The following is a 59,115-nucleotide window of genomic DNA, read 5'->3' as shown; positions in this document are numbered from 1 at the left end:
CTAAAAAGTAAAAGTGAGACTTTATTTAAATTTTGGCCAAATTATTTTTCGTGATCCATGTGGCTGCTAGTTTTAATCTAGCCTATGTGGTGAAAAAAACTTGTAATTATGACCATGTGGTTAAGTTTGTTAGTAATCTTAGTTTGAATAAAAAATTATGTCAAAGTTTTCCAAAAAAATATGTCAAAACTCCATCCATATGCATGGGTAAAATGGTCAACCCCGTTCATTGCTTAAAAAACAAAAAGGAAATTAAAAAAACCCGCCCAGTGCCGGATCTAGGATTTGAACTTTGAAAGTCCCAGTGTTAAATACACATGTTTTAGATAGGAACAAATCGCGAAGCGTGCAAAAAAAAAAATCAATTTATTTACTTTGTGGGCTTGCTGTGAACATGTCAACAGATATTGACATATGCCGAAGCAGTCTGATAAGTGATATAAAAAGAATTTGTCGAGTGTTGTCGACACAACCTGTTAAGATATGTCTAGTATGTATTACATCAAGCATTTAATAGGCACGAAAAGAACTCATACCAAACATTTAGAAAGTCCTCAGAAAACATTCATATGTATATTTTTCGAACTCAGGTGGTCTTCAGACCACCTTGGTCCCTATTTCCATCGGCCTCGGCACCCACTTTAGCCACGGTAACCACTGCCTCCCTCTCTCTAAGCCTCTCTATTTTCCCAACCACGCCTCCCACACATCATTCCCCATTTTTTTTCCTCAAATGTCTGCATCTCCAACTATACATGAAACAATTTCTCTCTCTTGGCAAGGGAGTAGAATTTTCTCCCCTCCTATTCTCATCCTCTTCATAAAGATATTCTCTTCCCTCCTCTCACACATTGTTTTTTGTCTTATTGTCTCTATAAAGATATTAATATAAGATGTTAACGTGACTTAATTGTAATCGTTCAAGTAGGAGGGGAGGGGAGGGAAGGAAAGAGAGATTATGATGGGAGAGAATCTTCCTCCCTTTCTACCGTCTCCATCTCAAGCAATTGTTTCGAAGCATCAGCTGCGTCACTGGCAACAAGTATCACTACTACAAAAGGGGATATTACTAACGGTGTAAAAAACGACAAGAAACCCCAATTACTATCAAATTTTTGGTAAAAAACTGACATTAAATCGTGCAATGTCGGATAGAGGAACTGACACCAATGTTATCGTCACAAAAGGGTATTGACGTCACTTAACCCCCTTAATCCGCCACCAAGAAGCAAAGAAATATAAAATAAAAAAGAAAAACAACGTCGCTTAAAAGTGACATCGAAGATTGCATCGGATACAAGCAACATTAAGTACTGACAATGACTGTAGAATGGAACAGATTGGTGTCAGTCCTAACCGACATCACCTGATAATGGGATAAATAAAATAACCACTATAATGTCGCCAATAAGCGACACCACCTAATAATTGGTTTTTTTTTAGGAAAACTAACGAAAAGTCCAAAAAAACTTCTCTTTTAATGAAAAGCCATTTTTAAAGGTATAGTAAATAGTATCAAGGAAAGGTATAAATATGGTTTTTTGTTAAAAGTGAACAGTACCGGGAGTGTTTGTTAAAACTCCTTTTTTTTTCTCTTTCCAGAGCTCTTTCTTTTTCATCGTCTTCTTTACCCTCTCTCAATCCTCACCTTCTTCTCTTCATTGTTTCCAATAAATCGACGTTGCTTGCGACCTATTTTGCTTCTCTATGTCACCTTCCCCTCGCCTCTTACATCTTAGATTTCAAAACAAGTATATTTGTTGGTCTTGTTCCTTCTCATTGCCAAGGGTGGTTGTGCTCCGCAATGAATTGCCAATCGACATCTCTTCCATAAAGTAATGCACTGGCGACTTATCCACTGAAAATACATCTGAGAGAAGAAGCCAAAATAAATATCAAAATTTAAAGAATTTGTACATAGAAATTGCATGAGGGAAAAGCAAAAGGACTCACAATTTGGATCTTCGACCATGAGCCGCTTCTAATCCAATGACTCGACTGTGAAATCCCAACCCCGGAATTTCACTATTCATTACGTATCTTGTTATTTAAATCCGTATTTCACGATTACATTATTTTTATTAGTTAATTTTAATTCTGTTAATTTTAGGAATTAAATCGAATAGTTTTGGGTTTGAGCTTTAATAATTAGTCTTTAAATTCGTTGACCTTTCAAGGTCACAAGTAACATTTTCAAATGGGTCTCGAAGCCACGAGCGCATAGGCGAAAGCCGTTTACTAGTCTGAATCATAACAGTATAGTTACGGACGTTTGAAGTTGTGAAACTATAGATAGTAGGAATTATTATGCTTCCACTTGTGGGTAAAAGGCCCAAACACATATTTGGGTTAAGGGACCGATTATTTAGAAGGGGAAAGGGACCAATTAGAGTGTGGAAAAGATTAGGCAACAGCGAATCAAAAGGGAGGAAAAAAAAAGGCTTCTAGAAAAGGGAAGAGAAAAGAAAAATAAAAGGGGGGGGGGGATTACAAGGGATCCCATGGCCCTGAAACTATGAATCAGGAAAAAGGGAGAGAGAGATGGAGGAAGCAAAGGGATTGGTGAAGCATGTACTGCTGGCAAAGTTCAAAGACGAAATCTTAGAAAGTAAGATCGAAGAACTCATCAAAGGTTATGCCAACCTCGTCAATCTTATCGAACCCATGAAGTCTTTCAACTAGTAATAACAATAATAATACCAATTTCCAAGTTACTTGTAATCTAATCTCTCTTAAATCTTAATGTTCTTGCTAGGAAATTCTTTCATTCTTGTTGCTCGGGAATTTACTGATGAAGCTACCAATTTAAAGACTTGAATCTCGATGCATTTTCTGTCTGATTAATTATAATTGAAATCGAGGTTATAAACATGAATTCTGAATTGTGTGGAGGCATTCTAGAAATGTAAATGAACCATAAGAGTATAGGTTCTAAGTTGCAGAAAAACTATGTTTCAAGTGGCCTACTTTGGCTCTTGTGTTCTATGTCTTTATGAATTCCTTTTGAGCATATAGTACGTGGTTTAAAACTAGACATGTTCGTGATCTAAACCCATTTAATTTCACGTAATTCTATTGAGTATTGATATGTCAAAATCATATTCAAACTGGAGTCTCGAAACTGCCAAATAGCAGCAAATACTGGGTTTCCAATTTTGAGACTCTATTTTGTAACTTGCATAACTTTCAACTTAGAATTCCATTATCTACAAATCTTTTATGCTTCTAAAGTACACAAAACAAGCTTCGAAACCCATATAAGTTTGCATCAACCGGTATAGTTATGGGTGTTCAAAATTAGGTTTAATCTTGGTTGACTGAAACTGCTTATCTGCAGCTTTTGTGTAGAAGAGGTTTATGTTTTTGCAATATTTGTTCTTCTCTCAGTTTTAATTCTAATTTACTTATGCATATTGAGTTTGAGACTAAACGACTTTATATGGTTATGTGTTGGGTTTCAAAGAACCATTTTCTTATACAATTATAAGCTCAACGACTTAATGTATCGGTTCATTTATACCTATTGAAACACATAAATCACTTATGGTCTAGAATTATTTCCATTCAAACATATTGGCAGTGATGAAGTTATTATAGATCAACCAAAATGGCATTTGAATTGGGTGCTGTTAAATTAGTAATTCCAAGTACTTTAACTAGAATTAAAGATGTCATGCATTTAGTAATGTCTTGTGTTTGTGAAAATGGAATTGGCCATGTTGAAGGATCCGTGTACTAGTGACTAAGAGCAATGCTTAGGAATCTAGTACCACGGGATACTAAGTGAAGCCTAGTGGGACCACATTGGTTTGAGAGTGACTTGAATATATGTGATATAGCTATTACCTTGATTTCTTATATTAATATCATATGTGAATATGATATGGGTTATAAATGAAATTCTATTGAAATGTGAATTATATATATATACACACACACACACATACCATAGACCTATGTTCATTGAATGTGAATTCTATTAAAGTGTTATTTTTATTTCTGGCCATCGATCTAATTTCATTAAGTATGATTTGACTTGTGCTTTGGAAATATGGTTTGTATTGTATGATTGGATTGATGTGATGAAATGTGAGGGCTAATAGTGGATCGTTAACCTATTGTCATGGGGTTTGTTACTTAGACACTTGTTTCCTTATTTCACTTTTTTGTGTCATTCAGCCCTTCTAAATTAAGTACTTGGTTCTTGTATTGTTTCTTCAAGCCGTTGTTGTATACCTTGGTCTGCCACTCGATTATGTTGAGTGATGGTTCAGAATCGTATCCTGGTTCGGATTCCATTGAGTGATGGTCTGTAATCCTTTCAATTCTGCGATTTCGTTGAGTGATGGTCGGTAATTCTTTCGATTCTGTGATTTCGTTGAGTGATGGTCCAGAATCGTACCCTGGCTCGGATTCTGTTAAGTGATGGTCCGGAATCCCTTCTATTCTGCAATTCTGTTGAGTGAGGGTTCAGAATTGTATCCAACTTGTATTCCATTGGGTGGTTCTATATGCATAGTACTCCCCGATTCTATTGAGTGATGGTCTGTAATCCCTTCTACTCCGCGATTCCGTTGAGTGGTCCGAAATCCCTTTAGTGACTTGGTTCCTTAGATTTGATTTTAGCTTCAGAGATGTAGGCTTCAGCTGAACTGTGTCGTTCTAGCCCTGCATGTCAGTGTGTTGTATGGGTTATTATTTGGTGTGATTATTGGATGTTGTTGGATGTAATTGTTATGATTATGACATACCGTTGACCAATATGGCTATAGATTATTATTGCGCCTCGTTGATTGTTCCTTGAGATGTTGCATGCTCTGGATTGTGCATTATGTTGAAATATGGCAGTTTATGTGATGAATATTCGAGTGTAGTGAAAAGATGAACTACAAATGGCTTGATCCCTATTTAGGGTACGTAGGCAGTGTAACGAGGAGATTAAATGCAGCCATAAAATATACGAAAATTGCAACGCAATTCGAATATTGAGTTATGCTTTGTACATATCCCAGAGGCTAGGTACGTTAGATATACGGATATTTGGTGACGTCATGTGTCGATCCTGGACGTATGTTGGGATCGGGGCGTGACATCGACGGTCTGCAATTTCGGGATCTTGTTCCCATTGGGCTCGCTCCTTTGCTTACTCGCCGAACCTCCATCCGCCACACTTTCCTCCTTGGCCTCGCCTTCAATATGAGACAACACCGTTTCCGTCTCTTCCACTACTCCCCTAGCGCTCCCAAAGATAGTCCTCTACCTCAACTCGGCGGCCCCGTTCAAATTCTGAAACTCGGGATCGACGACCTCTGTCCTAACAGGTAGGAGCACGGTCTGGGCTCTGTTGAATTTGAAACGGTGATTGCTACTGTTGTGGCTGCGAAGAAGGAGCAAAGAATGAGCTGCTTTGCTGAAGGGGATGTGTTCTCTTCCTTTATATTTAGAATTTTGTGCAAGAGTCTACTGGAGCGGTGTGAAAATTTCAAATTTCAAAATGTTTGAAATTTTGCAAGAGTTTAGTGACCCGCCTTTTTAAATTTTTTTAACTAAAGTATATATGAATTTGGTAGATAACAAAACGACATCAGGTTTTAAAATATATAAAAATATTATTAGTGTCGGCTACAACCGACACCGGGTTTCAAAATATTTAAAAAAGCTAAAATTTATGTTGCTCAGAACCGACGCAGACTTTAAAATATTTAAAAACAATAATTAGTGTCCGCTAGAAGCGACACCCATACGTTATGTCGCTTAAAAACAACATTGTTTTATTTAAAGCAACACCAGTGCTTAAAAATTATTAAAATGTATGTCAGTTATTAGCGATATTAAATGTTTACGTCGGTTAAAAGTGACATAGACAGTTTATAACGCTTACAAACGACAGTAAATCCGACCTCATGTTTAGTTAGTGTCGCAAATGTCTTGTCCGCCACTATATTATATTAAACCAACATCACCCACTGACACTAGAAGACCCTTTTGTAGTAGTGTGTATAGTGTTTTAGCGTTTGCATTATTGGAATGAATAATGAAGGCCTTTGAGACCTTGATTTCATTGACAATGTTGAAAAGCCTGCTTGAGATTTTCTGAAGAACACAACGCGAGAGAAGTCTTTGAAGAGGTTAATGGCTTGAGTTTTGACGGACTCGAGGTTCAATTGTTGTTACACGACGTCTTTTAGTCACTAAATCGGTATGGATTGCGGTTGTTGTTAGGCCTGAAGAGGTTGATTACACCTTCCATGGATGCCGCTTTTATTTCTTCCTTGAGAACTAGATGACGGTGTCACTTAGTACTACGGTCTAATGGTAATCCTCTTTACTTGTAAGTGAGATATCTTAGATTTGATTCTCGCCAAAGACAAATTTGAACCATGTTATGGCTAGCTCACTGTAAGGATAAGCCTACCCCCTCTCCCTTAGTGTAGATAATACCGTTTGTTCCTTATAAAATTTTAAATAAATAAATAAAACCTAGATGACAGTAACGAAGATGAGGACAATTTGGGTATATTAAAAGAAACTCACATGCTCAAGTGGTAATTTATGATTAGTTGAGACAAGGATTGAATGCATATTTGCCCTTCAATCTTAACGGAGTTTTAACGAAAGAAAAAAGGAAATTACAAATTGGATTGGTATTGCTAAGGAACTTAACCACATGGTCATGATTAACAATTTTTTCACCACGGGGGCCAAATTAAAACTAGCATCTCACTGCAGGAGATCATGAAAAAAATTTGGTCTGAATTTTTTCAACACAACGACATATTTACATATGTGAAGCACATGAGCTTCATTTTAGTGCATAACTATGCTAGCTCCATGAGCAAGATTTAGGGTTTGTATCTAGGGATGGGCAAATACCCATTGGTTATGGGTAACCGCGGTTACCCGCCCATTTAAATTAAACGGTTACGGTTATGGGTAACCGTTTAGATAAATAAACGGTTATGGGTATAACCGTTTACCCGCGAAATTTAAATGGGCGGTTATGGGTATTAACCATGGTTATAAACGGGTAACCGTTTACCCATTTATTTTATATATGTAAAACTAACGCAAAACATGTTCTCGATCCAATAATACTTAGCACCTAATAAATTAGCAAAGAATTCATCGGTCATTTTCTTAATAACACTACTACAAGAATGATGATTCTCATCATCAAGGAATTGGCCAAATTAATTTAAATTCCTTGCGGGTAATCGTAAAATTGACAGAAATGCTTTGATTGAATTGTCTTCTAAACAATTTTTGTAACCCAATAATACTTAGCAAATATTATATTTACCTTCATTGGTAACAGTTAAAAATATTGTCCGTAAACTATTATTTCAATTATTGGAATGGTATAAGGACTTAAAAAATTAAAATATGGAAATATATGATGAATGTACCTATAACGGTGTTTAATTGTCAAAAAAAAAAATTATAACAATTTTTTTTTATTTTCAAGTTGTTAAAAAACATGTAGATGGGTGAAAAAAGGGTAATGGTAAAAAAAGAAAAAGATAAACGGGTTAAAAATGATAAATGGGTAAATGGGTATGCGGTTATGGGTATGGTTAACCGTTTATAAATGGTTATGGGTATGGGCATAACCGTTTAGGCAATTACCCAACGGGTAAACGGTTATGCGGATATGAGCATAAACGGTTATGGGTAAATTAACCGCGGTTACCCGCCCGCATAACCATTGCCCATCCCTATTTGTATCTATGAAGCACAGGAGCTTCAATTTAGTGCATAACTACGCTCCGTGAGTAGTATTTAGGGTTAAGACACACACACAATGGGCTGCCATAATAATTTGGTATCAAACTTGCTATATGTGGAATTCGAATCTAATACCTCACACTTATAAGCGAAAAGAAATATCACTAAACCATACTCTTAAATATCATTATTGCTATTGTATTGGATATTAACAAAATGCTAGGGGAGACTCGATTGAAGTTCTTTTCATAAGTAATGATTTGTTAGCATCTGTGAGGGGATTTGAAACATCAATGCAAATAGTTGATCTTGATTTTTATTACAGAGGATATGAATCTTTAAGCTTAGAGATGACAGAAATTGATATGTGTGTATAAACAATTAGTATGCTAGTTAATTGTGATTTGCAGGTAAGGAGAAATGATAAATTCCCCAGTGTGAAATAAATCTTACAAAATGGTTGCAGAATACGAGTGTTAAGGTTGATCTTGTATTGTGATTGGTCGACCAACACTCACATCCCGCATTAGAGAAAACATATTTAAATGCTCAATTCTACTGGAGCTACAAGTTCCCACATTAGAAAATTGTAATTACAAACTATATTATAGTCGATTTATGAAACTTTTGTAACAAAATATTCTAAATTATAATTTGTTTGATCGAATTCTAAACTATAATATTAGACTTTTTATATCCCGAGACTTAAAAAATGTCTTACATACTTGCATTTGACAGCAAATGGTCTTCTATCACAATGATGAAGATGAATGTTGCTTTCGCACCAAGGCATGGGTTAGAACCATGTCGATTATTTAATCTAACATCTAATCTAATCTATCTATTGTTTGACACACACAAAAAAAAAATTGAAATAATTAACAAAATTTTGATTAGATCCTAGATAAATTATTAGGAAAAATATTATTTGCTGGGAGTCCATGTGATTTGATGAAAAATATTATGAGGTTGGAACCTTCGTCCTTATCTGTTTCAGATCGAGTTTTTTTCTTTATTTTTTCCATCTTAAGGCAACCAAGTTCGTTGCACCTAATTACCTACTTACGTAAAGTGAATCTGGTGAATTATGGAAAGCATTTAATTGTATTAATTGTTAGTTTGATTCTTGTTTGTTATTTAGTACTACACTTTAATAATATTCTCATGCATTTGGAATTGAGAAATTTTATATTAGATTCTCGTGCATAACAAGTTTGAAATTAAATAAAATGTTTATATCACGTGCACGACGAATTCGAAAAAAAAAAATTTGAATCACATCTCATTTTGAGTGGTACTATGTACTATATCTGCATTATGATTGTTAATTGTCATGTTTTATTGTTCTCGTGTTGTGTGATATTCATTTCTAATCTAAATTTAGGGCAAAAGACTGTTTACTACCCTCATGTTCCGTGGTTTTCAACATTTAGTACATCAATTTTTTTTCGTCTCAGAGTCATACCTAAAGTGTAAATTTTGGGACAGTTTCATACATCTGTTAGTCAAACTGTTAAGTCTCCCGTTAAGTGATGACATGGCGCACACGTGGACAATGACTGGGCGCCACATGTCATTAAAAATATTAAAAAAATAATTAAATAATTTAAATTTTAAATTTTAAAATTTAAAAAAAAAAAAAAAAAACAGCCATTTTCCCCCTCTCCCCCCGCGCCCCCAACCCAGAGGAAGAAGGAGAAAAAAAAAATTGTCTGCCAACCCAAAAGAGGAAGAAGAAGGAAGAAGAAGAAGGAGAAGGAGAAGAAGAAGAAGAAAAAAAAAAAAAAACAGAATTTGCAACACTAGAAGAAGAAGAAGGAGGAGAAAAAAAAAAACCGTCTGCCAACCCAGAAGAAGAAGAAGAAGAAGGAAAAAAAAAAAAAAAAACCCGAATCGGCAAAGATGAATTCGTCCCCCCCCCCCGGCGACCCACTTGTTCCAACGCCTCCACAACTGCTTGGGCTTTGTTCCTGGGTTCTAAAGGAGTCTAATGGTGGTGGTGGTTGACGAGATTTACTTCAAAAATGGCGGATCGCCGTCACACCACCTTCGCCGCACCCCTCACGGTTTCTTCCATTTTCACCACCAAATCTCTCCAAATTTGGGATGTAATAGGTAGAGGGAAGGTCATGAAGTTGATTCTAGGTGGTTAGGTAGTGCAATTTGCCGGAAAAATGGGTGAAAATTTGTCGGAAAACAAAGAATGATGCGGGTCGGGTCGCGGGTCAAGGAGAGACCCGGCCGTTCCCCTCCTTCTCCCTTCCCTCATTTCTCTCCTTTCCTCCTCCCTCATTCGCCACCTCATTTCTCTCTCCTCCTCCCCTTGGCCGAAACTCTCCCCTTTCTCGCCTGAAACTCTCATCTTCCTCTATTCCTTCTTCTTCCTCCTTCTTCTTGTTCTGGGTTGCAAACGGCTTTTTTTTTTTTTTTCTCCTTCTTCTTCCTCTAGGTTGGGTGCACGAAGGAGAGGGGGAAAATGGATTGTTAATTTTTTTTTTAAATTTTAATTATTTAGTTAATTTTTTAAATATTTTTAATGACACGTGGCGCCTAGTCATTGTCCACATAGGCGCCACGTCATCACTTAACGGGAGAACTAACAGTTTGACTAACGGATGTATGAGACTGTCCCAAAATTAACACTTTATGTATGACTCTGGGATGAAAAAAAATTGATGTACTAAATGTTGAAAACCATGAAACTTGAGGGTAGTAAACAGTCTTTTGCCCCTAAATTTATATACTCAAAGCCCCATCCAAAATCACGGTAAGACTCAAGTTAAACACTTCGGGTGTGTTTGGTATCTTACTTGGATGACAATGGTAGTGGTGATGAGTGGATCTGACAGTGCCGAAGATGTACTTGATGGTGGTGGTGCAATTCTCGTATCGATGACTCTTCATTGACTACTAGACTCGCAATATCGTACGCAAGGAAATTAGATCGCGATTGAAGAAAAAAAACTCTAAAAACATACTTTTGGTGTTCTTAGGAATTTGTGTACTTTTTTTGTTCAAGCTTTGCAAAACAGATGGTTTTTTAGGCTTAGAACTCAAAAACACTTATTGAGTTATAAACTTGAGTCCAAATAGAATACCAAACTACCCTTAATTTTTTGGATGTGTTCATATCGTTTTATCGTGTTTTAACTTGCCATGACTAATTGGCATAATAATGTGAATTGAGGCGACTTATTTTTACTTATTATATGAAAAAATTTGTGTGTTATTAGTTTATGTTCTATCATTTATAATATGAGTAGTGAACAATAAATTTTTATTTTACGATGTAGCATTACAAATTCAATACGAGTAATTTATAACATTACGTAACAACTTGACAATCATGTAAAAAATTAACCATAACGCGAGAAATCGGCCAACGCTAGTACGCTACCATCAATCCAACGCTCCGAAGTGTGGTCTACAAACTTTACGGGATTAGGAAGATGGATCCCACATTTCATGCCTAAGCAAGATCAATTAAAAGTTATGTTCGTATGTATGACTTTGTTGTTGTACGATAATTACAGGGAGCCGAAGCTTTGGTATCTGTCATTCTGTCATCCAGCTAACATATGCTTGAAACTTCAATCACGCACAAAAAGTCCTTGATACAACTAATAGTACAACTTAAGATATTATCCGTAACTTAATTACCTAATACCGACACATGTTAGCGGTTTTTGTTTGAACATTACTTTTGCTGCTTTCGGGTTTTTGATTTTGGCCATTCTATTCAATGAACATCGTAAATTACAATATGTGCTAAACTCCAATTGGATTGAAATTAAGGAAAACTAATGAAAAGAGCTTGAAAGCTTTGAGTTTTAATGATAAGGACAAAATAAAGGGTAAAGTGAATAGTACAAAGATTGACTTTTTAATGTAAAAATGTGATTTTTCGTTAAAATGAACAATACCGGATGCTTTTCGTTAAAGTTCCCTTGAAATTACGCATTTTATATGTGGGCTTCATGACCAATTTACAATTTTGGGAGAAGGAGAAAAGGACTGCAGATGAGCTGGAAGTGTAAACAACGTGGGCGAAAATGTCCATATGGATGTCGGTATATTCAATGAAGTGTAAACAATTATTTTAGGACTATTCATGCAGAGACTTTTTTTCTTTCTCCTTTCACCTAGAGACAAAACTATTCAATTTGGTAAGTAATGTCATGGTTGCTTTTTCTGCTCGCTTTTGCATTTAACATTTTGCTCACTGTGTTTGAAAGGTGAATGGATTTGTTGGGTCTCTCTCTTCTTCTTTTCATACGTTTTTTTTTTTTTTTTTTTTTCACTCTCTTTCCTTCTTCTTATTTCCCCTTCTTCGTTGCCAATGAACCAAGCTGTCATCAAAAGTGATCTCAATGCATGTTCAATTCGGTGAAGGATGTTGAAGTATGTAAAGATGGATGTGTTAAGATTTTTTTTAGAGAATAGAGAGCGAATGAGGTATAGAAATGTGGACTGAGATCGAAGGTGATTGCAGAGTTGAGTTTTTGGGTTGACAATTTGTTTATTAGCTACTAAATTATTAAGCCTATTTGTAAGTTTTTTAATTTGATTAGACTTATGTGGCCCATTTATGTGTCGCATCAGCATATAACATAATTTTTGACAGAATCGTGACGAAAGAGCTACATTGATTTGAGACACTTACTTGTGGGACTACATTAATCAATTTTCAATTTTAGGGACCATTTTGATGTCGCGGATCAATTTCAAGAATCATTTTGATGTCGTGAGTTAATTTCAAGAACCATTTATGAGGAAAAAAAAAAAGATTTATGAGCTCATTTATATTCTACATCAACACTTAACAGATTTTTTAGCAGAATTGTGACAGAAGGACCACATTAATTTGTGACACCTATTTTCAAGGACTATATTGATTGATTTTTAATTCTAGAGATCATCTTGATGGTGAGGTCAATTTTAATAATCATTTATGATAAAAATCTTTTTTTTTTTTCTTTTCACCTAGAGACAAAACTATTCAACTTGGTTGGTAATGTCAAGGTTGCTTTTTCAGTTCGCTTTTGCATTTAAAATTTTGCTCACCGTGTTTGGAAGGTGAATGGATTTGTTGGGTCTCTCTCTTCTAGTCTTTTTTTCATACGTTTTTTTTAAGAAAACTTTAACGAAAAACTCCCGGTACTGTTAACAAAAAATCATATTTTTACACTAAAAAGTCAATCCTGATACTATTCACTTTATTCTTTATTTTGTCTTTATTGTTAAAACTCAAACTTTTAAACATTTTATCACTAGTTTTTTTTTTTACTTTTTCTTCTTATTTCCCCTTCTACGTATGTACCCTTTTTTATTGGTTTAGGACTCTAAATAAGCCTTCTACGTGCTTGCTACGAGAAAGCCCACTCTAAAATGGTCGTTTTAGAGGTGCGTCGTCTTCTTGCTTTTATTTTTTAAGTTTGTGTGTGTAGATTTATATTTTTGGTTTATCCAAATTGGAATTTTGTGTTTGTGATTTTAGTATGTTTTGAAAGTATACAAAACTGATTCTTCAGAGGGTTAATTTGACATTTTCACAAGATTTTTTTTTAAGTAAACAAACTAATTATACTAATAAGTATACAAAACTGATCCTACAGATAGTTAAGTTGTTTTTTTTAGAAATGTTTTTTGAAAGTATACAAACTGATTCTACATATTGTTGAAACTGCTCGGGCTTAAATGGTCAAGTAGGAATTGGGTTGATGACATGTATGTAATTTTGTTGAAGTTGTGTAGAATGGGCTAAGTCGAGAGTATGTGATAAAATTTTTAAAATTGATTTCCTTGTTTTTGGGCTGGGTTTGGTGAGTGAGATTCTCTTCAGATCTCTGTATGCGAAGTCTGTTGATCAAACAACCCTAACCATTCAAATTAATCCTAACGCTAGGAAGCAATTTTAACTTTTAAGGAGGGATGAAGAAAGGTGGTGGGAGATATAGAAGAAATGCACAAGGAAAGACGCAGAAAGTGAAACTAAAGACCCAAAACAATTTTATGTTTTCACTTTCAAGATTTCGTTTTTGTTGAATCTTTGTTTCATCCTCTCTCTTCCGTCACAAATGAAAACCCAAAAGTTACAAACAAAATAGTTATCAAATAGTTCTTAATATTATAAAAGTGCCTAATAATATGCAAACTTGTATGAATATGAATGTATGAGTACATAACTAATCTGTCTACTAACATGATGATTTGTGACTCTTTCCCTTCCTACTTCCTAGGGGATTAATTCGGTGTCATTTTAACAGAAAATGGAGGCCATAATAGGAGTCACGATTAGAGTCGGCCTATGGCCTAGTCTCTGGCTGAAACAGCCCAGTCCCATTTTATATAAGGTTTTACTTAGGTCCAAGTGTTAATATTTTTCTTGAATAATTCGGTGGATATTTCAAACTTAAAACTTCTTCCTATATAGAGAAAAAAAGTATCACTAAACCAATAACTAGTTGATTTTAATGGTAAGTTAGTTCATGTTATTTTAAAAGAAAAATGAAGCCAAAGTTAAGAATCATCATTTGACCACTGCTTAATATCAGGCTGAGCCGAACTAGCCCCCATTTTATGTAGAGTTAGATTTAGGGAATTGATTTTCACACACCTCTTTTAGCTTCTGATATACCCCCTCTTTCTTTATATCCATCGAATTAAATAAATCAAACGAAATCAAGTGCCATGATTAAATAGGGGTGTGTACAAGGCTAAAAAAAATGTGTGAGAATCATTTCCCTACACTTACTTGAGTTAAAACTATGCAATGGTATATATATGGCATGAAGATAATATTTTAGTAACTATTTTCATAGTCGAAACTCTGCTGTAAGTCTGTAACGCGTTTATCAACGTTCATGACAAATACTTGAGGGGCGTCTTTCCATCATTGTAGCTTTTATGTTTCTTGTTACAAAAGCTCGGAAAAAATTTCGCTGAAAGAAAAACCTCGTTGATCCTGGCCCTTAGTCTTGTTGATTCATTTTTTGCTTAAATTATTTTAGAAACATTTTCTTTTTTTAATCAAAGTAGATGATTTTATTTTCTTTTTAAGCGAGAAAGAAAGGAAAAAAAAAAAACATTGGAGGGTGCAATGAAGCGGCGCCACTCAGTACTATGGGCGGCGATTATGGCAATTACACATATGGATTTCAATTTATTTTCAAAATCTCCTATATGATTTAGTTTTTAAATGAGAATCCACTCAAAAGGAAAGTGCATTAAAATTACATGTTGTGTACATGGTAAGAAATCTTCCTCGTAAGGTCGGTGACTCTATATATAGAGTATGCATTTCACTTCAATCTTCATGACTTAGTTCACTCACTTATACAAAGCGTTAGTCTACACTAAATTAACCTAAACTATAAGAGGAGAATTAGAACTTGGGTGCAGAGAGAAAGAACATACGGTTCTAGCCAACTTGACTAAGTTAAGGTCTTCATGCATGAGTTTTTTCATAGTTAAAATATACGTTGTTTCGTTAGTATAATGATTGCGGGGAAAGGTGTGGCTTGAGTGTGAAAATTGAAGTCAAAGGTAAACTAAGTTATGCCTGGCTCCTTGTATGCCACAAACAGAAGCTTAATCTATTTCTTGATTGGCTACTATGGGTGGCGTACAGGGAGCCAAGCATACCCTCTCTATCTTTCTCTGTTTGAGTTGTCCTTCCATTGTTTGCATCATTTTGCTTTTTTGGAACCAATCTTAGAAAAAATGTAAGTGAATCCTAAAAAAACATTTAAAATGTTTCTTGCAAGAAGCACATAACTGATACTTCTTGTAGGAAGCACTTTAAGTGTTTTTGGAACCCAAAAACATTTTCTTTAAAAACACTTTTAAACATATCCATAATTGTTTAGGAACTGAAGCTTTACCCAAAAAGAAAAAAATTGTGAAGGGAATGAAATTGAATTACATGCTTAAGTTGAAAAAAAATCCCTAATCCGCTGCTAATTAAGATTTCCCATACCATACCAGACTTATATCTTTCATTGTATTTTATCATTTTTCTGCTGGGATAAATGATAGACTAACGTTTCTTATCCTCTTATACATAATACATCGTTGTTTAATTTCATGTTTGCTGTTTCAGTTTAATTTATTCAACTTTATAACCAAAATTTACAATGCATGCATATGTAAGTACTTTTTTTCGGAACAAAGCAAGAAGGAACCATGCATGCACCGCGTAGTGACCACTCAACAGAGGGGGCGTTGAGGGAAAGTGAAGGTGCAATCAGACAGGACCCCAAATACAAAGGTTTTCAAAAAAAATTTCTATCTAAAATTTTTATGTAATAATGCTATATATTATCTTCTAAAAAAAATTACTTTTATTAGCACTCTAAAATCTCATTGTGCATCCCTTATAAGTGTAATTTTTTTTTTCTTTCAAAATATAAAAATTTGAAGTACACGATGAGATATTTGAAGTGCCAATAACAACACCCTAAAAACAATTTTTTCTATTCTATTATGTAATAATGCTAAATATTCAAGTGAAACTTTGAAGTTAGAGTTTTAAAGAAGCCTTTTTCTTGTTTGGTTGTTCAAGATTGAAGTGTTTTTTTATTATTTAGTGAAAGTTATGTTTTTGACTCTTTTTACTTATTATTTAATGACATTTATAAATTGACAATCAGTGATCCTAAATTTATGTTGATTTAAGTTATTGCTTTCTAGCATCAATATATTGTCCTACCTTTTTTTTTTTTGGGAAAGCTATTAGAAGGAGAGGCCCTTTTATAAATTTTGCACAGGATCCCCAAAGAGCCTGCCACTCAACAATGCATGCAACTCGTAACACGCTCCATCTCTCCGATCCATTCATCTCTGGATCTCAAGTATAGCTTGTATAAAAAATTTGCACATTTATACAGGGACGGGGAGGTACAAACACAAGTTATGCGGATGCTGTTATTCGTGTTGCTGGTGCCAAACCGATTGGTCCTGCTGAAGCTTATGGCCTAAAAATGGGTTTTCTTATGCGCGAATAATTAGGAGGCTTATCAATGTTAAAGGTGATTCGAAGCTCATTAATTGTATTTTGTGTTGCTTTCGTATTTCTTAGAAAATTAAAATTATTGTTCATGATATTTTGTATCTCAATTCTACCTTTAATTTTAGGGAGACTTTGGATGCGGTCCTTAGTTATGAATATTCTTTGATTGAAATCTTGTTGGTTTTTAATTTTTGATCGAGATCCCTGAAATTAATGTGATAATTTATTTCTATGTACGTTACTATATTTTTTTAAATTAAAAATTAGAAATTTTAGTTGTTTATATAAATTAGATTTTAAATTTAAAAAACCATAATTTGTGGGATTAAAAATATTAAAATATAAATATACTATTGTGTGTGTGTATATAAACATGGGTACATTCATCAAAATTAACCAAAAAATTTATTGTATCAAAACATGGGTACATTCTTCTAAATCACAAAAAAAAAAAAAGATATTAGGCTTAATAACATTAGTAAATTTCTTCAATTAAACTTGATATGGATACATTTTAAAATCAAAGAAAAAAGAATGTACCCATATACGTTTAAAAATGGATTAGAAAAAAATTGAATAGATTTTATATATAAAAAAAAAAGAGGAAAACTAATGAAAATGGCTTGAAAACTTTGAGTTTTAATGATAAGGACAAAATAAAGGGTAAAGTGAATAGTACCAGGATTGACTTTTTAGTATAAAAATGTGGTTTTTCGTTAAAGTGAACAATACCGGATGCTTTTCGTTAAAGTTCCCAAAAAAAAGAGGGTACATTTTACATATAACAAATTGGTATATTTAAGAATGAGTACATTTTAAGATTAAAAAGTTTTACATGAATGGGTACATTTAGCAAAATAAAAAGTACAAATAAAAACAATATATATGGGTAAAAATACAAATAAACTTTAAAAAATATGGGCACAAAAAGAAATTAATATATGGGTACAAATTAAAAGTGAAAATAAAATTAGTACAAGTTAAAAAAGAATTACAAATTAAAAATGGGTACAAACTAAAACTAAAAATATATGATAAAAAATTTAGTCATAAATATAAATATACTAATTGTAACATTTTTAACATTAAATGAATGTATTTAGAAATAAAAAAATATTTTATTATTGAAATAATTAATGATGTTATTAATACCCAGGGACCTTTATCAAAATTTGAAAAGGAATAAGATTTTAATCAATGAAGTAGCAAAAAGAAGGATGAGAATCTAATTTTCCCTTAATTTTATTAGTTTTAGTCATGTTTGGCAGGAGGCTAATTATGTCGGGAAAACATTTAGCCAACTATGCTCACTCTATCCCCTATGATGTAAGGACCTAGATTGTCTGCCCTCCCCCATCTCATCTCCTTCCCATGCCCTTCTATTTCTGTGGTCACGGTTAAGCCACGTAAACATTTTATATTGATTTTTTTATAAAAATAATAAAACAAAAAGTAATGGGAATATAAAATGTTGACGTAGTTTAACCGTGACTATATAAATATGAGGGAATGGGAATAGTATGGGATGGGGAGGGCAAACAATCTAGGTCCATGATTGTCACAGCCCGTCCCGAGATTTTATTTATCGAGGTTGTGAAATGATGAAAGTACCCTTGATGGTTACTAAGGTATGTGTGTGACATGTTTTGAATAATGCATATTTTCCTAAGTTTTGGAAAATTTAAGTTGGATTAAAGGATGTGTGTATATTTGTGTGGTTAGGGAATTAAAGAGTGACTTGCTTTGGGTGGACCACACACACACACGGGACACCTCCTCTCTCCCTTCCCTGAGCCCTCTCTCTCCCCTCCTTCTCAGTTCTCTCTCTCTCTCTCTCGAACCGTATGGACAAGAACCCAAAATCCCTCAAAACATCACGGATCGACGCCAATAAGGTGAGTTTCTTCATCTTTACAACCTCCTGAGTTGAATGGTACCATTTTTGGAACTTAGAACCTTCGAAATCACGTGAAATCCGAACCCCATTTTGAAATCACTGTTCATGCACACGTGAATTGTTGAATTTCAAGGAATTCTAAGCTTACAGGGAGCTTAGTGAGGTCCCAAGGAAGCTCGGAGTACTTAGTTTGAAGGTTTTGGACGTTGGGATCGTAGGGTTCGAAGTTGGCCGGTTTTCTTGGATTTTCTCCGGTGAGATTTCGTAATTTTTAGAGCCTTAAACTAGTACAACGTGATTCTACACGCTTAGGGCTTTAATTTGATATAAAATGCGTGAAAAATGGTTGAGAAATGACGGAGAACAAGGAGATTGAAAAATCTCCAGTTTTCCGGTGACTGGAGGAAGAAGGAGACGCGTGTAGGGGCGCGTGGGTCCGTGCCCCTCCCGACGCGTGGGGGCACGTGCGGCCTCGAAATTTTTTTCTAAAAATACCTCGACGTCCGTGACGTCGAGTAGGTCACTGTGGTATATTCATATACCCAAATTGAGCATCGTATGAGAAGTTATTATGAATTGTCAGTTATGTGCTTTAAATAATGTTGTTTTAGTTGTTTCGCATATAGGTGAGACCTATCCCGAGGACGAGCGCGTTCAAGGACGTCACGGGGGTTACGACCCTTCGACTTACCAGTGAGTGGGCAGTTATTTTCTGTTATTACCTATATACTACTGAATTTCCCAGAAATTGAATTTAAATGAAAGTATGTTTTTAAAATGCCATGCATGCATATTGCGAATTATATGAATTAGTAATTGATGCATATATATGTGAAATGGTGCTGTAAACGCACAGGTGAGTATCATGTGAGTTTTATGTTATTCATGTGAACCATCGATGATGTGAATTGTGTTGAGAGCTCATAACATGCACCCCTGGTGTTAGTGCTTATATTATTCACCCGAACCACACGCTCACCTTGGATCCAAGTAGGTGCATGTCGTATAGACCATGAGAGGGTTCCGACATGTCGTACAGACCATAGAGTGGTTCCGATTGTAGGTGATTTTAGATTATTATACAGCTGTTGATGAGAGAAGCACTAGAGCGTATTCTTACACCATTCTTATCGTACAGACTACTTCAGGTAGTTCTGATTTATGTGCAGAGTAGTGCCGTACAGGTCACTGTGGTGACTCCGGTTAGTTTGGATATTGAGCTATGGAATTAACCGTACAGGACCAACTGCAGGGTCTCCGGTTGATTCATTATGTCACCTGTTATATTGATGCATTCTTAATCTGTTATTGACATTTATTACATGGCATACTTTCTGGTTTTGATAAAGATTAGTGATTTGAGATATTTGAAGAATTATATGCATATTATGTTATTTTCTGGGAAAGTATACAGGTTTTACAGCGAGGGGTTAGAAATGTTATTAATCGAAATGTTTTTAAAAGCTTTGTTTTACTGACCCACTCAATTTTGTTTTGCGCCCCTCCAGGTTCTAGTTAGCAGCTGTTGGTGGCCCACGAGGATTCCCACGGTGTACTGACATACTACATAAATGTAGGACTCACCTTCGGGTGTTGTAATTTAGTTATGGTCCTACTTGACTGCACCTAGTACTTGTGCTCTGAATATGTGTGTTTCACATTTAAACTTACTCTAGCATGCTAGTTGAACATTATTGCTAGTAGTTGGTTTTTATTCCTTCGTAATTCTTGTAACTTTTGCTTCCGCACCGCGCTTTTGGTTACGTCATGCTCACGTGGCGGCCAGCACCCCTTGATTATAGGATCGGGGTGTGTCAATGATGTAATTTGGATTTGTACCTCCCTTCATTCTAAACTATCGTTATTAAATAATGCTTTTATGTACTGATGGCCTTGGTGATTCTGTTTTTTTTTTTTTTTAAAGGCAATAAATTAGTTTTTATTAAAGGAAAAAAAACAGTAAGTGCATTTCACATCACTGAGGATTTGAATCACTTTCCACTAACCATGCCACGAAGAACACACCGAGATCATTCTGCAGGTGTCTCTTGAGTTGTGACCTAAACAACTGATGGTTAACCAAACAGTCAACCTATCAAAAAGTATAAATTGGCCAAATGACAAAATATTGGGACGACATTCGAAATTGTTTGACCTCGTAGCTTAAAAACCGGCAAGTTTTCTAAAAAGGGAAAAGGTGCGTGGTAGCAAAGATCTTTGAACTTTACTTCATATTTAGTTTTTTTTCTTGAATTCTCATATTAGTTTCTTCCGTCTTTTAACTTAATTATGCGTTGCATGAGTGATCATTATGTCAAATTTGTCTTTTTTCCATCTAATTTAAGGGTATAATGACCCATATAGAAAATAATTCTAATTTATTTAAAAGGAAAGTTGGCTTATTAAGGTCAAGGAGGAGTTACTCCTCAAAATATTTAGTAACATAGTCACAAAATTTTGTACTTATAATTGATATGTTAAAAATCACTATGTAAAGATCACCAATAAAAAAAATCAATTAAAACTAAGATCGTTTCGTCAATCCCTAAGGAGTTCCGATCATAAATACACAGTTTATGAATAGGTCATGAGGTAATAAAGGGGAGTTCCTTCTCAATCTTTGAGGAGCCAAGTCTAAAAAAAATCAATTTTTTAATTGTTTGGATGAACTTCCTATTTTATCTCTCAACTTAACATAAAAATTGACAGAGTTAATGAAAAGACTACTAGTATAACAAATGACTTAATTCGAATATAGTAGAGTTTAGAGACGAAAACTTAACTCGTGGTATAGATCAGAAATTTTTAGGACAATTTAGCCAAAAAAAGAGAATAAGAGAGTTCCTTAAAACCCCTAAGAGGCCCACTTAGGTAATTTAAACTCCTTATCAGCCCAGACTCCAGAGCCCACTTAATACTTATTTTGTACCTGGCCCACCACACCCTTTCCATCTTTATCTTCCTTTTAAGAAAAAATAAAAATAAAATAAAAATCCATCATTGGGACAGTTATGTGTTTCTTTTGCTTTTCTGGCTGTGACAGTTAGGTTCTGTCCATTTTAAAAGTCGGTTATGACCCCCCTCCAAAACCCTCTACACTTCCTCCGATGCCTCCACCTGTCTCATCCAACGGCTTAAATTCCATCTAACACATCACTCACGGTTACTTCTCCGCACCAAACTCTCAGAAATACAAAATTCCCGCAAAAAAAAAAGAAAAAAAGCGGGACTCGCGGTTCCAAGTCACATCATACGTGTCATGGCGCCTGGTGGGTCAGATAATTGCACACCACGCGGCGCAATTCGGTTGGCCAAAAGAGTGGGCCCGTAGGCTTTATCCACCTGCCGTCTCGTTTCTTCCAAAGAAACCCATTCGTCACCTTTTATTTATTTATATAAATAAACTTGGCATTTTATCTGAGTGTCGTCCCTCAAAAGTTGAATCTGGAGCGCGAGCCAGGCTTTTTCATTTCGGTATTTTTGCCGCTCTGCACGTTTTCACCCGTTTCTCGAAACAGAATTGAAAACCCTAACCCTTATCGCATCCCGCGCTATTTCCTCTCGCAGATCTCACTCGACAGAAACACCCCTGATTTGTTTTCTTGAATTTCAGATCCGCAACTTTCCGAATTCGATTCGGAAACGCTTTGGATCTCCGAGCTCCTCTTTCTTCTATCGGATTTGGATTTCGATTTGGATTCGTAAGAGAAGGTTAGTTTGTTAATTTTTACTTGAAAATTGGTGATTCCGATGTTTTTGTTTTCGTTTTTCTTGTTTTTTATTCGATTCCTTGCTTTTAGGATTAAAAACTGTTTTTGAATTCTGGGGGAAAAACTGTGGTTCGTGATCCGAGCTCCGGTAATTAGGATTCGTTTTTGGAATTGGAATTCTGATTGAATGCCGTCTCCGTATCACAGTGCTTGTTATTGGAAATTTATTGAATTTCGATTCGTGAGTGGAGTTGTAGTTGGATGGGTGAAGAGGCAATTTGTGTGGGGAAATTGAGAGATGGGGAAGTGGAAACAGAAAACTCCCCGAGAGCTGAATTGAAGCGAGAGCACGAGTGTCTCGGAGATGATAGCGCGGCAGATTCGTTTCCAAACAAGAAGCAAGTGAAGGAGCATTCCAATGAGGATATACGTTCGGAAGTATCAAACCCCGTTGTGTCTCCGAAAGAGAATGGCTCCACTTTTCAGGACATTACTAGCCAACCTGCTGAATTGGTAAATAATAACCGAACAGAGTGCGCTGAAGTTGAGTCCTCATGTTCGGGGAATCCGGGCTCTGAGGAGACCTTGAGCGATGGACAGTGTACCGTGAATGATAATTGCCAAATTGAGAATGAGACGAATGGTGATGTATTGACCTCTCGGGTTGTGGTTGAAATTCCTAAGCTTGCCAGTTCATCTGGGATTCGCAAGATTACGTTCAAATTCAGCAAGAAAAAGGAGGATTGTGACTCTTCACATGGAAATGCTTATGAGGAGTCCGGAATGGACTTTCAGGCAACGGCTAGTACAAGTAGGGAGTTTCCAGCAAGTTCATATTGGAGGCAGTGTGCTGAATCCGGCAACTTTCATCCTTGTGCTTCTAATTGGGAGTTGGAAGGTTCTACTAATGTAGTTCCGAGCAGCTATCCTTCAAATGTTAAAAAGCTACTGTCCACTGGTATTCTTGATGGGGCACGAGTGAAGTATGTTTCCTCCCCGCCAAAGGTATTATATCAAATATATTGTTTTTTCTCTGTTGGATGCAATATCTGCTTGCAGTGAATATTTATTTTCTGTAGAGGTTCTAACATAAATTTTGGCAGATAGAGCTACATGGAATTATAAGTGGCGGTGGTTATTTGTGCGGCTGCTTATCATGCAATTTCACCAGGGCAAGTTTACTCACTGTTTACATTGTTTTGAGTTTAAGTGCAATATTGCTTATGGGCTTATAGCTAATTGATTCAATGAAATGAGCAGGTACTCAGTGCATATGAGTTTGAGCAGCATGCTGGTGTCAAGACTCGGCATCCTAATAATCACATATACATGGAGAATGGGAGGCCAGTTTATAGCATCATACAAGAACTGAAGACTGCTCCTCTAAGCAGTCTGGATGAAGTGATAAAGGATATTGCTGGTTCTGCTCTCAACGAAGAGTCCTTCCGGATTTGGAAAGGTAATTTTTAAGCAGCAACACTTTTCTGAGTTTTATTTTCATTTCCAAAATAGCTCTTCTTCCAATAAACCTTTTAAGATTGCTCGTCTCCCAATTATTGAATCAATACTTGACTCACACACATAAGATTTGTGGACCTGCAAAAGCACAAATAACGTTAGACCAAATCCATATCCACTTAGGTAGGATCTCAAGTAGGGGCTCAACACAAAATGGCGTATGCTCTGCATCAAAAGCTTTCGCACTTGATCACACTACCTTTGTTTGGGAACTGAATGAGCGATTCCCATAGGATGATGATTATGATGTGTATATATGTTTTGGACAGTAACTATTATATGAAAATGAAGGAGGATGGGAAGGAAAGTGGTTGGGGAAGGAGGGGGAGGGCTTGTCAGAAGAAAACTTCATTGCTTGGTTTGAGCTTGATTCCAAGTCATGTTTAATTTCACCATCATTTTTCTCAACTTCCTTAGACAAATATCATATATCTCAGATCCAGAAAATCTGACATTCATGAAGCTCATTTGTCATGTGCTTGATGAGATTTTGAGGGTAGTGTAATATAATCAGATGAAATGTTCACTAATGATAGAACATTTTAACAAATTTTGGGTTTTCAAAATGCTTATGTTGGAATACTGGAAGTGCTAAGGAAAAAGCGATCAACTGAAGGGAAACAAAATTGTGTCCAGTTGATATATATGTTATGTTAATGTGATATTGAGACCCTAATGTTCCTTTTTTTTATATATATAAAACATTCTGCAGCAACTCTTTATCGTATTGATGGAATGGCTGAAGTGGAGAAAAGACATCGTGTGAAGCTCCCTAAATTGCCTCATCCAGTTCCCAGGTAATAAACTTAACACATGGTACACTGAATATAAGTCCATCATTAAATTTGTTAGATTAATGTAACGGTGATTGAACTTAATTTAATTACAGGCTAATGGAACATTTTAGATTCTTTTACCATTGTCTTTGTCATTCAGATTAAGATAACTTGTTTTGTGCATGAAAAACTGAAACTGTATATGCTGTGCAGACCAAGCTTCCATGCAACTATGAACCAGAAGAAAACTGCTGAAGGTGGCAATAGGAGAAGGTTCACCTCATCCCTTTGCCCCCTTTTCTTATTTTGATTCTTTGTGAGTTTTTTTTTTTACAAGATACTGTCAGGGTGAGTTTTGTTTGATTCAGAAATTTCTGCTGGTTGATAGGGATAATGATCTTCACCGGTTACTATTTATGCCTAATGGACTTCCAGATGGAGCTAAATTGGCATACTATGTCAAAGGGCAGGTAATTATATAGATATAGTTATCATGATGATGCTGGTTTCAGGTGTCAATGCCTGTAACTTTTGATCTTTAAATGATTTGATGCTTTCATATTCCCAGAGATTGCTTGGTGGCTATAAGCAAGGAAATGGGATAGTCTGTAATTGCTGTGACAAAGAGGTAAATACTGAGCTGCACAGACCACATCAAATTTGAGTCCTGCATATTGGTCTAGCCCCTCCTTCCCCTTTCTCTCATGTCAATCTTACTCTTTATATGTAAACAGATAAGCCCTTCACAGTTTGAAGCTCATGCTGGAATGGCTGCAAGGCGTCAACCGTGAGTAGCTTCTAAAGAGCTTTGGCTGCTGTTCTAGTTTTTTAGTGTGTCATGTGTAGATAATTTATTTCATTTTGCAGCTACCATCACATCTATACTTCCAATGGATAGTTGTTTAGTGTGTCATGTGTAGATAATTTATTTCATTTTGCAGCTACCGTCACATCTATACTTCCAATGGATTGACACTTCACGATATAGCCATGTCATTGGCCAATGGGCAAAACCTGACAATTGGTGGCAGTGATGGAAATGATGATATGTGTGCTGTGTGTGGACATGATACAGGGGATTTGATTTTCTGTGATGGATGCCCTCGTGCTTATCATTCAGGTTGATATTGTTTCTAATTTTTGGTACTTGATTTTAGTTTTGGATGTATACATTTGTTCTGTGTCCTTTAAGTCTTGCTCATCAACATTTTAGATCACATTTTGATATATTCCGTTTTGTTCTTTCCCCGGTTGAACTGAAAATTTAGTGGTTTGATGAATGATTTTTGATCTACATCACTGTCTTCTCAATCTAATGATAGGAAGTATTGTCCCCATGCTAATATTACACATGTTTGAAAAAAAAAAAAATAATATATCAATTCTTTTGGTGGAAACAAAGTCATCATATATATTGATGTTAATAATTTTAATATCCCTATGAATCAATCAAGTTAGTAGTTGTTAGGTGTTTCATTTTTTTTTTTTTTGGGTCTAACTTTGTTTATATTGCAGCTTGTTTGGATTTACCATTGGTTCCTCAAGGTGATTGGCATTGTCCAGATTGTAGAGATAAGTTTGAACCTGGTAAAAAGGCTGCTGCTGGGGAATCTTCAAATATTGGAAGACCTATTGTAATACGTTTGACACGGGTCTTCAATGCACCTGAGTATGAAATTGGTGGCTGCGTTGTTTGCAGGTTGGTTCCTCTTGTGTATAAATTCCATTCATTTCTTGTGTGCATTTTAAGTAGTCTGACATGAATGACGGTTTTCACGAAGTTGGTTAAATTTTGAGTGTCACATCATGCTCAACACCCATGTCTACAAACTATTTTGTTGGAAATTTGGTACCCTGGTTTCTAGGCAATTTCTTGCAATATATTTTTTTTATAATATCTCTCGAGGACTCTTGCGCTATAATTTCTTTACTTGATGCTTGCCATTTGGTTATCACTCATAGGTGCTAACGTATTATTTTGTATTTTTAGGAGCCAAGATTTCAGTGCAGCTTTGTTTGATGAACGAACGGTTATAATCTGTGACCAGGTATGACTTAACATTTTTGCTCTTTTGATCACATGCAACGAGAGTTTGTCAAAATTTTCTCTCTTTAGTCATCTTTGTTTTATTCTTACCATTGATTCTTGTTCAGTGTGAGAAGGAGTTCCATGTGGGTTGCTTACGGGACAGTGGATTATGTGACTTAAAAGTATGTTCTGAATGTTGTGGTGGTTAAATTTTTTAAATTTTCTGGGATGCTAATTTATATTTTATGCGTCTTACTGCAGGAACTCCCCAAAGATAAATGGTTTTGTTGTGATGACTGTAATAGGATTCATTCAGCTTTACAGAATTTAGTATTCAATGGAGCAGAGCATGTTCCAGCTCCATTATCAGATACAATAATCCGGAAGCATGCAGATAGAGGTTTGCTTATTGATGGAGTGGCAGATGTTCAATGGCGAGTTTTCAGTGGAAAGAGTCGCTATCCGGAACACCTACCCTTCCTTTCAAGGGCTGCTGCTATTTTTCGAGTAAGTACATATATGTGCGTTGGAATTTCTACCCTTATTCTTTTACGCTCTTTGATGCATTCCTATTAACGTATGGCGCTGAACTTGGACTTGGTGTTTTATTCTTTCCCATTTGTATGTTTAAAATCCCCAAAGAAGTAGAATTTACTTAGAACTGGTAAGTTATGTTTCAGAGCATCAAAATTTATACAGGATGAATATATTAAGGGAGTGGCTTCTCTCATTTATCACTTGGCGTTCTAGATTAGGCTTCCTATCTAAGTTTTATGTATTTTTCTGTTACTTGTTAGTTGTCAATTGTGTATATACCATATGTTGTCACTTAATTTGGTTGTACGGACAAATTTATGCTGAATAGTTATCAATGTTGTCACCTTCAAATTGATTGTGCTCAATTGGCAGGAGTGCTTTGACCCTATTGTTGCACAGTCTGGTCGCGACTTGATCCCTGTTATGGTATATGGGTAAGTGGTGGTTTTTAATTGTTCCGCTGATTTTTAGTTTTTTGTTGCTTCCTGTAATTAGGAATTTTTGTGTAGCGTTTGTTCATCCAATGTAAATTTCTATGACTAATATTATGAAATCAATTATTTTTCCCGGCATGTTTCAGGAGAAATATTTCAGGTCAAGAGTTTGGAGGCATGTACTGTGTTGTTTTGATAGTGGGGTATGTTGCTCCTCTGGTGTTAGTGCGGATTGTAGCATTTGATGGTTTTATCACACCATTTCACACTAGTAATAATTTTCGTTTATGTCCAGGTCTGTTGTTATATCTGCTGGTCTCCTTAGGGTTTTTGGTCGGGAGGTTGCTGAGCTTCCGATCGTTGCTACTAGTAGAGAACATCAAGGAAAAGTGAGTATGATTTGGAATCTGCTCTTGTTTATTTGATATACTTTAATGTTTTTCCTTTTCTATGAAAATTACCCTTTGTTTGAAGTTTGACGTCATTGTTTTTTGGTGTTTTTAGGGTTACTTCCAAGCACTATTTTCATGTATAGAGAGGTTACTTATTTCCCTGAAAGTGGAAAAACTGGTTCTCCCCGCGGCTGAGGAAGCCGAGTCAATCTGGACGAGGAAGTTAGGATTTAGAAAGATGAGAGATGAGCAAGTAAGTGTATACAGTTATTTGAATTGCAGATAGTGCGGAGTTAGAGAGAAATTGATTTTTCTAACTCGGTATTACAAAGCGGGCTGTTCTTGTTTAAACTTTTAACATTAACAGCTTAATTTTTTTTCTTACGTTCCAGTTATCGAAATACATGAGAGATGTGCAGTTGACAATTTTCCGAGGGACGTCAATGCTAGAGAAGGCAGTGAAGTTGACGGATTGAAAACTTGCCAATCTCCCGAAGTTCCGCACGGCAAAATTAGATGTAGAAAGTGTTTTATTTGTGTTGTTTTTTTTTTTTCTCATATTTTTCAGTTAGCGCTTGACGTCTCCTGTAATATCGCTGCTATGTTTAGTTATGCTGGTGATTCGCCTCTCCAATAAGCATCAGTTTGAGGATTTTAGAGAGTAAAAGAGGAAGAGGAGTAGGAACAATGTATGTAAAAAGAGAAGAAAAGAAATTGCATGCTGACCTTTTATCCTGCATGCATGCGATGCCACATTTGTTTTTGTTACTGTATGACGACATTGTTTGCCATAATTCCCATTTGAACGGTTAATTTGCTTCTAGCACTTTTGGATTTAATACAATGAATGGTAACTCATGTAACATAAAAGTGGTCACAAAGCCGGTAGTTACGCACTTATCTCAGACCTTGATTCATATTAGTTTGGGAAGCCTCATAATATTATTCTCGACTCTTTTTGAAGATTGTAATCTTTTATAATCCTATCAATAAAATTACTATTGTTTCACCCAAAAAAAAAAAAAAGAATCGGTCACAAACATACAATAAATAAAAAATGACATTAAACAGGCAACTAAAGGGCAATAAATCATGATTCATATACAATTATTTCTTGTTTAGTGTTTTTTTATTATCAATTTTTGTTAAACATTAGTGATCAGTTCTATTTGTGCATATTTTCCAAAACTATTAAGATTTGTTTATGCTAGATTAGGCTACAATTGCATTTCACAAAAAACATGAATCTGATTGGATTTGTAATTGGTGATTCCAATATTACACTCCCATAAACTTCCACATCCAGAAATTTTTGAGTGCGATGGAACCACTTGACCATCCGACCATCTAAACCTTCATTTTGTGTTATTGGGTACATGTTCGAACTTTTTTTATTTTATGAATAAACGATATTGTTTACACTAAGAGGGAGCGGGTAGGTTTAGCCTCTTAATGAGCTAGCAATAATGTGGTTCAAATTCTCTATTGACGAGAATCGAACCTAAAATCTCTCACTTACAAATGAAGAAAAATTCCACTAAACAGTAGTACTAAGTGGCATTCGAACTTAATTAAACTTGTGATTTTCATTTTTGCGGAAACCTCCGATTGGGCCCGGTCGGGCCTATGGGTTTTGCACAAAGTATAGGAACTTCTGCAACTCTGCCCCCACCCGACCCGAACCTGATATTTCTCTTTACTCGTTAAACCCTAAACCCCCAAATCCCCAGACTCCGTCATCAGACACTGTCCATTGAAGTCGGATCACCTCAAATGGCGTTCATCTCCGCCTTCCGCCGCGTCTTCGGCGGATCTTCCTCCGCTCTCCATTCCCAATTCGCAGCCATTCGTCACAATACAACTCTCACATCCCCCAGGCTGTTCATCAGCGGTACATTTCGATCTCACCCACTTCGTTAATTGCTTTCTGTTCTTCCCTGTTTGCGAAATCCAGTCGAACCTGCAGAAACCCATGTTTTTTTTTTCATTTTTTCGATAATTCTTTCGTTTTCACTTGATTTGTTAAAGGTTCATCTTTTTTGAAAATTGGCTAAATTGATCAGAAATCAAATCCCAATTTCTGGAGTAATTAAGATTAAATATCGATGAAACATTGACGACATAACGGTCAATGATTGACGATATGGTGATTATATATTAACGACATACTGAAAACTGATCATTTGAGCAATGGGGATTTAAAAATTTTCATCTTTGCCAATTTCCCATATTTTTTCTTATTTTCTGCTGCTTTGTTAAAATTGGTTGTGATTTCCACCAGATGAGATGGGAGTTAATATAACTTGGTGCTTCTTAACAGTTTAGTGTATGTTTGTGGTTTATAAACGATTACAAAGCTTCAATCCAAGACATTCCAATTTTTCAACCGATTGATCGAAAAGAAAACAAAACTAATACGGCTGCAAATGTGGTAAAGTCTTGTAAATATGCCATCTGTTTACTGAACTGTTGAGACTCCTGACTCCTGTGGAAACTACATTACCGTTTGTGTTATATGAGAGTACATGCAGATTCTTGAATCAGTACAATTGTTTCGTTGAATTGCATTGAGCAGGTCTCTCGAGATTAACAACAGACGAAAAGCTTATAGAGGCATTTTCCCCATTTGGGCAGATTGTAGATGGTAAATGTTGATTCAGCTTGTTTTTTTTGCTCTCCTAACACTTCTTACATCGCCTTAACTTGAACTCATTGCGTTTGTTGATCATGCAGCGAAAGTGGTTATCGATAGGGTGTCTCAAAGATCAAAGGGTTTTGGTTTCATTTCATACGCATCAGTTGAAGAAGCCGAAAAAGCTAGAGAAGGGATGAATGCCAAGTTCTTGGATGGGTGGGTTATTTTTGTCGACCCTGCCAAACCTAGGGAGCCTAGATTTCCTCCTCCTCCGCAAGCACAGCAGGACCCTTCTGAAACCGGCTTCAGATCAAACAAGACCATCGGATGGTGTGGATGATGACTGCATTAGTTACTTCGGTTTAATCTAATTGTGATGAAAAGGAGGGCAGTTTAAACGCTGTAAACTCTCTGGTTATTTGTATTGAGAAATACGAAACACTTACTAGGTGAATGAATTATTGGAAGTGCTATTGATACATTAAATTTCCCTTGATTGTGCATGAATGATTCGTTAACCTCTATCTGGACGATGGACTGTAAAATACAATGGAACTTACACTAATTTTGTTACGCTTGCACTACGAAAATTAGATAGAGGGATTCGACAAATAATAGATGCACTATAAATTGAGAGGCGGTGTTTTTGAAGTCCTTGGTATATAGCTTTATAGTGCATAAGTGGTTCATTCGGAAAAAAACATCGATCGTCATACCCTTTAATTCATTTGTGTACGAGTTTTCTAGCTTTTGTATATCCCCACAAGGCAAGCCTGTCACATCTTTATATTAAACTCACACTAATATAGTATTATTATTGGTATTAAATCTAAGATGTCTGATTTATATAGATAGTTATTACACTCACTCAAACTTCCGTGCAAATTAGAAACATTACCACAAACAGTAGTGTTAAGAAGTAACATTGTCATTAACTTGTCTTTGAACTTGTTATATGTGGCTTGGTAAACTATAATCTTGTCTTTGAACTTGTTATATGTGGCATTAACAAGTTAAGTACCAACCAAAACAAATACAACAAAGCCCAAAACAAGTTAAGGACAACAAAAGAAAACGGCCCCATTCCAAACTTGGAGCTCACTACACACAAACAAACTACACAGAAGAACCCTAGAAAACTAAGCTTTCAGAAGCTGCAGACAACATCGTCGCCGCCACCAGAAAACCGGGCGATCCTGTAACACTGTTCATAAGCACAGTGACCTTCCTGTCTTACCCCTGCTAAGTTTGCATTATTATATTTTTACACGGACAATAATGTCCCGCACTCGTCTCGTTCCTCCTAAACCCTAAGCAGGTGATTCAAATTGAAATTCCTCTCCTTAGACCTTTGGAGCTTTGTTCGGTTTCAAGCTTTTCGACGGTAATTGGACGATTCCTCCGATGCCGGCCATCAAGGTTAGTCTGAAACGATTCCTACCTTATTGACCTATTGCATGTCAGAATCAGCTTCCAATTTGTGATTTAATATAATTGGGCTTTAGAAAGATCTTCATGATTTTGTCTAATCCAATTTCACGATTAGCAATTTCGCCTGGGATAGGGACTGCAATTTCATCTGCTCCAAACAAATAGATTCTTTTTAGTCTGAATTTAGAAAATTATATTCGAATTTTGTTTTACATCTGATTCGGTTGGATTTAGGGGTTGTAGTGTTTCCTGGCCTCAGTTTTATATAAAGAAAAAAGAGAGATTTTTTTTTTGTATCCTAAAGAGTTCATCATGATGATAGACACGGGTCTCATATTATCAAGTAAGATGCCAAGTCCTCTTGCATTCATGTATTTACATTTGTAAGCTGCTTTTCTGGGTTTTTGTTGATTTGTTTGCTTATCTGGTATATACAAGAAGAGTGACACCGGCACGAACATTATCAATTTATACATGAAAAACGTCACACTTGGGCCAATCTAACCATTTATTTTGAGTACATCACATCAGCAAAATAATAAAACATATGACAGCGGGGTTTTTTCAAGTCAATTTTTGTTGGCATGTTGTTGTTCATGTAAGTGTTGATTTGATAAATGCGAGTGCTTTTGGCATTTTATGACAACGAAGAAGAAGAATAGGATGTATGCTATAGCATTATGAGTCTGAGAACTAAGATGTGAATTGTATGGAGGTAAGCAACAATTATGTAACTGTTTTTTTGCTAAAAAGATTGTGTGACTTTTTGATATATTGTTCATTACAAAACAAGGAAGAATAGGAAGAAAGTGTAATATATCTCTAACTATTCGACTTTGTTCCAAGCAATATTGTTTGGTGAAATAGTTGTGTTAAGATATTGGAGAAAATTAAAAATATTTAAAATTCATTTTGAGGAGGTTCTCATTCTCCAGGTGAAATTTGGATACCAATTCTCAAGATCAGTGGTGCCACAAAGCGGCATATGAAGTAGGGGTCTTTTTAACACCTAAAACTTTGTCCTTCTTACGTCCACTTTACGGTTTGAAACATTTTGGCAGCAAAAAAAATAGGAAGAATACGTCTAACGTTTCAGCGGCCGCAAAACCCCACTCGCCTCCACAACAAAACCTTAAAACCACCGTTTTCAAATCCAACTCCAAAAAACACAGTATATTCGGATACGATCATCGAGATGTATCTCTGCGTTCCTCAATCAGTCTCCGTCAAATTCCCAGCAATCCCTCGTTTCGGTTCGTCTAGACGGGACTTCAAGATTCCCGCTATTTCCATGTCTGCCGTTGAAGTCTCCCGTCACATTCCGGCAGCCCCCATTTTTCTCCCTGAAGGCCCTTGGAAGCAGGTTGACCTATACATTGTTGTTTTTGTTTTAATTTTTGCATTTTGCCGTGCAATTTCATTTTCATGTTTATTCAATTGATCAAGACTGTGACTTTGTTTGTGATTCTATAGATTCCCGGTGGAGTTACTGCTGCAGAAGGATTCAAAGCTGCTGGATTGTATGGCGGTCTTCGTGCCATAGGCGACAAGCCTGATCTCGCTCTTGTTACTTGTGATGTGGATGCCACATCTGCTGGTTAGTAGTTAATCACATTTTGAACTATTTGGTTTTGTGTAGCTTTTTGTTTTCGTAACAATTTTTATGTTGGGTTAATCGCAGGATCGTTTACCATGAATGTGGTAGCAGCTGCGCCGGTGTTGTATTGCAAATCGGTATTACACACTTCAGAAACGGTGTGTTGGATTGTCTTTTGTTTCCATGATTCTTTTCCTTATTAGCGAATTATGGTTGGATTATTGTAAATTTAGTGTTGTGTTTCGTATTTTCATGTTTTTGTTTATCTGCTAATGACAAATTTTTACGACTTGTTAGGCGCGAGCAGTTTTGATCAATGCTGGTCAAGCCAATGCAGCAACGGTAGGACATTTATCGAGGCATATTTTCAATTTATCGTTTATTTTGTTCTCCAAAAACTTTGTAGCTCTTTGAATCACTCTTTGATCATGTTGTTACGTTTAGGTTTTGCACAAATAATATATGTTCCAATTCTGTCCAGGGTGATGCGGGATATCAAGACGTGATAGAGTGCTCAAGCAGCCTTGCTGAGGTATGTGGAGAGCGACAAACACGTGAATCTCATAGATACTCTTGCATAGGCTTTTTTATCCCTTGTAAACATGAATCTTTGTGGTGCAGCTACTTCAATTGAGACAAGAGGAAGTACTCATTGAATCGACTGGTGTGATTGGTCAAAGGATAAAAAAGGTAATAATATAGCCACCATATTTTTGTTTCCTTGATATTCTTATTTCTAATCATATTGATTTGGCAGATATATAACATGACATAGTGTTGTATAAGCGAATCATTCGTTAATTCTCCTATGCAGGAAGCACTTCTAAAATCTCTTCCCAAACTGGTTAATTCACTATCATCGTCAACTGAGGGGTAAATGTTAATGCTTGCAAACTTAGCTCATATCGTGTTTATGTCCATGATCGTATTTCTTTTCAGCATTGAATTTCCAAGTATCTTTATTCTCTTTTATCTAAACTGACTGTCTTGTTTGTTGGGCTCATGCTATTCTTTTTGTTGTGAAACTATGTGGCTTAAAAATTTGATTTCATCTCACTAATGTGCCATTTTGGATCGGTCTGTAGGGCAGATGCTGCAGCAGTAGCAATCACAACAACCGACCTCGTTAGCAAGAGTGTGGCAATTCAGTCTCAGGTTAAGTTGTTTCCTATATTTATATCTTTGTTTCCTAGTAAATATTAGTGATTGCTTGTACGGGTTTTGATAGTCTCTCGACCAATGACCCAATCAGAAGCAACTCTTATGTTGCTTGCTTTTGTTTAAGTTATTTTTTTAATGCATAATCAGCAATGCCAAAATGTTGGCATTACAATTTCAAAGTTTATTTACTCTCTTTAATGTAAATTAACTCTCTTGTTCTTTAATTGTGATCTAGCTATTGTATATTACTACCAAGTAAACAACATTGAAAAATCAGTCAGATCCTTACAAAACTGGTGATTTGCTCAGGTTGGTGGGATAAATATAAGAGTCGGGGGAATGGCAAAAGGTTCCGGGATGATCCACCCAAATATGGCTACCATGCTGGGGGTATGTCTTCTAAAGTTTCTCTTGATGTTTTATACTAGCACCTAATATTTACTAGTAGTTTTATACGGGAACAGGTAGTAACAACTGATGCGATGGTTAGTAGTGATGTTTGGAGAAAAATGGTTCAAATTGCTGTCAACCGGAGCTTCAACCAAATAACAGTAAGTAAAGTTTCTATTTTCTCAAATTTCTAAACATCATACTTAGTGGGACCACCTAACGAGGTGTAATCAACCTACCTTGTTGCATCTTTCTTTTGTAGTATGCTGACCCACATGTGGTGTTTTCTCATTGCAGGTAGATGGAGATACAAGCACTAATGATACTGTCATTGCGTTAGCTAGTGGATTGTCTGGAACCAAGATTTCTTCCTACAATAGTAATGAAGCAGTCCAACTTCAAGTGTGCCTTGATGTGGTTAGTTCCGCTCATTTAAGTTTTGCCTAGAGTGAGATCCAAAATTCAGGAATCAATGAAAATTAAATGGAAAAAATAATTATTTTTTTTTCTTGACTTGAGTTTTACTTTCATGTGTTCTAATCCAATTTTTAGGATTGAAATTGTAGTGTCATTTTGCAGGTAATGCAAAGTCTTGCCAAATCAATAGCTTGGGACGGAGAAGGAGCAACATGCCTAATTGAGGTCTGCATTTTTATTTAAGGATATCTGTGCTAAACAAGCTTAAGTATATAGTGTACCAGACCTCCGCTTCTAAGTATAACGGTGGTGCAAATAATACAATCCAAAGATCAGAAATGACACGAAAAGTTCAAAAACGTAGAAATGATGCTTGATGCTTGAATATTATGTCCTCTTTTCTTTGTTTCTTTTCACATTCATACATAACTTGTGCTCACTATTAGAGTAATGTTAAAAATGTCGACCAGATTGCTAATTTTCCGCCTTTTTTTGAAGATTTAATTTTGTAGTTAAAGTCAAATTGTTCTTTAATTTCACAATTATTAGGTTATATTGTGAAGTACTCAGTCAGATTTGGGTATATAAGTACCAGACTATGCTGGTTGTTTGCACTATATGTGTTTTGAACTTTTGAGGATGATGAAATTGAGTGCGATTACTAATCCTAACTTAGATGTGCAGGTCACAGTGACTGGTGCGGACATTGAGGCTGAAGCAGCAAAAATAGCACGGTCGGTGGCATCTTCTTCACTAGTAAAGGCATGACATCCGAACTCTGCCTACCTTTTTGATGCTTAAGTATACAAATACTAAATTTACTCTCCAAATGTCAATCAGGCTGCAATATATGGCAGAGACCCAAACTGGGGGCGCATTGCTGCTGCTGCAGGGTATGCAGGAGTACCCTTCGACCAAAGCAAGCTCCAAGTATTGCTAGGGGATATTCTGCTCATGGATCGTGGGGAACCACAATTATTCGACAGGTAACAAAACGTCTCTCAGTAACTAGAACACATTTGCCCTTTTAGTATGTCACCTTCTCCTTTCTCCGCTCTGAGGAGGTCGATACTAAATTTAGTAGTTTACTAACTGGATTTCCTTTCAGGAGTGCGGCTAGTGACTACCTCAAGAAGGCTGGTGAGATCCATGGCACGGTTGTAATTAGTGTATCCGTAGGTAAGTTTTTGAAACATTTAGAGGATATGCAAGTCAAATATTCAGTTAGAAAAGGTATAAAATATCGATAATATCGGAAATATCAATAGTCCAAAAACACTGAAATTTCGATGGAAATATCGGGATATTATCGATATCAATAAAAATTGAATAAAAACCACGGAAATTGTAAGAAAAACTTGGAAATTTTTATTGAAACTTTGCAGAATGTTTATTTAATCAATTATCTATTAGTTTATCACAAAAAATTAGAAGAAAATACATTACATGATAGATATAATTGATTTAAGTTCATTATATAGCGAGCTGGCAAACATTGTGAGTGTAGAAAATGTGTAGTAATTAATGAAAGAAGTTTAAACACACCCTAATTATTTATATATAATGAATTAGTACAATATTTTACACTTTATATATTGCATGGTAAGATACATGAGTGACTTAGTAAGGTTTAAAATATCGATGATATCGGAAATATCGGTAGTCTAAAAATACGGAAATTTCGATAGAAATATCGGGATATTATGGATATTTTAGACCATCAAGATTATAATTTATAACTCGCATCTGCTTGACTAATAAACCTGCAAACTCAACTGTTTTCGTACATCTTTCGTGTCTATCGTGTTTGATATGCCCTTTTACTTTTGAACAGGTGACGGCCCTGGGCGAGGTCAAGCATGGGGTTGTGATCTAAGTTATGATTATGTTAAAATTAATGCCGAGTACACAACATAAAGTACTCATTTTTGTCATGGTGCAACCCCAACTGGAAAAATATTATCTCAAAATGATTAATGACAATCCAAATCTGTATTTTTTTTATATTTAATAGGAAAAATGAAAGATTTGTTGTGAATCGAATAAAAATTGAAAAAAGAATCGAATATTCACTGATCAAATCATTCACTCCACCGTAGTTTAATAGATCTTTGTAATAATTGATTAACGGACGAGAATAAAGATAGAGTCCCATTATACATGTTAATATCGACAACAACGAAATTTATAGTAAGAGGAAAATCCGTCGACTTTAGAAATTGTGAGGGTTCAAGCCCCTCTATTCCCAAAATGACCTGGTTGATTTCCCAATTATTTATATTTTATCATTTTGTTAGCGATTCAAATCAAAATTCGTTATATTTATCATTTATTTTCATTCTACTCTTTTCTTTCACAAATGGATTTGTGCGGAAATTTTTTCTTATCACAAGACTTGTGTGTGATATATATGATACGCGTACATTACAAATGATTTGAGCAAGGAATGCATTAAATTTGAATAATTAACAATACATATCATTACTTGTAATTGACATAGACTGTCACATCCCGGTCCGGGACGGACCACTTCTCAGGCCCACTCCACCACCGTAGCACGATATTGTCCGCTTCGGGCCCCTTCTCGCTTAACTTCGGAGTTCTTACGGAACTCGAAGCCAGTGAGCTCTCAAAATGCCTCATGCTAGGTAGGGATGAGAATATACATTTAAGGATCATTCCCCTAGGCGATGTGGGATGTTACAATCCACCCCCCTTAGGGGTCCGACGTCCTCGTCGGCACACCACGGCCAGGGTTAGGCTCTGATACCATTTGTCACATCCCAGCCCGGGGCGGACCATTTCCTGGGCTCGCTCCATCACTGTAGCACGATATTGTCCACTTTGGGCCCCGACCACGCCCTCACGGTTTTGTTTCTGGGAACTCACGAGCAACTTCCCAGTGGGTCACCCATCCTGGGAGTGCTCTAGCCTCCTTCTCGCTTAACTTCAAAGTTCCTATGAAACCTGAAGCCAATAAGCTCCCAAAAGGCCTCGTGCTAGGTAGGGATGAAAATATAGATTTAAGGATCACTCTCCTGGGCGATGTGGAATGTTACATAGACCCAAGTCCTATATTAAAATAAAATGAGGATGATGCATCGTGAATGGTCGGGATGGGTTAGCTGGTAAAGCAGAGGATTGAAAATCCTCGTGTCACCAGTTCAAATCTGGTTCCTGGCACATGAGTAATTTGTATGAATATATATTCAAATATTAATTGATATGGGCCGACATACTAGTATCATATGTATATAAAGTATACAAAAGAATTAAGAACATAACAAAAAAACGAAAAGGAAGATTTGAGTATTATTAATTTTAAATTAAATTAATAGCCATAACTAAAACTAATAAAATGGCTATAACTAACCACTCCGTTAATTTAGAATTAAAAGATAATTCTAAATAAAATTATTTATTAATCAAATATGAAATTATTTTAATTATATATAATAAATAATATTATTATAAGATTGTAATATACAATAAATATAGAAATAGTGCAGCATGGTAGCTTGCAAGGCTCATAACCTTGATATCACGGATTCAAATCCCGTATTCGCAACATTTTTTTTTGACAAAAAAAAAATTATAATAATGAATTAACCTTTTGTTTTTGGTGGGAGGAAAAGAGAGGGGAGAGTAGAAGCCCTATATTATTGTGGTCAGCTATACTTAATGTTTTATCTAATAAATAAAAATGAAATTTAATATATTTATCCATTATCCTGGGCGGATAACGGGAATCGAACCCGTGTCTTCTCCTTGGCAAAGATAAATTTTACCATTCGACTATATATGCATTATATATAATTTATTTAGTATTTATAATATTTTATAAATTATATATTTTATTTATATATATAATAAACTAAATAAATAAAATTTCATTTTTTAAACTTATTATAGTTATTATTATAGTTATAGAATAATAATAGAATAATACATATTTAATATACAATATATACAATCCATATTTAATAAATAATACATATTTACATCTATTTATTTTGATTTAATATTTTTCATTTATATATATTTTTACAATACACAAACACAAGTTTGATGACACACCCCGACCTAATTCGAGACATGCTGGCTGTCACGTGAGGGTGACGTAGCCATGTGCATAATGTGAAAGCAATAATGATGTAAAGAAATGCGAATAAATAAAAACCAAACCAACTAGAGCACAAGATAAGGTAAGGTGCAAGACGAGAATAAGTGTGACTACACATAACCAAAACATAAGTGACCTAAGTGCAGTCCAGCAGGACGAATAGTAATTATATAGTACCAACGAGGGTCCTACACTAGTGATAATCTATTAGAGCTGCCGTGAATTCCTCGTGAGCCACCAACAAGCACTCCTACCTAAAACCTGAAGGGGCGCAAAACAGAAAGTGTGAGTGGGAAAAAACAAAGCTTTTCAAAACCATTTCATTTATCAAAAGTTCTAACCCCTCGCCGTAAAACCTGTATAATTTCCTAGAGAATAGAATATATTCATATTTACATCAAAACCATACTCAGAATAGCGATAATCATAAGTATGCCCTGCCAAATATCACAATGCAACAAAATAACTTAGGTGAAATAACTCATGAGAAATAACAAGTCAGCCGGATCCACCTAAAGGGGCCTGTACGACTGAATCTATAGCTCAACAAGTATGCCTGCACACGAGTTGGAACCACCTAATGTGGTCTGTACAACAGGACTAGGTGTAAATAAATACGCTTAAGTGCTATGATCACGTGAAGATTGTGCGAATAATCGTGGGTCACCTAATAGTTGGAACCACCTATAGTGGTCTGTACGACAGGACTATGCACCTAACTTGGATCCAAGGTGAGCGTATGGTGCGGGAAGTGAACATCACGTGAAAGACTGTGCCCTAACCACATGCGAGAGCACTAACACCAGGGTGCAGGTTTATGAACTCTCAACACATCTCACATGATCATCAATTCACAATAACAATCTACAACTCACCTGGTACTTACCTGAGCGTCCATCGCGTCGAATCACATATGTATATACCATACAATTTCATAGTCTAAGTATAAATCAATAGGCATGGCATTTCAAAACATAATTTCATTTAAACACATTGTCTGGGAAAAATACCAAGTATATAAGTATATACTGAAAACCAAAAGCCCATTCACTGATATGTGGAAGGGTCATAACCCTCGAGCCTTACTTGACTGCGTTAGTCCTCAGGATAGGTCTCACCTATATGCGAAACAACTATATAAACGTCATCTAAAGCACATAACCAAAACTAGGTAATAACTTCTCATACATTGCTAAATTGGGGTATTTGAATATACCAACGTGATCTACTCAATCCCACGAACATCCCCATATTTTTAGAAAAATTTTCCGACGTCCCATGCGTCGTCACGTGCCGGCCAAGGCAATGCCAGACGCACCGCCCACTCGTAGGCAGGTGCATGGCACACTGATGGATTCGGCGTTAGGGAATATTCCGTTAAATAAAAGCATAAGCCGTTAAAGATACTGATGCCGTTAGAATATTCCCTCAAAGTTGATGGAATATTCGCCTTCTTCTCCGGCGAGTCATCAGATTCCGTCGCCGTCGCCATCTGTGTCATCGGAAACTGGGAAAAACTTTAAACTTCAATATCTTTCTCATTTTTCATCCAAATTTCATGAAATTTGCACCAATTTGAAGCTTAGGACTAAAGGAACACTTCCGTACCACTTTTAGGTCCTAAATCCAATGAAAGCTCGCCGGAAAAATTCGAGGAAACCGGCCAAACCTTGCAACTATATAAACCCAAACGTTCTAACGTCAAAACCACTCCAAAATTGATCCAACGTGCTAGAAAAGTAAAAATATTACCTTCTTAAGTCTCAAAGCAACCTAAAACCTTCGCGATCACGTCAGAGGAATTTCCACCCCTCACCGGAGCTCGGGTAACTCACGTTCTACAAGTCCTCAAGTCCAACCAAGGGTATAGATTGACTTCCGAGCTTGCAAGGAGTCCAAAGATACCATTCACGACCTCAATCCGTGCCTGAAAGGGTTGGTTCACGAGTTGACCTCCAAAGATACCATTCACGACCTCGATCCGTGCCTGAAAGGGTTGGTTCATGAGTTGACCGTACAATTGTACGGAAAATGGAAGAAATCCGAGAGGGAAGGAGAGAGAGGGTCCACGGGTTGGTGTGTGTGTGTGTGTGTGTGGTCCAAGTTTGGGCAACCAAACAAAAATAATTAAAACTTAAAAATCTAATTGGGTCCAAAAGCTAAGGAAGAAAATGGATTGGTCAAAATATTAAGCTCATTCCACACAACACAACCACACAACGTTCAAGAGCAATATAGACATTTCACACCGTCGAAAATATATTTTGGGACAAGTTGTCACATTTGACCCCCCCTCTAATTTTTCTAATTTTTTTCTTTATTTGAATTTTTGGGACTTATATCGAATTTTAATGTGTCTTGCAACCTGCAGGAATTGGGAGGGGGTCATTTCATTTTTGGATATAGAACGAATAGGTTCAAGAGATGAGAGAAATAAGGATACCCACTAGAAAGACTAATCCAATCCATAATGATGTGCCGGAAAATAGAACATTTTTGTTACCCAACCAACCCTCAGGAGAAACAAATACAACAGGTTACACTAATCAGTAAGATTAATGAAGTAGCAATTAATGCAAAACAACCAATTGGAAAGCAATAAGTCATTTTTGTAATCCTCCAATCTACCAACAAAAGAATTATATTATTTGATCATGCTTTTCAAGACCAGATCTATCAACCACTCGGCCATCTCTCTGAAAGATAATTTCTATTTTATTTTTATCCCATATTTTATTTTTATTCCACCCCATAGAACATAGACATATGTGTTAATACCATTACTATCTACAAAAAGATATCGAGTGTGAATCTATAGGTCTCTCTATTCTGTATATATATAATATAGATGCATGATCCAGCAGGCATTGCCCATTTGTAAAATTTATAAAGTAAAAAAAAAAATGGATTCATGGTAAAAGGATTTGCGTTCATAAATAGCTCCGATATTTTTATTCATGATATTGATTTGATTCGATATCATCGAGATGCAATGCATCCCATTGAATTTACAGGCGAAAGATTTATTATCTCTATGAGATTAACTCTCGAGTTATTGCAAATTAAAGAAAAATTAAACAATGAGATTATGGAAGTAAATATTCTCGCATTAATTGCTATTGCACTGTTTATTCTAGTTCCTACTACCTTTTTACTTATAATATACGTAATGTGACAATCCGTCCCTAATTTTACGTTTTTATTAATTTTAAAAGCATGGATTTACGAAAATGCCTTAGAGGTAAGGACTTTGACTTCCGTTGACCATCGGTTTGAGAGACGTATGACTTATTCTTTTAGCGTATCCTTGTAGTACTCGTCACTATGAACGCATATGCGGAAGCCGTTTGCAAGTCTGGATTATAACGGTATAGTTACGGACGTTTGAAATTGGTTACGTAAATTTTAGTTAAATATTTTTCAACTCCCACCATGTGGGGATGGTAACCAATCTGAGGTGATGAAGGGATATAAGTGACCAATCAGAATTTGGGTGAAAGAAGCCCAATCGGAAATCAGAAAAAAAAAAAAAAAAAAAAAAGCCCAGCTTTCCCGTGGGTTCTTCAACACATGCAACCCAGTTTGACCTCCAACTTTCCAAGGTCGATTTTGGACAACTCCGATGGATTTTTTCGACGCCACCATCACCATCTTGAAGCTCTCATTCCCCTCTACAAAATCCAACCAAGAACCACCTTGATTAACCACGGTATGTGGCGGTTTGAGGCCATGAAAGTCGACGAAAATCAATAGTGCTCCGGCCACTCCTTTCAATTTTTCGGCGAATCGGCAAAGCGATGCCCGATACCACCACTTGGGCTTTGTAGCCCATCATCTCAGAAGCAAATCCCAACCAACCTTGATGTGAAATCCCGTCCCCGGAATTTCACTACTCATTATGTATCTTGTAATTTAAGTTTGTATTTCACGTTTACGTCCTTTTTATTACTTAATTTTAATTCCGTAAATTTTGGGAATTAAATTGATTAGTTATCTAATTGGAAGTTTCATAATCAATCTTTATCTTCCGTTGACCTTTCGAAGTTATAACTAGTGTTTTTTAATAGATCTCGAACCCACGAACGCATAGGCGTAAGCCGTTTGCGAGTCCGGATTTTAACAGTATAGTTACGGACATTTAAAATTGTGTTACTAAACTATAGATTTTTAAATTTATTTAAAACTTCTTCTACGTGGGAATGATAACCAATTAGAAAAAAAAACAACAGAGAGAGAACTCTAGAAGCTGCCTGATGGCAGCAGGGGAGAGGAAGAAAAGAAGAGATGCGGAAATCAGACGCACATCAGCAACAAGGAGGATTTTCCTTTTCCTCTCCTCCTTCCAATCTTATTTTCCTCTTTAAATTCACTTTGGAACTCCAAATTTTGTGCAGTTTTGCCCACGAACGCAGACTATCTCAGCGAGACAATCTCTACCCTCGAAGGGTGATAGTCTTTCAGAGAATGGATTAGACAGAGATGGCAAATCAAGGTGCAAAGAAGCGCAAGGAAGAGAATGCCCGCCACATGGCCAATCTCCGTCGCCTCATCATGGCCTGTAATGTTATTTATGTGCTAATGGTGGCTTTGATATGACTACTGGTGGAGTATGCGGCTATTTGCATGATGTCATCTACGTCACCTGCTCCGTGCAAGTCATGTCCATAATCTCTGGAAAATTTTGGTACACATATCTGCTGGTGAGATCTAATTAACCATTTTTCTTGTTGCCACCCATATATATATATATATATATATATATATATTAACTGCTTAGAACCTTGCGTGGATGTTTCCAATGAGGTGGAGACTCATCACCATTATCCTGTGTTTATTTACCAGGAATGAGAATGTAAGATTTGGGGATTATTCTCATTCCTGACATATCTGCATTTACTAACACTCAAGGAATGAAAATGTTGGGTGTTAGCTTATGGTAATTTGTTGCTTTGGTTCTCAAAAGCAATATGATTTGTCAAGTTCTGTGAATCTGCTAAACAAAATTAAGTTTTGCCTAACATATTCTTTAATCAATAGAGAAGTCAAAGAATACTGTCTCTCTTTTGAATCTTTGTGAATAAGGGTAGGAATGGTAGTATGGTATTAAGGGTCTAGGAATGCATTTTTGTTATGGAATTTGTAAAGTTCAATAACTCTGTCAAATTTGGATTTTGGGCCAATATTACGGTTTTCTTAATTGATTGTGCTTAAGTTGATGCATCATGCTTGATATATAATATGTTCGGAAATTAATCTTTAGTCTTAGGAAGTGTATGTTATGATTAGAATGGTGATCGCGTCTGTCCACAAGACTATGAATGAGTGTGTCATGTCTTCTCTGTAAATTTGTTCGGACCTTATGTCTTGAAACTTTGTTTGGATGTTGCATCTTAATCAAAATAAATGAAACCTCTGAGAAGCACTACGGGATACTAAGTGAAGTCTAGTGGGCCTACATTGGTTAGAGAGTGACTTGAACATACGTGATATGGTTATTACCTTGATTTCTTATATTGGTATTGTCTATGAATATGACTTGGTTTTATAATGCGACTTCTATTGAAATGTGATTTTATATATTTAGCCATAGACCTATTTTTATTAAACATGATTTGGCTTGTGTACTGATGATGATTGTGATATGTGAATTGACTTGCACATTTGAAAGGTGGTTGATTTGCATAAATGGTATGATATGATAAAATGTGACTTTAATATATGTGATATAGGTGATTACCCTGTTTTCATAACTATTATCTTGTGTGGATATGAGATGGTTTTATGATTATGTTTCCTATAAAATTATTAATTTTTATATTGAAGTTTCTGATGTGGGATTTGACGTGCATATTGGAAATATGGTTGTTTTGTATGATTGGCTTGGTGTGATGAAATGTGAAGGGTAGTAGTGGACCGTTAACCCATTGTCATGGGATTTGTTGCTTCGAAACATGTTTCACCCCTCGTTTCATTATTTCATTTCTCATTTCGTTGAACCTTTGTAACCTGAGTAACTTGATCCATGTTTTGTTTCATTGAGTGGTTGTTAGGCATTGTACTCCATGATTCCGTTGACTGATGATCTGGAATCGTATCCTGATTTGGATTCTGTTGAGTGATGGTCTGGAATCCCTTCTACTCTGCGATTCTGTTGAGTGATGATTCGGAATCGTATCCTGGTTTGGATTCCGTTGAGTAATGGTTTGGAATCCCTTCTACTCTGCGGTTCCGTTGAGTGATTGTCCGGAATCGTATCCTGGTTTGGATTCTGTTGAGTGAAGGTCTGGAATCCCCTTTGGTGTCTTGGTTTAGTTGAGTGGTATGAAATCCCATTTTTCAGAGATGTAGGCTTCGGTCGAACGACGTCACTCTAGCCCCACATTTTAGTGCATTGGATGTGTTATTGATTGATATGGTTTGGAATGATGTTTGTTATGATTATTGTAGTTATGATTAGAATTGTTGGCCATTGTGACTAGAGAATATTATTGTGCTTCGTCAAATGTTCTTGGGATGTTGCATGCCTGAATTGTGGTTTTGTGTGGAGACATAATGGTTTATGTGATGAAAGTTCGAGTGTATTGAAACGACGAACTACGAATGGCTTGATTCATGTTTAGGATACGTAGGCAGTCTAACGAGGAGATTAGATGCAGCCATAAAGTATACACAAAATTATTATGCATCTGGATCTTGAATTATATGTTGTTCATATCCTAAAGGCGGAGTATGTTGAGTTACGGGCATTTAGGGACGTCACGTGTCGATCTTGGATGTAAGTCGGGATTGGGGCGTGACACTTGACCCCGTTGGACCACCGTAGATGACGAATCAACGCTGGGAAGCTTTAGGCACCCGCCAGCTTTGTGGGAAAAATTGACTATCTTCTGTCCACTTTTGGACTTCGTGGCAGGTATGAAAGTTGTTCATCTATTTGAGATCTTCATTTCTGTAAAATTTGAGAATTTTTAGAAATAGTGAAATTTTCAGGCGAACCGTGGCGGCCAACCACCACGCGAGGCGGCGCGTGGGCTGAGACCCCATCTGACCACCTTAGGCTAATTTTGAAGCCCCGATTCCATATTTGTCATCCGTTTAGTGAAATTACGATGTTTTCATGTAGTTTCATAGTTAACCACCTAGTTGGCCGTCATGGGGTCTTTGCATGAATTCACGATCCAACCGTTGGATCGTCACCAAACCTTAGTACCTTATAGTACGTAATATTTGAGGATCATAGGAAGTTACGGATCGGGAAACCGACTTACGGATCTTCCCGAATTAAATTTGTTAGTTCACAAAATAAAGTGTTGACCTCCACTTAATTTTGGCAATTGACGGAGATCCGACCATTGGATCGTTCTAAAACTTTAGAATGTTGTTTTAGAAGCATAATGTGAATCTTTGGAAGTTACGGATTAGAAATCCTGGGTGCGAATCTTCCAGATCGAGTTATGTAGGGTTGAGGACCTTACCGTTGACCTTTGACCGACTGTTGACTTTTGGTCAATGAGTTTCAAATTATTCTAGAATGACCTTGGGGATGTGTTTTATCTCAGTTGTGTGTTCTATCAATAAGAATCCTGAGTTGTGGTTTGATATTTGTTCTAGGATACGTTTGTTCGTGACGTCTTAATATTTGTGCTAGGGAGTTATAACGCGGACTCCAGGTGAGTGGGCAGTTTATTTTATACCTATACATATTGATAGTTTCCCTAAATACGTATTTACTTCACTTTTACGCTTATATTGCCAAGTATCGTTATTGTGATATTAATTGTGATAAATGCTGAATGGTTGGGATATTACTGTCATGACATTTATACATATTTATACATGCTCATCTTGCTGCACTGGTGTTAGTACTTGCCCCAGGGCCAAGACCAGTTCTTCACGTGTATGTTCATATCGCACCGTTCGCTCACCTTGGATCCAAGTTAGGTGCTAGTCATGTCGGGTAGATTGCATTAGGCAATCCGACTTGTATATGACGTGCTTCTACACCAGTCTTCACGTGATCGTAGTATTAGAGCATATTGATTACACCCAGTCTTGTACGTGTCAGAAATTATCTGTTCGAACTCGTGTTGGATAAGCACTTAGCTATACTTGATTATCACATGATTATATTACTGCGGCATTTGATATATCATGACTTGGTATATTTCTGGTTATAATGTTGTTGTATTATTGTTTACATACTTACATAGTATGTTTTAATGACACTATACTTGTTTTACAGCGAGAGGTTAGTATATTCGGAAATAAAGGTTTTTACAAAACGTTGTTTTATTGACCCACTCAACTTTGGTTTTCGCCCCTCCAGGTTTAGTAGCTTAGCTTGCGTGTAAACGAGGACTCTGGCAAGATCTTAGTAGATGGGTACCTTAGTGGTATAACCCTCACCCTAATTACTGTACTGTTCTTATGCTCTATCATCACGTGTGAAATGGGTGCAATCTCGCTCACCGGCGCACTCTTTTGTTTTAGGCACTTTTAGGTTTAAATTTATTCACTTTTTCACATCACTTACCCTTATAGTTACGTCACCTCACAGTGATGGCCAACATGCTTCGACCTTCTTAAGTCAGGGTGTGTCATGTAAAAACAGTCAGCCAAGGTGATTAATTTGAATTAAACTTGATTTTTTATTTCTTATCAATAATTGTAGAGAAGAAAAGGATAAACATTTTGCGTCTTAAATGAAATGGGCAGACTAGAATAAGTTGTATTCTATAAGATATGATATAGTGTGGTAGAAAGTTTCAGATGTTTCTTCCTACCATACTATCTAGTATTGTTATTGTAGTGTATAAAATTGTATTGTAATGCGGGTTAATTTAATATAGATTAATATAGATCAATCTACAATAGTAACATCATATTCCTTTTCTCTATATATAGAAATCGATTTAATTACGTATATATATATATATAGTGATCATGTATATTATATAGTATCCCAATTCTATTTCTTTGCTTTATCTATTTGTATTTTGTATTGATTTCCATTAAATTAATTTGAAATAATCGAAAGCGACTTTTACAATTACAATTTCTAGATTTCTAATTATTTTCAATATGAATCTCGGTTGAAAGAATCAATCATAGAAGTCATTGATTGAGGAATTGACAAAATATCCATGGGAACTTCTTCAGATTTTGAAAAAAATGGGATCACTTCTTATGGACTCGTTGAGAATGATTTTGATCTAGTTCATGGCCTATTGAAGCAGAAGGCGCTCCGGTGGGATCCTCACGGACAGAAAAAGATTATAGTCAGTTTGATAATGATCGAGTGACATTGCTTCTTCGGCCCGAACCAAGGAATCCCTTAGATATGATGCAAAATGGATCTTGTTTTATCGTTGATCAGAGATTTCTCTATGAACAATACGAATCAGAGTTTGAAGAAAGGGAAGAAGTCCTCAACCCGCAACGGATAGAGGAAGATTTATTCAATCACATAGTTTTGGCTCCTTGAATATGTCGCATTTGGGGCTTTCTATTTGATTGTATTGAAAGGCCCAACGAATTGGGATTTCCCTATTGGGTCAAGTCATTTCGGGGCAAGCAGATCATTTATGATGAAGAGGATGGGCTTCAAAAGAATAATTCAGAGTTCTTGCAAAGTGGAACCATGCAGTACTAGACACGAGATAGATCTTCCAAAGAACAAGGCTTTTTTCTAATAAGCCAATTCATTTGGGACCCTACGGATCCACTCTTTTTCCTATTCAAAGATCAGCCTGTGTTTTCACATTGAGAATTCTTTGCAGATGAAGAGATGTCAAATGGGCTTTTTACTTCCCAAACAGATCTTCCTACATCTATATATATAAATGTTGGTTTACCAAGAATGCACAAGAAAGGTACTTCGAATTGTTAATTCATCGCTATGGATGGCTTAGAACCAATAGTTCATCATGTAATGAATTTTTTCGTTCTAATACTCCATCCGAGAGTTATCAGTATTTATCAAAGTTGTTCCTATCTAACGGAACACTATTGGATCAAATGACAAAGACATTGTTGAGAAAAAATGGCTTTTCCCAGATGAAACGAAAATTGGATTCATGTAACAAAAGAAAGGTTTCCCTCCTTAGCCGGAGAAGGGTAAGATAAGTTTTTAGATATTGTGTGTTTTAAGAAACTATACAATCAATCGAAGGGGTGGATCCAACCCAAACAAAAAAGAAAGATTTCTTCTAAACAAGGAATTAAGGAAACAGGATTCAGATTCAAAATACAAGGCAAAAGGAAAAAAATTTCATATATTTTGTATCATGTTATTCTTAGGGTTGACCTTCGCGATTTTTTATCATAACTTGACTTGATATTATAATAATATCACTTGAATATTATAGTTTATATAAAATTTAATGGAATTCAAAAAAATTTATTATAAAATAATTACATTTTTTAAAATTAAAATTTTGAATTTATTAAATAACTTATTAATTTATAATATAATAACTTATTAATTTATAATATCTTTATATAAACTAAAATCTTTAGATTATATTAGAATATAAAATATATTTATAATACATAGATATTTATTATTTTATATTTTATACAATTATATATATTTATTATTTTAAAATTTTAAAATTTACATATTAATTATTTAATCAGTCTTCTCAAGGCAGTTTACTTGCTTACTTTAAAGAGTAAGAAATTTTTGTTATAGATAATGGATGTCCTTGGCTTCATCTAAACGGTGTAATAAAGCAAGGTAAGAGGAACATATAAGTCATGCTGCTTGTGCTTAATTAATGTATAAGACTTGGATCAAGCTAGGGCTTGTTCGCTTAGCAAATCTTTAATTAGTAAGAGCGTTTCTTATTCAAGTCATTCAAAATATCTTTCTTGACATAGAAATCGAAAAAAAAAATGTATACATATGGAAATAAATTGCGTCTAATAGGATTTGAACATACACCAAAAGTTTAGAAGACCTCTATCTTATCCATTAGACAATGGACGCTTTTCATTCCAATTTTCCTATATCTTGTTCGGAAAAATAGTTGAACCAATTTTCAAGTCAATGATGCATTACATTAATTATATTCATATTTTTTTTTATAAAATATTCAAAATCTCAAAATGTTTAATTCTATTTTTTTTCTTATTTTTTATTAATTTAATAAAAAATAAAGTAAAAGCGGGTAGGGGAATCGAACCCGCATCGTTAGCTTTAAAGCCTAGGGGTTATAGTCGACGTTGATTCATCATTTTTAACGTCTCTAATTCAAAATTGAACGTGAAATTTTGGTTTCATTTGGCTCCTTTATGGAAGATGTTTAAATTCCTATATTAAGACATGAACGAAAAAAAAAAACTCCACTTGTAACATCTATGTTAGCTTTTCTATCTGAATGTATTCAGAACAACCCGCTTTCTAGACGATCCCTATAGAAAAGAGGGGGATTATATTATAACAACCTTTTAAGTTACTTTGTTCTCTATTTCTACGTGAGAGAATCCTTAGAGCAAGTCCACCCCTAAAAATGGGCTGGCACCCAGTCCATTTAATCCACTCAAATGAATAGTGATTGACCCCAATTAACAGTAATTGGTCAAATGCATCTCCTTAAAAAAATGTGTTGGCACAAATGCATCTTCATCCCAAAAAATGAGCTGGCACACAATCCATTTAAAATATTATTAATTTTTTAATAAAATAATAATAAAATTACATAAAGTAGTACAAATAAATAAGAAATTACATAAGGTACTAAAAATAAATAAGAAATTACATAAAGTACTAGAAATAAATAAGAAATTATACAAAGTCTAAGGAGTTAGGATATGTGGTGCTATGATCTTCGTTGCTAGGATCCTGTGTAGCTAGAACCCCCTCGACTTGTTTCCTAATCTCTTGCACGCCTCCTTCGCACCACGTCTCTTTTTTCCAATGTCCAAAAATATTTAGAATTCCGAGACATTCCTACTAGAGGCTTGTTCATAGTGTCACGATCTGCTTGAACCATCATTTCTTCTCTAAGCATCAGGCTTTCTCGTTTAAGTATTTTTCTTTGTCTCTCATTAGCCGTATCACGTCTCTCAGTAGCGTCTAAGATTGCTTGCATAGTCACAGCTTTTGTCTTATATCTAGCCGCTTCATGTGCTATGTTCAGTTCACCTTGGCGAGCAAGTTCGTCCATATATTTTGTGTAGTCATTCTTGGAAGAACTCCCTTTTTTCTTGGCCGCCCTTTTACCTTGAGGCCTTAGGGACCTACAAGTCGGCTCATGCACTTATTCAGGCGTCCCTTCCCGCTCTTTAAATGTGTTGCCTTCCTGTTCGACCGAGTCTACTTCTGACGAACTGTGTACAAAGATGCCGTGCATGACAACTTCTGGACTGGTTTGCACAAGTTTGTATATGGGACAATCTTTAAACAATTTTTAATAATTTTTTTATTAATTTTTATTAAGTTAATTAATCTGGAGCGTTGGATTTGAAAAAGATTCAAATCCAACAGCCTAGATGTGGACACGTGGCCAACGACCATAATTCTGACCGTTTTGTATTTTTTTTTTTACGTTTTTTGGGTGAAAATCGTGGACCGTTGATCTTGGGATCGAACGGCCCAGAACGCACCACGTCACTAGCCGTTGGGTTTGAATTTCAATTTTTTTTTACCGTTAGAAATCCAAAGGCCCAGAACGAGCCATATGGCTTCTCTCGCTCCCCTCTGTTGCGCCTGCACCGGCAGGCCCCGCCGCTTTTTTCCTGTCAGGAACGCATGCATGTTTCCCACGCGCCTGACACAAAAAAAATCAATAGTGGCATGTGACGTCATGCTGATGCCAGCGTGACATCACATAGGCCGGGCCTTTGCTTAGCACGTTTTGAGCCGCCGGGCTGGGTGCTAGCCTATTTGGCTGGGTTGGAATTGCTCTTAGGGAAAGCAATTTGTCTCTACCGAGCTAAAACAATTTGTTGATGTCTCTAATAAACCAAAATCATTGTTTAATAGCCATTTTGCTTCAATTTCCGTAATACAAATTCCAAATTAAAGATTTAGTTACGATTAGAAAATTTAAGCAATTAAGTCTTAAATTCCATCTTTAATTTAGCAGTTGGCCTACAAAACCAGCTCAATTTTTACGGCCTTTTAACGTAAAAATTATACTGAAAAAGGGAAATGCCGGTGGTTTTGAGGTCTATACATGTAGGAGGGAGGAACAAAACGTGGTCATACGAGATGAGAAGCTCACCAAGCATGGTAAAAACAGATCGGAAAGGACCAAAGTGAGAACACTACTACCTTGCGTGTTGAACGATGGATGTGAATAAAATTAGGTTCAACATAACTTCCACATACATTAGGGTTCTATAATGCTATTGATGTATGAATTCATGAACCTATGAATTCATGAACCTTTGCTGGAGAGAGTACGCAGACAATGCGATCACATAAATTGATAAGCAGATAATTGGCAAATCATAATAGGGTAGCAACGACACAACACGCAAAGAAATCACCACGCTGGGTCAACAACACGGACATGACTAGAGTAGCAGATTGTTCCAAGTTTTCTCAAACACTATCATCAACAAAACGGTCTCGAGTGACTTATTTATGTACACAACGGAGGTTGTGAAATTCGCAACATATATATGTTTTTACTTACGAGGCTTCAGCAACCGGGTAATGCATGTTAGCGAGCGAATTTTTCAAGAAGGAGCTCCCACAATAAGAATGCCGGTCTGGGCTGCCTACCACAAGCTCACCAAAACCATTGTTTGTGTCAACCAATGTTTCACGGGGATCCATTGATCTGTAACACCTCCCAGAAGACCCAGATTTGCGATATTGCTTCTTATCTTTTCCTCGTGAAGAACTGCTCTTTTGCCATTTCTTTCCATCTTTCTTACAATTTTTCTTGTTCTTTGACTTCTGCTGTTTCTTGGCTGTCACTGTATGTGACATTGATGTAGCAGGCGGATCGTACACATCAGGGGCCCATTTGACAGAAAGTTTCCCGGGTGATAATCCCTCTTTCGCCCGGCTACCTTTTAGGGCAGAAAGTAGCTTCGAAGGAGACTGCACAAGGCATTAAGAACAATAAGAACCTATGTTATGAGAACTACACAAAACTAGACCATCACAACATTTCTTTTCAAGTGGCTAGTTCAATCCATCCAAAACTAAAGACATAAACATAATTATACTAAATCATAATTCCATATTTTCTGGAGAACTTAATATAGGAGATGCACAGAAAATAGTATGTAGCTTCTACACATTGCATGATATGCTAGAGACCAACTATCCGGCAAGAAGGACAAGGCATAATGAACAGGACGAAAAAGCCAAAAAACAAATGAACATTTTCTATATCACAAAGAAACAAACACATTTTGCCTCCACCACTTTAAGTGAAGCCAAGAGGGCGAGGACGGGATGCGATCATACCAACTCACATGCACTGGATCCTATCAGAACTCCGAAGTTAAGTGATTTGACAAAAAAAAAAAAAAAAAAAAGAGGGGGAGGACAACCCAAAACTCTAAACCATCTCCAAGTATGCACCACTTTGTGTGATGTGCAGTATATCAAGCTCGGCATAGTCCAATATAGGGTTATTCACTCATTACAATAACAACAGGTTCTTAAGTATATCAACTGAAAACAAAAGTGGTAATGATTAATGGGATATCCAAGAGAGAGAACATAGTATGAGGGGGAAATGGTGCACAACTCTGTTCCAGTAAGCATATAAATAACTTACAGGCAAAGACACTGAGCGCGAGTGGGCATGGTGATGATTTTCATCCCCGCATAGCACTTCTTCTGGTTCCTCCTTTACTATGCTTGAGGCATTAGGAGAGAGCACACCAGTAGGAATAGGAAAGGTTGCACACTTGTTCAAGCATTTTCGAGTGACGTTTCCCTGTTGTGCATTAGGAACTTCATATGTGTTTCTTTTTTCCACACCACTAGTATTATCCCCATCAGGTGCATGTTCCACTTCTCCAACACCTTTGATCTCAATCGACTCTTTTCCAACATCTTTGGCATCAATCGACACTTTTCCAACATCTTTGGCATCGACGGACACTTCTCTAACATCTTTGGCATCGATGGACACTTCTCCAACATCTTTGGCATCGATCGACTCTTCTCCAACACCTTTGGCATCAATCGACTCTTCTCCAACACCTTTGGCATCAATCGACTCTTCTCCAACACCTTTGGCATCAATCGACTCTTTTCCAACATCTTTGGAATCAATAGACTCTTCACTAACATCTTTAACATCAATCGACTCTTCTCCAATACCTCTGATATTCAAGGACTCACCAACAGCACTTACAAGGTCGCTTACTAAATAATCTTCAAGCAAAGTACGAATTTGCTCTTGGTTCGCAGAAGGCTGCAAACCTTGTAAACTGTCTACATTTCGCAACACCGATTTCCCACTAGAAGAGCTTATGTCCATCTACAATAACAAATTCTACACAATGCCAAAATCCACATGTTAACAACATCAAACATCAAACATCAAACATCATTGAAGAAATCAAATCAACACAGTTAACCGGAGAAATCAAATCAACACAGTTAACCAAATCATTGAGCTACAAAAATAACTACATATCCATCATATAATCGAAATATCCAGCTGCCTCATTATCTGAACCTAAATATAAACAAAAACAATGAACACCAAGCTAAATTCATAAAATTAATTACCTCGAATAAAGTTAGCAGATAGAACAAGCTTCGCACCAAGATCTTACAAAACGATTCCAAACTTTTTAAAGCCTTAAAGAGGATTTCTTCGATCCTTAAAACCTCAGATTTCTCGAAGAAATCTCGACGAGAACTCTCTAAACTTCGCTACAAACTGGGAAGCTAAGCAAGAACCACAAGATAAACGAACCCAAGTGAGATTTCGACCTAATGTTAACTAAGGTTACCGCGCCGATCACCTTTTTCGAGATGTTTCAGACGATGAGAGCAAGAGCCGCCGTGGAAGGAAGTCAAGTTGGGGACCGAGGGTCGTAGGAGGAGGTGAGTGGGCACCGAAGGCATTATCGTATGCTCTTCGAAACCCCTAAACCCGTACGTTGCAGCAAAACCCGCCCCAGATCGTGAACCAGAGCTGCGAAATCTGAGAAACCCGGCTTCTAGGTAGTCGTGAAATCGGGGGATTTAGCGGCTTTCAGGGGATTTAGCGGCGGAGCATGGCGGAGGAAGGAAGAATGGATGGATTTGGTGGTGGGTCAAAGTCAAAGGGAGCTTCAGAGATCGCAGAAATGGAGATCAGAGCGGATGGGATTTGGGGGTTTTCCTTGTTTGTATATAAGGAGGAGAAGAAGACGGGTAATGCTTTTGGGTCAATGGGTCCACGCCCGAGTCTGCCGGGTTCGCAGATTATATCGGAGACGTACACGTGTTCATCGGGGATTGCCGCTGGGTCGCGGGAGATTTTTAGTTAGGTTGGGCCAGGTCAACTAACATTTTCCTTTTTCTTTTATTTTTTATTTTCAAGAAAAGGGCTTTCTTGGTATATTTATTTTGCTATTTGTAATTTAAGGGACAATGACTTTTTTTTATTATTTTTTTTATTTTTAACAAAAAATATTATTTATAATAGGAGATGGGCGAGTGGGTTAAGCATCATAGTGAGTTAGCAATAATATGATTCAAATTCGTTTTTGACGAAAATCAAAAATAAAATACAATGCTCAAGTAGGGCTAGTTTCGAAAATAAGAAAGGAAAACAAAACCAATATCTGATTGAAAATCATTAATTTTCAAAATTAGTTCCATTTTTTATTTAGTTTAGTAAATCGAAATGATGAACCTTGTGTAGATTTCTCAGCATTTGGAACTAGACCTGACAAAGTTGTGTTTGCCGTGTTTTTGTGGTTTTTGTGTCAAGTCAATTATTATAATGGGCCATGTCGTGGCTACTAAATTATCTTAATGAGTTTAAGAATTCAAACTTCAACCCGACCTATTAAAAACAATATATACTTTAATAAAAAAATTCAAATGAGATTACTAAATATTAACATCTGAATTCGTAAGGTCCTTTGATTTAGCAATAGGACTACAATTCCGTTAACCACTACAAGCTTAGACTTTCATCCCATATAAATATTACTTTCAAAACACATAACGTTATGCGATAAATACAAAACAAGTATACTATGTTAAATATGAACGAGTCAAGTACGTGAAATATACATGAGCACATGTATAATACACATATTACACGTGAAACTATGACTATCATATAGTTAGGGTTTTTAGTTTAACGGATTACCTACTTGTAGATTTGAATCAAAACGTTATGTAACTGATTGACCTGATAACACATCGGATCGATTAAGCTTTGACTCAAAATCTGTTATTTTCGTATCATTTTATATCGGATTAACGGGTCATGTGTTAAATGCTAGGTCTAGTTGGAACTTCTAATCCAATTGAGAGATGTGAAGTGAGTCGCCATTAAAGAGAAGGTGAGTGAAGTCGAGAGAACAAGAGCTTATCCACTACATAAAACTTCCAAATTTAATGCAAATCCAGGTGGTAAATCAAACAAAGTTTATCAGAAAATCATGTATTGAAGAAATCCAAATGCAACGACGGTAGTCGATCAAAGAGTGGTGGTAGTTGGCCGCCGTTTAGAACGAGACGGAGAGAGACGAGCAACAGAGTGATGATGGGGGCGGGGTCCGGTGGTCTGGGTTTGAGAGATTGAGAAGAGGAAGGAGACTCTTCTCTTCGCTCTTCTATTCAAAACAACAGTAGGAATTTAATCTTAACCAATATAATGGCTAGGATTATTTATAATGATATGTATTATATAATAAAAGTTTGAAAAAAATTATAATCAATTCGGTTTGGTATTACTAAAAATACGGCGATGAGGTCCATAATCATGTACCGAATTATCGAAGAATAATCCTCTACCAAGAATTATCGAAGAATAATCCTGTGTTGTTGCAGTCCCATTAGATTAGAAATGTGATGGTGTAAATCCTAGTATATCTTGGAATATCTCTTATATTCCTATTAGGAGTAGATTACCTGTTAAATGTTGTAATCCTAAAGGGAAAGGTTTTTACCTATCCTACTACTATAAATAAAGGCACAATGAGATGATACAAACACACCCACAATTACACATCTCTCTCATTCTCTCTACCTATTGCCGCACCCCTCTCTCTAAGAGCAACTACACTATCCAGTGTAGGAGCCCTCCCCCCATGCTATTCACTATTTAATCCACCCAGTAAACAGTAACTGCCCTTAATGAACAATAATTGTCGTGGCAATTGCCTTTTACATCTTCACTCCTGCATTGAATAGCCATGGCAATTGGCAATAAAATAATACATAATAATTTTATTTGTAATTTCGGATAAGATTTTTAATCGTTATCGTTGAGCCACGTGTCATTATCCGAAAAGCCAATAGCAATAAAATATTTGTATTTTTTTATTTATAAAATAATTCAAAATAATTTTATTTGTAATTTTGGATAAGATTTTTAATCGTTCTCGTTGTGCCACGTGTCATTATCAGCAAAGACAATTATTAGTGATGGATTTTCGATAAGATTTTTAATCGTTGTGTTACGCCACGTGTCATTATCTGAAAAGACAATTATTGGTGATGGATTTCCGATAAGATTTTTAACCAATCACGTCGTGTCACGTGTCATAATCCGATTACAATTTTTGAGGCTAGATTTCCACCAGATTTTTAACGAATAACGGCATGCCACGTGGCATTATATACAACCTAATCATTTCGGAATCCTCCATATAATCCACTATCCATCCTCAGAAATCTCACACCAATTTTCTCAAGATCTCTATCATTATTCATAGTCTCTGCTTCATTCTTCACCAAAATCCCTATCATTATTCATAGTTTCTGCTTCCTTCTTCACCAAAATTTCTATCATTATTCATAGTTTCTGCTTCCTTCTTACAATGTCTTTTTCTTCTTTTTCAAAGATGATGTGGGAAATCGATCAAGAAGAGGAAGAATTGTTTAACCAATCAGAAGGAATGTTCAATGCCGTTGATTGGGCCAACAATGAGATGGAAGAGGATGACGAGCGTAGACGGAGAGATGACGAATCAAGAATGGCAGGAGCCTCACACTCTCGTCGAGTTCCAAGCTATGGTTCAGATCTGTAGGTCCAACCGTGCTGTAAACATTGATATAAACAGGCAACGACGAGGTTAGAAGCTCTTGGACGATTATTTTGTCCGTAACAGTGCATTCCCTGATACGTACTTCTGACGTCGTTTTAGAATGGAACGACATGTGTTCAACAAAATCATGGGC

At 36.2% G+C, this 59,115-nt stretch overlaps 4 protein-coding genes and 1 long non-coding RNA gene across 12 annotated transcripts; 4 read left to right on the top strand and 1 right to left on the bottom strand.

The window, feature by feature from the left end:
• The first annotated feature begins 22,043 nt into the window (after positions 1-22,043).
• Positions 22,044-28,841, top strand: LOC126620208 (uncharacterized). The gene is made up of 19 exons (XM_050288723.1): positions 22,044-22,343; positions 22,433-23,347; positions 23,446-23,514; positions 23,603-23,801; positions 24,573-24,657; positions 24,850-24,909; positions 25,025-25,106; positions 25,205-25,264; positions 25,371-25,423; positions 25,578-25,756; positions 26,152-26,335; positions 26,627-26,684; positions 26,791-26,847; positions 26,927-27,172; positions 27,575-27,636; positions 27,783-27,839; positions 27,932-28,025; positions 28,141-28,281; positions 28,421-28,841. The coding sequence occupies exons 2-19, from the start codon at positions 22,604-22,606 to the stop codon at positions 28,502-28,504; spliced, it is 2,514 nt and encodes an 837-aa protein (XP_050144680.1). The 5' UTR covers positions 22,044-22,343; positions 22,433-22,603; the 3' UTR covers positions 28,505-28,841.
• An 869-nt stretch (positions 28,842-29,710) lies between these two features.
• LOC126620207 (organelle RRM domain-containing protein 2, mitochondrial-like) lies at positions 29,711-31,149 on the top strand. The gene is made up of 3 exons (XM_050288722.1): positions 29,711-29,919; positions 30,604-30,672; positions 30,762-31,149. The coding sequence occupies exons 1-3, from the start codon at positions 29,802-29,804 to the stop codon at positions 31,001-31,003; spliced, it is 429 nt and encodes a 142-aa protein (XP_050144679.1). The 5' UTR covers positions 29,711-29,801; the 3' UTR covers positions 31,004-31,149.
• Positions 31,150-31,753: 604 nt separating this feature from the next.
• On the top strand, positions 31,754-37,740 carry LOC126620206 (arginine biosynthesis bifunctional protein ArgJ, chloroplastic). 4 transcript variants are annotated; one of them, XM_050288719.1, is made up of 18 exons: positions 31,754-31,882; positions 31,982-32,082; positions 33,156-33,457; positions 33,568-33,691; positions 33,776-33,849; positions 33,989-34,033; positions 34,173-34,223; positions 34,313-34,381; positions 34,506-34,564; positions 34,777-34,846; positions 35,162-35,242; positions 35,317-35,403; positions 35,540-35,659; positions 35,822-35,884; positions 36,344-36,421; positions 36,500-36,645; positions 36,768-36,838; positions 37,494-37,740. In XM_050288719.1, the coding sequence occupies exons 3-18, from the start codon at positions 33,290-33,292 to the stop codon at positions 37,574-37,576; spliced, it is 1,389 nt and encodes a 462-aa protein (XP_050144676.1). In that variant the 5' UTR covers positions 31,754-31,882; positions 31,982-32,082; positions 33,156-33,289; the 3' UTR covers positions 37,577-37,740. The 4 variants fall into 4 exon arrangements, with proteins under 4 accessions (XP_050144676.1, XP_050144674.1, XP_050144675.1 ...); XM_050288717.1 differs by having other exon boundaries at positions 31,791-32,082; XM_050288718.1 differs by having other exon boundaries at positions 31,791-32,082; positions 33,030-33,457.
• A 5,909-nt stretch (positions 37,741-43,649) lies between these two features.
• LOC126620205 (uncharacterized) lies at positions 43,650-49,756 on the top strand. The gene is made up of 2 exons (XR_007622271.1): positions 43,650-47,452; positions 48,942-49,756. It is a non-coding gene; the product is annotated as an uncharacterized LOC126620205 (long non-coding RNA).
• A 3,434-nt stretch (positions 49,757-53,190) lies between these two features.
• Positions 53,191-56,126, bottom strand: LOC126620203 (uncharacterized). Of its 5 annotated transcripts, none has more exons than XM_050288714.1 (4): positions 55,495-56,126; positions 54,931-55,255; positions 54,530-54,900; positions 53,191-53,841 (listed from the first exon to the last, which is right to left on the bottom strand). In XM_050288714.1, exons 2-4 carry the CDS (start codon positions 55,238-55,240, stop codon positions 53,425-53,427), a joined length of 1,098 nt encoding a protein of 365 aa, XP_050144671.1. In that variant the 5' UTR covers positions 55,241-55,255; positions 55,495-56,126; the 3' UTR covers positions 53,191-53,424. The 5 variants fall into 5 exon arrangements, with proteins under 5 accessions (XP_050144671.1, XP_050144672.1, XP_050144670.1 ...); XM_050288715.1 differs by having other exon boundaries at positions 54,961-55,255; XM_050288713.1 differs by having other exon boundaries at positions 54,530-54,960; positions 54,991-55,255.
• Positions 56,127-59,115: the final 2,989 nt, after the last annotated feature.

The sequence above is a fragment of the Malus sylvestris genome, chromosome 4, assembly GCF_916048215.2.
Source record: "Malus sylvestris chromosome 4, drMalSylv7.2, whole genome shotgun sequence".
Lineage (NCBI taxonomy): Eukaryota > Viridiplantae > Streptophyta > Magnoliopsida > Rosales > Rosaceae > Malus > Malus sylvestris.
Note: the sequence above shows the minus strand (reverse complement) of the source record. Positions and strands in the feature narration are given on the sequence as shown.

Bases quoted from the DNA above. Each gene is read 5' to 3' on its own strand.
- LOC126620208 (XM_050288723.1), top strand. From the start codon at position 22,604: ATGGGTGAAGAGGCAATTTGTGTGGGGAAATTGAGAGATGGGGAAGTG. The intron at 24,910-25,024 runs GTTCACCTCATC...GCTGGTTGATAG, and splicing joins GAAGGTGGCAATAGGAGAAG to GGATAATGATCTTCACCGGT. The intron at 28,026-28,140 runs GTGAGTATGATT...TGGTGTTTTTAG, and splicing joins GTAGAGAACATCAAGGAAAA to GGTTACTTCCAAGCACTATT.
- LOC126620207 (XM_050288722.1), top strand. From the start codon at position 29,802: ATGGCGTTCATCTCCGCCTTCCGCCGCGTCTTCGGCGGATCTTCCTCC. The intron at 29,920-30,603 runs GTACATTTCGAT...TGCATTGAGCAG, and splicing joins CCCCAGGCTGTTCATCAGCG to GTCTCTCGAGATTAACAACA. The intron at 30,673-30,761 runs GTAAATGTTGAT...TTGATCATGCAG, and splicing joins ATTTGGGCAGATTGTAGATG to CGAAAGTGGTTATCGATAGG.
- LOC126620206 (XM_050288719.1), top strand. From the start codon at position 33,290: ATGTATCTCTGCGTTCCTCAATCAGTCTCCGTCAAATTCCCAGCAATC. The intron at 34,224-34,312 runs GTATGTGGAGAG...TTTGTGGTGCAG, and splicing joins GCTCAAGCAGCCTTGCTGAG to CTACTTCAATTGAGACAAGA. The intron at 35,243-35,316 runs GTATGTCTTCTA...ATACGGGAACAG, and splicing joins ATATGGCTACCATGCTGGGG to GTAGTAACAACTGATGCGAT.
- LOC126620203 (XM_050288712.1), bottom strand. From the start codon at position 55,240: ATGGACATAAGCTCTTCTAGTGGGAAATCGGTGTTGCGAAATGTAGAC. The intron at 53,842-54,529 runs GTAAGTTATTTA...TGCCTTGTGCAG, and splicing joins CGCGCTCAGTGTCTTTGCCT to TCTCCTTCGAAGCTACTTTC.